The sequence below is a fragment of the Pristiophorus japonicus genome, chromosome 5, assembly GCF_044704955.1.
Source record: "Pristiophorus japonicus isolate sPriJap1 chromosome 5, sPriJap1.hap1, whole genome shotgun sequence".
Classification (NCBI taxonomy): domain Eukaryota; kingdom Metazoa; phylum Chordata; class Chondrichthyes; family Pristiophoridae; genus Pristiophorus; species Pristiophorus japonicus.
This window is the reverse complement of record NC_091981.1, coordinates 301,603,765-301,675,853: the sequence shown is the minus strand read 5'-3', so window position 1 is coordinate 301,675,853 and position 72,089 is coordinate 301,603,765. Positions and strand designations below refer to the sequence as shown.

General features: G+C 47.0%; 1 protein-coding gene across 1 annotated transcript; it reads right to left on the bottom strand.

Annotated features, from left to right (window-relative positions):
• Nucleotides 1–35,113: 35,113 nt before the first annotated feature.
• On the bottom strand, nt 35,114–43,134 carry LOC139264186 (zona pellucida sperm-binding protein 4-like; the record flags this gene model as incomplete). The annotated part of the gene is made up of 8 exons (XM_070880272.1): nt 35,114–35,255; nt 38,634–38,694; nt 41,355–41,462; nt 42,044–42,116; nt 42,262–42,409; nt 42,622–42,811; nt 42,894–43,027; nt 43,103–43,134. Coding segments are annotated over 8 exons (888 nt in total), but the record flags the coding sequence as incomplete, so codon positions are not given.
• Nucleotides 43,135–72,089: the final 28,955 nt, after the last annotated feature.

Below are 72,089 nucleotides of genomic sequence, written 5' to 3'. Positions count from 1 at the left end.
AGGTCGGAGGAGATGTCAGAGTTGGCGATCAGCCTCTGTAAAGTAGATGTCAGTTCGCCAAACAACAGCGCCACTCTTGTCAACAGGTTTGATGACAATGTTGGGGTTAGATCCGAGCGAGCGGAATACTGCAAGTTCAGAGGGAGGTAGTTTCGAGTGAGTGAGGGGAGCAGAGAAATTGAGATGGCCCGTCCGCAGTTTGCAATGAAGAGGTCTACAGAGGGTAAGAGGCCAGATAGACATAATTCTGAACACGGGAGAAAGGATCAGCTGTGTGGGTGAAGACTCCTGGTCGAAGAAATGGGCATGGAGGCAAAGTTGGCGGAAAAAGAGCTCCGCATCGTGCCGAGCTCATAATTCATTGATGTTGGGGCGTAAGGGCATGAAGCTCAAGCCTTTGCTGAGGACTTATCGTTCGGGGTCAGAGAGGGGAAGGACAGAGGGGATAATGAAAGTACAGCAGAAGGGAAAGGATCAGAGGGAAGTGTGGAGGTGGGGGGCGGGGAGAGAGAGAGAAAGACGTTTTCGGGGGTGGGGGTGGCGTTGGTGTTCATGAGTTGTTGAAGTTTACAATCCTTGACACCTGAAAGGAAGGAAACATGTTATTTAGTTAAAGCGTTGGACGAGGCAAAGGATGAAATGGAACTGTGGACCAGGATAGCTTACACAGATAGTGAGTCAGTGCTGCTGAAGAGAGGGAGAGTGTGCATGTGGCGTGGATCCTAGGATCCGGCAAGAACAGTGGTTGGAGAAATGTTGAATATCAGATGTCTGTAATCCTGGGTGGATCCAAAACATGAAGGGTGGAATGCACATGGACAGGAACAGTATAGGACATACAGCTCCTGGAGCCTTTTCCAGCATTCAATGAGAACATGGCTGATCAGTTTATGGACTCAGCTCTACTTTCCCACCCACTCCCTGTAACCTCTTATTCCCTTATCATTTAAGAAACTGAATATATTTAAGACAGAAATAGACAATGTCCTAGCTTTCAGCTCCGAGGCAGCGAATTCTACAGATTTACAACCCTCAGAAGAAATTTTTCCTCATCTGTTTTAAATGGGCAGTCCCTGATTTTATCATGCCCTCCAGTTCTAGTCTTTCCCATCAGTGGAAGCATCCTCGTTGCATCCACCTTGCCAAGCCAGCGCAATCTGAAACGTTTCGATAAGATCACCTCATTCTTCTGAATCCCAATCAGTAGAAGCCCAACCTATTCAACCTTTCCTCATAATCCACCCACGCAATCAACCTAGTGAACCTTCTCTGAACTGCTGCCAAAAGCAAGTATATAACTTCGTAAATATGGAAACTAAAACTGCATGCAGTATTCCAGGTGTGGTCTCACCAATACCCTATATAACTATAGCAAGACTTCCCTGCTTTTATACTCTATCCCCTTTGGAATAAAGATCAAGTAACCATTGGTCTTCCTGATCACTTGCTGTACCTGCATACTATCCTTGTGTTTCATGCACAATGAACCCACAGGTCCTGCTGTACTGTGGCACTTTGCAATCTTTATTTAATTAACTTGATCTTTGATTTTTTTTCTGCCCAAGTGCATGACCTCAATTATTCACCACCTGCCCACTTTCTTCGCCTGTCTCGGTCCTTTTGCAGATGTGTCCTCCTCATTTGCTTTTCCTCCCATCTTTGTATCGTCAGCACACTTGGCTTCATTACACTCAGTCCATTCTTTAGTCATTAATAGATTGTAAATATTTGGGCTCCCAGCACTGATCCTGCAGCACCCCACTAGTTAATGGTTGCCAAACAGAAAATGAACCATTTATCCCAAATCAATTAGCCAATCCTCTATCCATGCGAATATATTACACGCAACCCCGTGAACTTTTATCTTGTGCAGTAACCTTTTGTGGCACCTTGACAAATGCCTTCTAGAAGTCCAAATACACCACATCCACTGGTTGCCCTTTATCCACCCTGTTCGTTACATCCTCAAAAAGAACTCAAGCAATTTTTTTCCAAACATGACTTCCCCTTCATAAATTCATGCTGACTGCCCGAATTTTGCTTTTCCAAATGTCCTGCTACTTTAATAAATGGACTCGACCATTTTCCCAACCAAGAGGAGGATAACTGGTTTATCATGTCCTGCTTTTTGTCTGCCTCCCTTATAAAAAAAAAAGTTTTACATTTGCAGATTTCTAATCTGCTGCAACCTCCCCAGAATCCAGGGAATTTTGGTAAATTACAACCAACGCAGCCACAATCCCTGCCGCTACTTCTCTTAAGACACTAGGATGCAAGCCATCAGATTGAAGGGATTTATCTGCCTTTAGTTCCATTATCTTGCTGAGTACCACTTACTAAGTGATTATGTTAAGTCTATCCCCCCCCCCTTGAATATCCACTGTCGAAATATTGTTAGTGTCCTCTACTGTAAAAACGGATACAAAATTCCTGTATAGAGGTTCTGCCATCCCCATGTTACCCCTTACTAATGCCCCAGTCTCGTCCTCAAGGGACGAACATTTACTTTAACCACGCTTCTTTTTATATACCTATAGAAACACTTGCTCTTTTTGCATATTGTGCTACTTTACATTCATAGACTCTTTTCCCTTAATCATTCTCTGCTGGCTTTTAAAAACCTCCAGGTCTAATTTTGGCCAAATTGTATATCCTTGTTTTTCAGTCTGAGACAGACAGTTAATGAGAAGAGATGTAGCTGTGAAAGAAAGTCTTGGCAGATACTTGATCAAACATAAGGAAAACAGATTGTAAAGATGAAACAGAAATCCTGTCGAAGAGCAGAACTTCAAGGTGGGCATACCTGGAAGAGAAGTGGCAGTGAATGAAACACTAATACAAAAGCAAAATACTGCAGGTGCTGGCAGTTACAGGACAGTTTAATCTCAGTGGTGGCCAAATGACTGGAATCAATTCTGCGGGACTTTATAAACCTTCAGTTTGAAATACTAATCAAGCAATGTCAGCATGGATTTGAGAAGGGAAGGTCATGTTTGACTACGTTGGAGTTCTTTGAGGTAACAGGGATGGTTAATGTGTACGTTTGATGCATGGATTTTAAGCAAGGTGTGCGGAAATGTCCCAAATGGACAAAGTAAAATCCCATGGGATCCATTGGAGTGTGGCAAATTGGATCTAAAATTGTCTAAGTGGAAGGAAGCAAAGGGTAATGGAGGAGAGTTGGAGACTGGATGGCTGCTTCCAGTGGGGTTCTACAGGGCCCAGTTCTCACTCCTTTGCTTTGTGGAATACATGAATGATTTCAGAAACACTCATCACATTTAAAACGTACTTGGATGTGCACTCAGCCGAAACCTAGTGCTACGGACCGAGAGCTGGAATTAGACCAGATAACAACCGGTACATACGGACAGAATGGCCTCGTGTCTTATTCTACGATTCAAAGATTCTGCATTACGTCACCATTCCCACGCTGACCCATTTTACCCATTATCCAGCACACTCCATCTGGATAATTTTGCCCAGTACAGGGATCTTGGATTGAAATCCTCAATGCGCATCATTCCTGTGGGTCCCAGTCACATTTAACCAATCGGCGAGACACGGGGACCCTGGAGAACTGCAGCTCTGCCCCGCTCCTATTACAGATCATGCAATCTCTGAACATCTGACATGCCTCCACCAAGGAGAGCACAGCCCAGTGCGTGTTGGAGCTGATGCTCCTCGTGGAAGATACCTCCCGCTCCCTGCAGACCAGCTCACAGATTCGGTCCCAGACAGGGCAGGGATCTCCAACCATTTATCTTCAACAACCCAGTCACAGCGGGAACAAGCTCTGGACAGGCGTTACTCCGGCAGCACGCAGCAGCCGGCAGCTCAGTGATAACTGAAGGTTCAATAGCCGGAGACAGACAGTAATGTTCAGGGTGTGCGGGAGGCGACAGCCCAACACCACTCGCCAGGCTTGTCAAACCGTGTCTCTATGGCACCATTGAAGCGGCAATGGCAGAGACACGGGCCCGGGCCCCTTCGCAAGGAACAGAGTTCACCGCAACCGTGCCGGTCCCTCCCGCCCGCTACATTTATTACAAACCCACACCAGCCTGGCCCTGAACTTGGCTGGTGGGGACCCAACAGCAGCAGCACAAACAAAACAAATTAACTCACCGAGAACAGTAAAATCCAGCCAGGATTTGAAAGATAACACGACACCAGGGCTCATCTATAACAGGAGTTTATTATCCAGACACATCTACAGTTCCATAGAGCTGCACTCGGAGCCCACCCTGCGGCGGTGGTCCATTTTCCACATGGCGACAGTCCCGACCAACAGGGCCATGGAGAGCAGCGCTACCCCAACCGTTACTCCAGGAAGGATACGGGAGGGGGAATCAGCAGCAGTATCTGTGGGGAGAAGCCAGGGTTAGATGGGCACCAGTTACTGCATCACTGCACACATTTGGAGGGTCCTCCTTTACCTTTCTCTTCCTGGGAGATCCCCGCAGCCAGTCTCTGCTCATCTTCCAGGAAAATGATGGGTCCTTCAGCGGTCACCAAGTCCCCAGGCCGGGAATCAGCACTTCTTCGCCTCTCTGGGTAACAAGGGAAAGAGACAAGGTCTCAAGGTGGATAGTTCAATGTTCAGCTGCCTGAAGCCCCCAATCAAATATTCGAACCAATGGCCAAATGCGAAAAAACCTCGAGATTAGACTTTAATTAAATACAGTTCACTCTGACTAAGATTCAGTCCCTATTCCAAGAAAGACCATTTTCAACCGAGCAAAGTTTGCAGTCACTGACCGTGTAATGGCCAGATATCCTGGGGAAGGATTAGATTTAAGCACTAATTTGACCAGCTGTTACAGGTATCCACACATGGGGCGGGTCTCCCCCACCCCCAGATATCGGTTCAGTCCCACCCTGGAACTCCTGGTTGCAGCAGGATGCTGGTCAGGACCTCAACATCCAGGAAGGATAGACAAAGGAAAAGGAGGTGGGGTGGCATTGCTGGTTAAAGAGGAAATTAATGCAATAGTATGGAAGAACATTAGCTTGGATGATGTGGAATCAGTATGGGTGGAGCTACAGAATATGGCAGAAAATGAGTGGGGTTGTGTACAGACCATCAAACAGTCGTAGAGGGGTTGGGAGCAACAAAGAAATTAGGGATGTGCAATAAAAATCTACATATAGATTGGGATAACCAAACTGGTAGCAAGGCGGTGGTGGAAGATTTCTGGAGTGTATTAGGGATGGTTTTCTCGACCAATATGTTGAGAAACCAACTAGAGGGCTGCCCATCCAAGACTGGGTGATGTGTAATGAGAAAGGACTAATTAGCAATCTTGGTGAGGTCCCTTGGAAAAGAGTGAGCATATGGTAGATTTCATTAAGATGGAGTGACAGTTAATACAGAGACGAGGGTCTTGAACTTAAGGAACGGTAACTTCGATGGTATGAGATGTGAATTGGCTAGAATAGACTGGCGAGCGATACTTAAAGGGTTGATGGCGGATAGGCAATGGCAAACAAAGATCACATGGATGAACTTCAATTGTACATCCCTGTTGAGTAAAGATAAAATAGGGAAGGTGGCTCAACCATCACTAACAAGGGCAATTGAAGATAGTGTTAAATCCAAATTAAAGGCATACATTGGCGAGAAAAGCAGCAAACCCGAGGACTGGAGAATTTTGTAATGCAGCAGAGGGTTTAATTAGAAGGGGGAAAGAGTGTATGAGCAGAAGCTTGCTGGGAACATAATTGACTGCAAAAGCTTCTATAGATGTGAAGAGAAAGAGAATAGTGACATAGGTCCCTTGCAGTCAGATTCAGGAATTTATAATGTGGAACAAAGAAATAGCAGACCAGTTAAACAAATCCTTTGTGAAAACAGAACCAAAGAAAATAATCTTCTGGAAATACTAGGGGACTGAGGGTGTAGTGAGGAGGAACAGAAGGAAATACTTATTTGGCAAAAAATTGATGGGATTGAAGCAGATAAACCCCCAGGGCCTGAGTCTGCATCTCAGTATTTATTGAAGTAGCCCTAGAAATAGTGGATGCACCGGTGATCATTTTCCAACAGTCTATCGACTCTGGATCAGTTCCTACGGACTGTAAGGTAGCTAATGTAACATCACTTTGAGGGATAGAAAACAGAATTATAGACAGTTAACCTGACATTAGTGGGGAAAATGTTGGAATCAATTATTAAAAATGAAACAGCACACTTGGAAAGCAGTGATGGATTGGTCCAAGTCAGCATAGATTTATGAAAGAAATCATGCTTCACAAATCTTCTGGAATATTGAGGATGTAACTAGTAGAGTGGACAAGGGAGAACCAGTGGATGTGTTGTACTTGGACTTTCAAAAGGCTTTTGACAAGGTCCCACACGAGAATGGTGCAAAATTAAAGCACATGGTATTGGGGGTAATGTAATGAGGTGGATAGAGGACTGGTTGGCAGACAGGAAGCAGAGAGTCGGGATAAACAGGTCCTTTTCAGAATGGCAGGCAGTGATTGGTTGGGTGCCACAGGGCTCAGTGCTGGGACCCGAGCTCTTTCCAATATACATTAATGATTTGGATGAGGGAATTGAGTAATATCTCCAAGTTTGCAGATGACACTAAGCTGGGTGGCGGTGTGAGCTGGGAGAAGGACGCTAAAATGTTGCAGGTGACTTGGACAGGTTGAGTGGGCAAATGCAGGATAATGATAAATGTGAGTTTATCCACTTTGGGGGCAAAAACATGAAAACAAATTATCTGAATGGCAGCAGATTAGGGAAAGGGGAGGTGCAAGACCTGGGTGTCATGGTACATCAGTCATTGAAAGTTGGCATGCATGTACAGCAGGCAGTCAAGGCAGCAAATGCTATGTTGGCCTTCATAGCTAGGGGGTTGAGTATAGCAGCAGGGAGGTCTTACTGCAGTTGTACAGGGCCTTGGTGAGGCCTCACCTGGAATATTGTGTTCAGTTTTGGTCTCCTAGTCTGCTATTGAGAGAGTGCAGCAAAGGTTCACCAGACTGATTCCCAGGATGGCAGCACTGAAGAGATTGGATCGACTGGGCCTGTATTCACTGGAGTTTACAAGGATTAAGGGATCTCAAACAAAATTCTTATGGGACTGGACAGATTAGATGCAGGAATAATGTTGCCGATGTTGGGGAAGTCCAGAACCAGGGGACAGTCGAAGGATAAGCGGCAAGCCATTTTAGGATTGAGATGAAGCAAAACATCACTCAGTTGTTAACCTGTGGAATTCCCTACCACAGAGAGTTGATGCCAGTTCATTGCTTATATTCAAGAGGGAGTTAGATGTAGCCCTTACAGCTAAAGGGATCAAGGGGTATGGAGAGAAAGCAGGAAAGTGGTAGAGGTGAATGATCAGCCATGATCTTATTGAATCGAGGTGCAGGCTCGAAGGGCCGAATGGCCTGCACCTGCACCTATTTTTCTTTTGTTTCTGTTCCCAACCCCAGTGGTGGATTCCACTCAGACCCAGGGCACGATGTGATCAGACCCACTGAGCCAGATTGCTATTCTGCAGTAAACTAACTGGTGAACAGTTCAGAGGCGGCAGATTGACGACACTCCTTCTGTGCCCACTGTCGGGCCCTTGCTGAAGGACTGTGTCCAAATGACCCTCGCCCAGCACTCCCCATCAGGGTTCAGTTTCCAGTCAGATCCCAGGTACTTACTGGGGCTGCAGGGAGCCGTGCAGTTCTCTCTGGTGGATGGGTAGCAAACCTCAGCACTGCAGTGGAAGTAAACCTGGAAAGAGACAGTGCGGTTTGGTCAGTCCCACAGCTCCCAGTCAGGAGATTAATGCTTCTACATTCAAAGGGTCAACAGGGGTTGCCTCACTGTTGCGAGACCCCAGGAACAAGTTCAACTAAGTGACAGAGAGAGACACTGAAGAACACTCACCTCCCCGGTCAGAGCCCGGCCCGAAACTCGGTCCCAGAAAGCGAAAGTGCTGACGACAAACCGGCTATGGTGAGTTGGGAACCGCAAATTGGAAGCGGCATCTACCGGGAGGAGGCGGGTTTTGTAATTGTCGCCCACAAATGGGCACCTGGAACAGAGAAAGAGGGAGTTATATGGGGAGGGGGGCACCTGGGAGAGAGCGAGGCTTATAGCGGTACATCAATCGATAGTCCCGAGATTAGACTAGATAAAGAAACTAAAGAACATTTAAACCAATTAACCCCGACTTCAGATTTGTAATATTGCCCCGTTCGATCCTACACAGTCCATGTCGCCCTCTCCCCAATCCCCAGCCTGCCCCAAGCTCCCTCACTCACTGCCTTACCTGCCCACCAAGAGTTCCCATCGGAGCCCGGAATACGGCTCGGGGGTGGGGGTTGCCCAGCAAGAATTGAGCACCAGCACAAGGGACGGATCGTTCCGGTTCAGGACACGAACCTCCACAAACACGGGGTCCCGGAGCACACAGGATCGGGTAGTCACTGGCCACGTACCAGCTCCGGTAGCCACCATCTGAAAAGAGAAAAATTAAGACCGGCACTATTTGCAGAGAGCCTGAAGTTGGACACTAGCCATCAGCAGCACTCGCTACCTCGTGCTATTCTCAGCTCCAGAACCAGGATCCCAGCCTCAGTGGCAGGCAGTGGTGGAGAAAGGGTGTAAACTCGGGGCTTCACCTGCAGTTCCGACTCCTGGCTTCCCTTGTAACTGCACTGGACATGGAGCCTGTAAGAGAACGGACATGGCTGGAGAATTCAGCTCCTCACCTTCTCTCCCCGCTCAATGTGCTCCCATTCTCACCTGAAGGGGCTGTCCCGGGTCACCGATCCCAAAGCTCCATCCAAGATCTCAAACTGACCCAACACATCCGTTTCATACATGGCGTTCACCCCGTCTAGCTCCAAGAGACAGAAGACCATCAGTACAGAGGGCCAGTAGTAGGCCATTCAACCCCTTGACAGTGTTCCACCTCCCAGTTCCATCATGGCTGACTAACTATCCAATAAGCTTGGTTCTGTAGCCCTTAATACCCAAGCCCAAGAAATTCTCAAATCACAGTTAGGAAATTTAATGGACCAAGCCTCAGCGATTTCGGAGCCGAGTTCCAGATTCCCACCAAGCTTGTGACGTGCTTCCTGACATCACTGACCGACCGAGCTCTATTTTTGTTATGCTCCCTGGATCAGGACTCCACCGGAGAGAAACTTTCCTCACCCTAACCCATCAATGCAACTACATCAGGGTAGCCTTAAGGAAAGTTCATAGAATGCATAAGGGACAGGTTCCTTGAGCAGTATGTAACAAAACCAACCAGGGGGCAGGCTATCTTAGATCTGGTCCTTTTGTAATTAGACAGAATTAACGAAATCTCCTAGTAAAGGATCTCCTTGAAATGAGTGATCATAGCATGATGTGAATTTATAATTCAGATGGAGGGAGAGAAAGTGGGATCGGTATCCAGCATACCAAGCTTAAATAAAAAAGGAGACTATGAAGGTACAAGGGCAGAGTTGGCTAAAGTGGACTGGGAAAATAGATTAATGTGTAGGATGGTTGATGAACAGTGGCATACATTTAAGCAGATTCCTTGACAGAATATATTCCAGTGAGATGGAAAGGTATGAGAAAAGATCGCCATCCGTGGCTAACTAAAGGATGGTATTCAATTAAAATAAAAAAGGTACACTGGCCAAAACTAGTGGGTGAGAAGACTGGGAAGCTTTTAAAAAGCCAGCAAAAAAACAAAGAAAGGGAAGATAGACTATGAAAGTTAACTAGCATGAAGTATACAAAGAGAGCAAGAGTTTCTTCAGGTATATAAAAATGAAAAGGGTGGCTAAAGTAAATGTTAGTCCCTTAGGAGGAAGAGACCAGGGAATTAATGGTGATGGGGGAACATGGAGATAGCAGAAACTGAATATTCTGTATCAGTCTTTACAGTCGAGGACACTAAAAATATCCCAAGAGTGAATAGTCAAGGCGCTATGTGGTAGAGGGTGGGGAAACAGATCACAAAAGGTGGTACTCTGATAAATAATGGGACTAAAGGCAGATAAATCACCTGGACCTGACGGCTTGCATCATACCATCTTGAGAATTAGTGGCTGAGATAGTGAATGCATTGTTCGTAATTTACCAAAATTCCCTGGATTCTGGGGCAGTCCCAGTAGTTTGGAAAGCTGCAAATGTAACACTCTTATTTTAGAGGAGGCAGACAAAAAGTAGGAAAATAGAGCAGTTAGCCTAACATGTGATTGGACTCCAACATTTTCCCCATTATTAAAGAAGCAGCAGGACATTGGGAAAAACATAATTCTGTCAGGCAGAGTCAGCATGGATTTATGAAGGGACAGTCATGTTTGACAAATTTTCTCGAATTCTTTGATGTAACGAACAGGGTGGATAAAGGGGAGCCAGTGGATGTGGTGTATTTGGACTTGCAGAAGGTATTTGACAAGGTGCCACATAAATAGTTAGTGCACAAGATAAAAGTTCACAGGGTTGGCAATGCCATTAGCATGGATAGAGGATTGGCAAACGAGCAGAAAACAGATTCGGGATAAATGGATCATCATCAAGTTGGCAATCATTAACTAGTGAGGTGCCACAGGAATCAGTGCCAGGACCCTAACTATTTACAATCTATATTAACTTGAAAGGGACCAAATGTAACAGCCAAGTTTGCTGACAATACAAAGATGGCAGGAACACATGTGCAGGACAAAAATCTGCAAAAAGAAATGCAGGCTTAGAGTAGGCAAACATTTGGCAGATGGAGTATAATGTTGGAAAGTGAGGTCATGCACTTAATCAGAAACAAATCCAATATCGTTATTTAAAAATGAAAAAGTGCAAAGTGTTGCAGTACAGCAGGACCTGGATGTACTGGTGCATGAAACACAGAATAGTATGCAGGTACAGCAAATGATCAGGAAGGCCAATGGAATATTGGCCTTTATTGCAAAGGGAATAGAGTATAAAAGCATGGAATTCTTTCTAGTGAGACAGGGTATTAGTGAGGTCAAACCTGGAATACTGCATATAGTTTTATTTTTCCATATACAGAAAAGGACATGCTTTGGAGGCATTTCAGAGAAGGTTCACTCGGTTGATTTCAGAGTTGAGGGAGTTGAATTATGACAGGTGGAGTAGGTTGGGCCTCTACTCATGAGAATGCAGATGAATGAGGTAATCTTGTCAAACCGTGTAAGATTATGAGGGAGCTTGAAAAGGTGGATGCTTCCACTGAGGGGACATGAGAACGTGGGGCATACTCTTAGAAGACACCAATTTAAAACTGAGATGAGGGGGAATTTCTTCTGAGGGTTGTGAATCGATGGCATTCGCTGCCTCAGATCTGTGGAAGCTGGAACATTGAATTCATTCACAGGCAGAAGTACAGTTTCTTCACCGATAAGGCAAGAAGGGGTTTATGGGGAACAGGCAGGGAAGTGCACCAGAGACCATTATCAGATTAGCCATGACCATATTAAATGACAGAGCAGGCTCGAGGGGCGGTAGGGCCTACTCCTGTTCCTTAAGTTATAGAACTTTAGTTCCCCTTAGTTCCATTTACAGATTGTAAAGATATTGAGCAAGTCTGCCATTCCCTTATTGTCTATCACATGTATTGCCTTTAAGGCCCACATTACCCTTTAGATACCCTCTCACCCGACTGACAGCCATTGGTGGGGCTCCCAGCCCACAATACCTACCCGTTGAGTAGTTCCACACTCAGTGACTGCGAACTGAAAGAGCACAGTGTCTGCAGAGGCCACGGTCGGACTGCACTCAGCTCCGTGTCCATCCTTCAGATGAATGGTGGTCAGGTTTACAGGAGGCAGCGTCAAATCCTTGGAGATGGCGATCAGGACCCGCCCATCCTTGGTGCACACTGCAAGATGGTCAATGACAGGCGGTTAGTGGCTGCACGGGGAGTGGCAAGGGAACCGTTACCGGGAGGGTGAGAAACTCCACCCAGGTCAGGACCACCGTCTTGTTTCCATCCCCTCCCATTCTCCGTCTAATGGAAACCCGTTGACCAGCTCATCACTGGTCTGGTTGTGTTTAAGGGCCCGGATCTCATCGATAGAAATCAAAGAAAATGATTAGAAGCAGCAGGAAGCTGGGCTCCGTCACACTACTCTCCTATCCTGGACAACGACATAGGGTGGAATTCAACCATCGACTTCCAAGTCACACCCGGCAACAGAATGGTGAGAAGTTGAGATACTGGGTCAAATTCAAACTGCTGCCCTCAGTATCTGATGTACCAGCTCCCAAACCCACCATCCCCAGAGGAGACGGTCCCAGACCCACCCTCAGTTCTACTCGCAGAGTGGAGAGGTTTGAAACGCCACGTGATATTTCAGGACAGGGAGAGAGGATACTATCCAGGGAATCCCCGAGTGCAGCTGGATTGCGGGTGGTCCTGGAAACCGCTGGCCCACAATATAGACGGCCCGAGAATACACCCACCTGGCAGATTGTCCAGTGAATAGAAACACGGCGGCACATCCCGGCTCCCGGCATCAAAGCAGCAGCCTCTCCCCACACACTCACTGCCTTCAATTCCCGGAAAACCGCAGTCTAGGCGAAATTTGGGAGACAGCCAACATTTATCGGCAGGGAGAAGGAGAGAGGGCGGTTGAGATGAACAGATTGCCACAAATAACAAGCCCAGAACCCACAGCCCCTCCATTATAACAAGCGAACCCTCCCAGGTAAGTGAGGCTATAAAGCCGACTCCCCCTTTTTATCGCAGCGCTGTTTAACCCGCAGTAAATGAATGTCCCAATCAGCCTGAGGCTCAGTCCGCGGCCCACGGGCTCCCGAACATCAACCCGCATTCCCACGGCTCACACGGAGATGGGGCCTGTTTCTAATAAACCAGTAAAGGTCACACTGGGTCAAGAGACAGTTCCCCCACCGCCCAATGGAGTGCTCTCTATGCGAGACCTTCCATGATGGGTGCGTTTAGAATTTTAATTTAATTTGTTCAGTTTCCTTTTAATTTGTGTTTGTTAAGTTACGGTTTTGATTGCTAGTGCCCCTTTAAAAACGGTGCAGTTGTTTGAATTTAAATCGGCAATTACCGGCATTTAACGGCACAGATCCTCAAGTTCCCCTCTTATGGAGGCAGCACTAATATAATTCAGACATCATGTCTTATTAACTAAAGAAACCTATAACTGTAAATGATAATAGTGTTGTTTGTGTCAATGAGACACTCGGTAACTTGCTTGCAGAGAGAGGCTGCTTCCATCCCATGCACATTGGGGAACATTGATTCAGCACCACTCCTAACCCCTCTCAGTGACCCCATCTCCTGGGATCATCGAATGATACAGCACAGAAGGCCATTCGGACCATTGTGTCTGTGCCCTCTCTCTGAAAGAGATCAAATTAATCCCAATCCCGTGATATTTCCCCATAGCCTGCAAGTTTTTCCTTTTCAAGTGCATATGCAACTGTGATTTATAAATGTTTACCATAACTGCCTTGATTTTGTTCTCTATTCCATTAGTTATAAAGTGAAGGATGCAGTTTGAATGTTTAACGGCCGGATTAACATCAAAGGTTTTGGTCCGTAAACCCACAGCTCTCTCTCTTTCTGCAGTCCCTTTAAATTTGTCCCATTCCTTCAGTGTTGCTCATTTTCCTTCTACAATGCAGCACTTCAAACCATTCTGCATTAAATTTGATCTGTCATGTGTCTGCCCATTTCAACAGTCTGCTTATGTACTGCTGAATTCTATTACTATCCTCCTCATTGTTTACTACATTTCTGAGTTTGCTGCCATCTGCATACTTTGAAATGATGCCCTGTCTGCCCAAGGCCAGATCATTGATATATATCAAAAGAGCAGTGGTTCCAATAGCGAACCCTGAGGGACACCACTCTATACCTCCCTCCAGTCTGATAAATAACCGTTCACCATTACTCTCTGCTGTTTGTCTGAGAGACAATTTTTGAAGATGTAACGAGTAGATTGGACAAGGGAGAACCAGTGGATGTGATGTATTTGGACTTTCAAAAGATTTTTGATAAGGTCACAAACAAGAGGTTAGTGTGCAAAATTAAAGCACATGGTATTGGGCGTAATGTATTGATGTGGATGGAGAACTGGTTGGCAGACAGGAAGCAAAGAGGTGGAATAACCGGATCGTTTTCAGAATGGCAGGCAGTGACCAGTGGAGTACGGCAGGGCTCAGTGCTGGGACCCCAGCTATTTACAATGTGCATTAATCGTTTAGACAAAGGAATGGAATGTAATATCTCCAAGTTTGCAGATGACACTAAGGTGGGTGACAGTGTGAGCTATGAGGAGGATGCTAAGAGGCTGCAGGATGACTTGGATAGGTTAAGTGATTGAGCAAATGCATGGCAGATGCAGTATAATGTAGATACATGTGAGGTTATCCACTTTCGTGGCAAAAACAGGAAGGCAGAATATTATCTGAATGGTGACAGATTCGGAAAAGAGTGGGGACAACGAGACCTGGCTGTCATGGTACATCAGTCATTGAAAGTTGGCATGCAGGTACAGCAGGCTTTGAAGAAGGCAAATGGCATGTTGTCCTTCATAGGGAGAGGATTTGACAATAGGAACAGGGTGTTCTTATTGCAGTTGTACAAGGCTTTGGTGCGGTCACACCTTGAATATTGTGTATAGTTTTGATCTCCTAATGTGAGGAAGGACATTCTTTCTATTGAGGGTGTGCAGCGAAGGTTCACCAGACTGATTCCTGAGATGGCAGGACTGACATATTAAGAACCACTCGATCGACTGGGCTTATATTCACTGGAATTTAGAAGAATGAAAGGGGATCTCATAGAAACGTATAAAATTCTGACGAGATTGGACAGGTTAGATGCAGGAAGAATGTTCCCAATGTTGGGAAAGTCGAGAACCAGAAGTCACAGTCTAAGGATAAGAGGTAAGCCATTTAGGACCGAGATGAGGAGAAACGTCTTCACTCATGGAATTGTGAACCTGTGGAATTCTCTACCACAGAAAGTTGTTGAGGCCAGGTCATTAGATATATTCAAAACTGAGTTAGATATGGCCCTTATGGCTAAAGGGATCAAGGGGTATGGAGAGAAAGCAGGAATGTGGTCCTGAAGTTGCAGGATCAGCCATGATCCTATTGAATAGTGGTGCAGGCTCGAAGGGCCGAATGGCCCACTCCTGCACCGATTTTCTATGTTCCTATGTTTCTATGTCTCCACACTGTCCCTTTAATCCTGCGGTCGCCTTATAACCTGAATGTGGTGAATAGTTATTTTATCTAACTCCCTCCCTCCCCCCAAGAGACTCCATCTCCTGCAATCGTCTCCATGTGATCCCGATGGTGGACAGATCCCTGTTCAAACTCCTCCTGTTAAAGGCTCTGAGAATCAGAGGAGTTCATCCTCAGTCCAATAGTAAATGACAATGTCTTTAATACGAGCCAGGTTATAAGCCCTGGCCCCTGAAATTCCAGCAGTGGCTAGAATGTGTTTAATGCTCTGTCCGTTCTGAAATGTAAGACTGTAACCCTGTCCACGCAGTCACTGTAACAAAGAGAGCAAGGCTGGGCCCCTGGGCCTAGTGCCAATAATATTTTGTGTGGTTTACAGTCATTTGGTGTCCCGGAGATTCGCAATTATTTCCCCTGAGCAGCAAAGACAGGTCTGCAGAAATGTATAAACACAACATCCACTTTACAACATCAACTTGCATTTATATAGCGCCTTATGTTCCAAAATATCGCAAGGTGCTTCACAAAGGTATCAAACAGCTGACCTCTGACAGTGTCGGGCGAGAAGGGATATGGAATATCTTGACAATGTTCGGTATTCCTGGGAAACCTGTCAGACTGATGGAAAGCATCTTGCAGAAGTCCCTGTGCGCGCTGGAGTGGAAGGAAACTAAGGGAATGGTTTAGACCAACAGTTGGGGTGAGATAAGGATGCACATTGTCACCTGATATATGTAATCCAGTATTGGAAGCTGTAATGATACTTGCACTGAAAGGTGATATTGGAGGATCTCCTCAGGTGACCAGGTTTGAAACAATCTCAGGTTTGTTGACCATTGACTGTCTCACAAGCTGTTCTTGGACAGCAGAAAACTTCGATAAGCTATTAACATAATAAAGATGAACTTCATTCCATTGGGAATGCCCAGTAAAATGTTGGGATTACAGGTATAGGGAATGCAGTTGAACAGGTGGAACAGTTTGTAAACCTCGGTGGGTTAGTGTCAGTGACTGGGAGTTTGAAGATGACAACAAAGAAGGATTGGACTTGAGTCAACGGCTGTTGGAATGTTTAAAGGGATATGGAAGGCTAACTATATTTAAATAAGGCGAGAGCTTATGAAGCAAGGTTATCCGCACATTATTATCGGGAGCAGAGTGCTGGGTCATGAGAAGTATCCCGGATACAAAGAATGAAGAATGCTGCACAGAGCGACATGGAACAAGAAACTGAGGAAGATCAAGGAAGGGCTGGATAGACAACGTCAGAAGTGACGTGTCACAGAAAGGGACACAGATGACTGAAGCGGACAGGCACGTTCAGAACCCATAACAGTGAATTCACTCGGCCTCGTCCTCACTGTTGAGCTGATGGACGGGGATTTATTAATTATAGTAAACTTGTAGAGTCCGGGCAATGATAAACACAACAAGGCTGAGCTTCTGTGTTTTAGTGGCATCTCCCAGTGAACTCTCATCAGCCTTAGAGCCATTTAATGGCCCCTAGTTTCTCAATGATGGCCGCTGTGTGAGGAATGGGATAGATGTCAGCTTCTGTTACAGAACCTGAGATCTTGAAAGTTGATTTCGAGCAATATGTTTTTCTTGGCAATCGGTATCTGTGGAGAGAGTGAGTGTGGGAAAGCCCGGATAGATCCTGTTCCAGAATACCTTGCGTTTCTCTATAGATTGTTGTGGTGTCAGCATTGAGTGATAATACAGTTGTATTTATTGTCCATCCCCAGTTACCCTGAGACGGTGGGGGTGATGGACCTTCTCCTTGAACCACTGCAGTCCTTGTGGTGATGGTGCTGCCGTATTGCAGGTCAGCAGGACATTGACCCAGGGACAATGAGGGAACAGTTATATGTGTTTTATTCAGGGCTGTGTGTGACATGGAGTGGGACATGAAGGGAATGGTGTTCCAGAAACATTGCTGCTCTTGTCCTTGAACTGATGGGAGTAGCAGAGGAGGGAGGTGCTAATGAAGTTACCTTGGGGAGTTGCTGCAGTGCCTTGTATAGACCATGGATGCTGCAGCCACGGTGTTTCTGTAACGGAGAGGTGAATAGGTAACCCAGGGGGTGTCAAGCAAACCCACCTGTGCTGGACAGTTTTGAATAATTGTTTTTGAAGCCGCAGCTTTATCAATCCAGGCGGGTGTTCCATCACACTCCTGCTGTGAACGTTGTACCTGGAGAGAGTTTGATCGGTCAGTCGATGAGCGACTCATCAGAGTATCCAGCGTCGGCCCTGCCAGCCAGAGTTAGTGCGGCTGGTCCAGTAACAATACTGGTCAATTACTGAGGGTGGGGGTCTCACTGTTAGTGGTACATATTGAAGGGCAGAGATAGTTCGTTGTGCTTTCTCAGTCAAGGTGACCATCAGTTGCATTGAAGGGGCAAACATATTACAGCATAGCACCTCTGCAATATGTCCAGGCACCTGAAATGGAAATATGTAGGGGGCAGCAGACCCAATGGAGAACAGTGGCATTGGTAATTTGACCTGAATATTGATCAAGAACAGACAGTTCCTTAATCGCAGCAACTTTCTGGCCTGCTCCTCCGTGCAAGCGGTGCCTGGGAGATATCCATTCTTATTTGGTTTTGCAATGTGTCCGACGTGAACAAGGTCTGATTAGTCGAGTATTTCCACTAGCAAGGAATCCTTAGGTTAGCCACGCTGTCCAATTACAGCACCGTAATTTATCATAATCCAGGTTGATTCTAAATTTACGGTTGAGGTTATTAATTTTATCTTAATATACTGGGAAATTAGTTTGCTATTGGGCTCCTCAGGGAGCTGACAAGTTAACATCCTTTAATACTGGAGAGATGGTCTACTGGATAGAAGCTAGACTATAAGCTCGCACTTGGGCTGAGGAAATTAGACTGAGGAAGGTGCACTCTCGACAGGTCAGTGACAGACATTCAAATGAAGACTCTGGTTATTATGGGATGCTCTGCTCCTGGGAAACCTCACTATTTCTCCAGCAAGGACGTTCTTTTCCAGAGGAAACTCTTCAACCTTACGTCGCTCGCTCTTCAGGAAATTCATCGACTCACTAACTGGTGTCGCTGTAAACATTTAACCAATGGAAGCTCTCACAGCACAATGGGCGAATTGTCTGGAAATGCCCAGCCCACTCTACATACTCGAAGGACGACGAACACATTTTTCAGTATAAACCCCCCGAGCCCCTGCTGTACAATTACTGGAGAACCGAAACAGCAGCATACATAAGAATTAGGAACAGGAGTAGGCCATCTAGCCCCTCAAGCCTGCTCCGCCACTCAACAAGATCATTGCTAATCTGGCCGTGGACTCAGCTCTACTTACCCGCCCACTCCCCAGAACCCTTAATTCCCTTATTGGTTAAAAATCTATGTACCTGTTATTTGAATACATTCAATGAGCTAGCCTCAACTGCTTGCCTGGGCAGAGAATTCCACAGATTCACACCCATATGGAAGAAGAAATTCCTTCTCAACTCGGTTTTAAATTGGGTTCCCCGTATTTAGAAACATAGAAACATAGAAACATAGAAAATAGGTGCAGGAGTAGGCCATTCGGCCCTTCTAGCCTGCACCGCCATTCAATGAGTTCATGGCTGAACATTCAACTTCAGTACCCCATTCCTGCTTTCTCGCCATACCCCTTGATCCCCCTAGCAGTAAGGACCTCATCTAACTCCTTTTTGAATATATTTAGTGAATTGGCCTCAACAACTTTCTGTGGTAGAGAATTCCACAGGTTCACCACTCTCTGGGTGAAGAAGTTCCTCCGCATCTCGGTCCTAAATGGCTTACCCCTTATCCTTAGACTGTGACCCCTGGTTCTGGACTTCCCCAACATTGGGAACATTCTTCCTGCATCTAACCTGTCTAACCCCGTCAGAATTTTATATGTTTCTATGAGGTCCCCTCTCATTCTTCTGAACTCCAGTGAATACAAGCCCAGTTGATCCAGTCTTTCTTGATAGGTCAGTCCCGCCATCCCGGGAATCAGTCTGGTGAACCTTCGCTGCACTCCCTCAATAGCAAGAATGTCCTTCCTCAGGTTAGGAGACCAAAACTGTACACAATACTCCAGGTGTGGCCTCACCAATGCCCTGTACAACTGTAGCAACACCTCCCTGCCCCTGTACTCAAATCCCCTTGCTATGAAGGCCAACATGCCATTTGCTTTCTTAACCGCCTGCTGCACCTGCATGCCAACCTTCAATGACTGATGTACCATGACACCCAGGTCTCTTTGCACCTCCCCTTTTCCTAATCTGTCACCATTCAGATAATAGTCTGTCTCTCTGTTTTTACCACCAAAGTGGATAACCTCACATTTATCCACATTATACTTCATCTGCCATGCATTTGCCCACTCACCTATCCAAGTCGCTCTGCAGCCTCACAGCATCCTCCTCGCAGCTCACACTGCCACCCAACTTAGTGTCATCCGCAAATTTGGAGATACTACATTTAATCCCCTCATCTAAATCATTAATGTACAGTGTAAACAGCTGGGGCCCCAGCACAGAACCTTGCGGTACCCCACTAGTCACTGCCTGCCATTCTGAAAAGTACCCATTTACTCCTACTCTTTGCTTCCTGTCTGACAACCAGTTCTCAATCCATGTCAGTACACTACCTCCAATCCCATGTGCTCTAACCTTGCACATCAATCTCTTGTGTGGGACCTTGTCGAACGCCTTCTGAAAGTCCAAATATACCACATCAACTGGTTCTCCCTTATCCACTCTACTGGAAACATCCTCAAAAAATTCCAGAAGATTTGTCAAGCATGATTTCCCTTTCACAAATCCATGCTGACTTGGACCTATCATGTCACCTCTTTCCAAATGCACTGCTATGACATCCTTAATAATTGATTCCATCATTTTACCCACTACCGATGTCAGGCTGACCGGTCTATAATTCCCTGTTTTCTCTCTCCCTCCTTTTTTAAAAAGTGGGGTTACATTGGCTACCCTCCACTCCATAGGAACTGATCCAGAGTCAATGGAATGTTGGAAAATGACTGTCAACGCATCCACTATTTCCAAGGCCACCTCCTTAAGTACTCTGGGATGCAGTCCATCAGGCCCTGGGGATTTATCGGCCTTCAATCCCATCAATTTCCCCAACACAATTTCCCGGCTAATAAGGATTTCCCTCAGTTCCTCCTCCTTACTAGACCCCCCGACCCCTTTTATAACCGGAAGGTTGTTCGTGTCCTCCTTCGTGAATACCGAACCAAAGTATTTGTTCAATTGGTCCGCCATTTCTTTGTTCCCCGTTATGACTTCCCCTGATTCTGACTGCAGGGGACCTACATTTGTCTTTACTAACCTTTTTCTCTTTACATATCTATAGAAACTTTTGCAATCCGTCTTAATGTTCCCTGCAAGCTTCTTCTCATACTCCATTTTCCCTGCCCTAATCAAACCCTTTGTCCTCCTCTGCTGAGTTTGAGGCTGTGCCCCCCTAGTTCTAGTCTCCCCGACCAGTGGAAACAACCTATCTGCCTTTATCTCTTTCATTATTTTAAATGTTTCTATAAGATCACCCCTCATGCTGCTGAACTCCAACGAGTAAAGTGCATGTTGTGAAGTGAATATCCTGCTCCATTCCATCAACAATCAGTGATCTGCAAAAGATCAGCCTTCAGGTGTCCATCACTGAAACAGCACGGGGGGTGGGGGGTGGGAGGAAGATACTGCAGATGACCTCAAGCGAATGAAGCCTGTAAATCCCGATTGATCAGCTTCTGGCTCTGGCCTTGGTGTCTTGTACCTGCCACAGTGGGAAGGAATCCTTCATTTACACAGGCTCGCTGTTTAATTAGCCTTTACGCTAGTTTTCCATTGGGAGGGCATGTCAGGCCATTCTTGGGCCATTGTGTTTACAGAAACCACGAAGGGAGATTGGGAGTTAGTTTGTCAATAAAAGGCGAGTTTGAACTACGGAGATACCAGGAGAGCGGGGGAGGGGGGGGGGGGCGGGGCGGTCAGTGATTTAGGGTCACATTTCGACTGAGGAAGAAGTCTAAGCAGCTGATGTATAATGTTGCTGTAAAATAAAAAGATTGTACTTGTTCTGCCACATTCCGTGACCCATAGAGCTGCTCGCCACTCCTTTAGGATGCAATACATAATTTCCCACACGACACCACCTGGGCCCCTAACCCATCAGCCGAGACACTCCATGGATCGGACCAGTTTGCTAAATATCCCAGCTTCAGCAGCTTGGATTGAAATTCTCAATCCACATCATTCCTGTGGGTCCCAGTCACATTTACCGAGACGCGAGACACTGGGACCCTGCAGCTCTGCCCGGCTCCCGTCAAAGGGCAACAGCATCTGGGCTTTAACACACCCGAGGCGAGAGCACACACCGTGTCTCCAGGGTCTCATGGTAGCAGCAATGGCAGAGACACGGATCAGGGACCCACCCAAGGAACACAGTTCAATGCAAGCGCACCAGTTCCTCCTGCCTGACACCATTTTATTACAAACCCACACGAGCCTTGCCCTGAAATTGGCTGGTGAGGATCAACAGAAGCGGCACAAACAATTGCCAAACCGGATAACAAATTAACTCACCGACGAGGACAGTAAAAGCCAGCCAGTATTTGAAAGATAACACTCCACCAGTGCTCATCAATAACAGGAGTTTATTATCCAACAGACACATCTACAATTCCATAGAGCTGCACTCGGAGCCCACCCTGCAGCGATGGTCCATTTTCCACATTGCGACAGTCCCGACCAACAGGGCCACAGAGAGCAGCGCTACCCCAACGCTACTCCAGGAAGGACACGGGAGGGGGAATCAGCAGCAGTATCTGTGGGGAGAAGCCAAGGTTAGATGGGCACCAGTTACTGCATCACTGCACACAGTTAGAGGGTCCTCCTTTACCTTTCTCTTCCTGGGGGATCCCCGCAGACAGTCTCTGCTCATCTTCCAGCAAAATGATGGGTCCTTCAGCGGTCACCAAGGCCCCAGGCCGGGAATTGGCGCTTCGCCTCCCTGGGGGTGGGGGGGGGGGGGGAAAGAAGGGAAAGACACGAGTTCAAGGTGGATCATTCAATGTTCAGTTGCCTGAAGTCCCCAATCAGATGTTCAATGTGATGGCCCAATGAACAAAACCTCGGGCACCAGAGATTAGCTTGTAGTTAAATATAGTTCCCTATCCATCAGGCCAAGATACCCGCCTCAATCCCAGGAGGAACCTTTTTAACCGAGTAAAATTTGCAGTTGTTGTAGATACAATGGCCAGACTGGTCTCCTGGTGAAGGAGAGTAGAATTAAGCACCAGTTTGATCAGCGGTTTCACTGGACATCCACACATTGCCCAGGTCTCCCCCCCACCCCCAGATATCGGTTCTGTCCCACCCTGGAACTCCCGGTTAAAGCAGGATGCTGGATAAATGTTCCTGAACCCCAGGGTTGGATTCCATTCAGACCCAGGACACGATGTGATCAGACCGGCTGAGGCAGATTGCTATTCTGCTGTAAACTGTAACTGGCGAACAGTTCAGAGCCGGCAGTTTGGCGACACTCCTCCTGTGCCTAGTGTTGGGACCTTGCTGAATGACCCAATGTCCAAATGTCCCTCACCTACCCCTCCCCATCAGGGTTCAGTTCCAAGTCAGATCCCATGTACTTATTGGGGCTGCAGGGAGCCGTGCAGTTCTCTCGGGTGGATGGGTAGCAAACCTCAGCACTGCAGTGGAAGTAAACCTGGAAAGAGAGAGTGCGGTATAGTCAGTCCCACAGCTTCCAGTCAGGAGATTAATGCTTCTACTTTCAAAGGGTCAACAGGGATCTCCTCACTGTTAGCGAGACCCCGGGAACAAGTTCAACCAAGTGACCGAGAGAAACACTGAAGGAAACTCACCTCCCCGGTCAGAGCCCGGCCCGAAACTCGGTCCCAGAAGGCGAAAGTGCTGACTACAAACCGGTTATGGTGAGTTGGGAACCGCAAATGGGAAGCACCGTCTACCAGGAGGAGGAGGGTTTTGTAATTGTCGCCCACAAATGGGCACCTGGAACGGAGAAAGAGGGGGTTATATTGGGAGGGGGCACCGGGAATAGAACGACAGGGTTATAGCGCTACATCAAACCAAAGTCCCGAGATTAGACTAGATAAAGAAACTAGAGTACATTTAAACCCATCATTGACCCAGACCTCAGATTTGTAATATTGCACCGTTCGATCCTGCCCAGTCCATGTTGCCCCCTCCACAATCCCCAGCCTGCCCCAAGCTCCTCACTCGCTGCCTTACCTGCCCACCAGCAGGTCCCATCGGAGCCCAGAATACGGCTCGGGGATGGGGGTCGCCCAGCAGGCATTGAGCACCAGCACAAGAGACGGATCGTTCTGGTTCAGGACACGAACCTCCACAAACACGGGGTCCCGGAGCACACTCAGGATCGGGTAGTCACTGGCCACGTACCAGCTCCGGTAGCAACCATCTAAAAAGAGAATAATGAAGGACGGGCACTATTTGGAGAGAGCCTGAAGTTGGACACGAGCCATCGGCAGCACTCCCTACCTCTCGCTATTCTCAGCTCCAGAACCAGGATCCCGGCCTCAGTGGCAGGCAGTGGTGGAGAAAGGGTGTAAACTCGGGGCTTCACCTGCAGTTCCGACTCCTGGCTTCCCTTGTAACTGCACTGGACATGGAGCCTGCAAGAGAACGGACACGGCTGGAGAATTCAGCTCCTCACCTTCTCTCCCCACTCAATGTGCTCCCATTCTCACCTGAAGGGTCTGATCCCGGGTCACCAATCGCAAAGCTCCATCCAAGATCTCAAACTGACCCAACACATCCGTTTCATACACAGCGATCACCCCATCCAGCTACAAGAGACAGAAGAACATCAGTACAGAGGGACAAGAGTAGGCCATGCAGCCCCTCAACACTGTTCCGCCATCCAATTAGATCATGGCTGACTTGAATCGTTAATACCCTTGCCTACGAAAATCTCAATCACAGTTCGGAAATTTAATGGATCTAGCCTCAGCTATTTCGGAGAAGAGTTCCAGATTCCCACCAAGCATGTGACGTGCTTCCTGACATCACCCTGACCGGCCGAGCTCCATTTATTGATATGTCCCTTGTTCTGGACTCTGCACTGGAAACAGAAGCTTACATAGCAAAAGGAGGCCATTCCGGCCCATCATGTCCATGTCGGCCAACAAAGCCACACGGTTGTTTGTCAGCAGCCCTGACGGTTACATATAAACGTATGAACAATTGCAGAAAGGCATAAAGCACCCAGCGCGCCTCAACTGTGACAACCCTTATACTGAAACATTGTACACTCCACCCGAACCAGAGCCATGTGATCGCCTGGGAGAGGCAAAAACCACATAAAAACCCAGGCGAATTGAAGAATATATCTGGGAAAATTCTAGGCATTCGAAACTAGTCCAGGAAATCACTCTGTCCGTATTCTATTCCCTGCAATAATTATATCTACACCGTCCAACAAAAGGTCATCCAGTCTAATCCCAATTACCAGCTCTAGGTCCATAACCCTGCAGGTTACTGCACTTCAAGTGCCCAGCCAACTATCTCTTCAGGTGGAGAGGGTTTCTGCATCCACCACTCTTCCAGGCAGCAAGTTCCAGATCCCTGCGTAAAGAAGCCCCCCCACCACCCACCCCCGCAACCAACCTTCCACCAACCACGTTAAACCTATGTCCACTCGTAACAGACACCTCCACCAATGGAAATAGGCCCTTACTATCCACTGTCCAGGCCCCTTAATATTTTGTACATCCCAATAAGGTCTTCTCTCAACCTCCTCTGTTCCAATGAGAACAAACCCAGCCTATCCAATCTGTCATAATTAAGATTCCCCATTCCAGGCAGCAGCCGAGTAAATCTGCTCTGTACCCAAAAGTGCAATCACATCCTACCTATAATACAGTGAGAAACACATTCCTCGGCCTACCCAATAAAAGCATCTAGATGACCCCTTAATTTCTATCCTGGAGAGTACACAAGCAGAGTCTATGCAACGTGCCCTCAATTGAACCCTTTTAGCTCCGCGATCATTCTGGTCAATCTGCACTGCATCGCCTCCAAGGTTGATATCGCCTTCGAGGTGTGGTGCCCTGAACTGATGCAGTCTAACTGGAACTGTATAGCTCCTATTATCCAACCCCTTTGTATTCCAGATACTGAGATATGCTGACCATTCCGTTAGCCTTTTCAATCATGGTTTGCAGTTGCCACCCTGAACAAAAACAACAAAAGAAAAGGGGCTGCGGAAATATTTGGAGTGTCCCCCAGATCGGGGGGCACGTGATTTAATGTATTTTGTTTACTCTAAAAAAGAGTTGCCACCCTGAACTCCCCCACAATTCCATACTGACCATTTATAAATTACTCTGAACGAACTTTAGCTCCAAAATGGACGATCTCAATGCCCCACATTGTTTAAATCTGCGGCCAAAGGAGTTCACTCACTTAATCTATGGCAGTCCCTTTGCAACTTCAGCCCCCCATCTACACAACACACTGTGCACCGTACTTAGTGCTGACAGCAAACATGGATTATACAGCTCACTATTCCTGTATCCAAGGCAGTAAGAAATAGTGTAAAGCCGGCTCCCAACTCCCAGTATAGATCCTTGTGGAAAACAAGTAGTCACATGCTATCAATTGGCCTACATCTCCAATATCGGAAATGTGTCTCTTTCCCCTAATGAATTCCATAACGGTCAATATGTCGCCTTCAAGGCAATTGGTCCATTCTCTGGAATCCAAACACCTTCTGCAGATATAGATTCATAAACGTTTCCTTATCATCCAGTGACTTCCTGAAACCAATGTAACTCGGTTAGACAGACGTGACTGGCCCTTCACTAACCAATGCGGACACCATTTGTTCATATCCGCCCAGGTGCTCAGTCACTGCCCGGATATACTCCAGCAGCTTCCCCACGGCAGGCATTAGGCCACGGATTATGGTTTCCTGATCTCGCTTTCTTACCCTGAAGGTGATATTTTCAATGTGTCACACCAAGGATATAAGTCCTCAATCAAGAGTTTTGCAAGATCATGACTAAAGTTCCTGCAATATCCTCACCTACATATTTTAATACCTGGGGATCGAGACCATCATGTCCTGGAGACCCGCCATTGTTCAGTCTCATTATCTTACTGGTATTAAATCAAGCAAGTTTCTCGGATTTATTATTTCGAGTAGCTCTGGTACTGTATCATCTTCCTATACTGTAAAGACCGATTGCAAAGACATTGAGCAAATCTGCCATTCCCGTATTGTCTATCACATGTATTTACTTTAAGGCCCACATTACCCTTTAGATACCATCACCCGACTGAGCCATTGGTGGGGCTCCCAGCCCACAATACCTACCCGCTGAGTAGTTCCACACTCAGTGACTGCGAACTGAAAGAGCACAGTGTCTGCAGAGGCCACGGTCGGACTGCACTCAGCTCCGTGTCCATCCTTCAGATGGACCGTGGTCAGGTTTACAGGAGGCAGCGTCAAATCCTTGGAGATGGCGATCAGGACCCGCCCATCCTTGGTGCACACTGCAAGATGATCAACGACAGGCGGTTAGTTGCTGCATGGGGAGTGGCAAGGGAACCGTTACCGGGAGGGTGAGAAACTCCACCCAGGTCAGGACCACCGTCTTGTTTCCATCCCCTCCCATTCTCCGTCTAATGGAAACCCGTTGACCAGCTCCAGCTCATCACTGGTCTGGTTGTGATTAAGGGGCTGGGGTCTCATCGATAGAAATCAAAGCAAATGGTCAGAGGCAGCAGGAAGCTGGGCTCCTTCACACTGCCCTCCTATCATGTGCAGCTAAATAGGACGGGATTCAACCATTGACTTCCAAGTGACATTCGGCAATAGAATGGTTAGAAGTTCAGATACTTGGTCAAGGTCAAACTGCTGTCCTCAGTATCTGATGTACCAGCTCCCAATCCCACCATCCCCCGAGTGGAGAGGGTCCCAGACCCACCCTCAGTTCTACTCCCGGAGTGGAGAGGTTTGAACCTCCACCGGATGTTTCCAGACAGGGGGAAAGAGAGGATACTGACCAGGGAATCCCCGAGTACAGCTGGATTGTGGGTGTTCCTGGAAAGCGCTGGCCCACAATACAGACGGCTCGAGAATACACCCACCTGGCAGATTGCCCAGTGAATAGAAACACGGCGGCACATCCCGGCTCCCGGCATCAAAGCAGCAGCCTCTCCCCACACACTCACTGCCTTCAATTCGCGGAAAGCTGCAATCTTGGCGGAATTTGGGAGACAGCCAACAACTATCGGCTGGGAGATGGAGAGAGGGCGGTTGAAATGAACAGATTGCCACAAATAACAAGCCCAGAACCAGAACCCGCAACCCCCTCCATAATAACAAGCGAAGCCTCCTAAGTAAGTGCGGCTGGAGAGCCGACTCCCCCTTTTTATCCCAGCGCTGTTTAACCCGCAGTAAATGAATGTCCCAATCAGCCTGAGGCTCAGTCCGCGGCCCACGGGCTCCCGAACATCAACCCGCATTCCCACGGCTCACACGGAGATGGGGCCTGTTTCTAATAAACCAATAAAAGTGACACTGGGTCTAGAGACAGTTCGCCCAGCGCCCAATGGAGGGCTCTCTACGCGGTAGTCCTCGCTTTATTTATTTTATTTGTTCAATCACAAATATGTGGGCGTCACTGGCCAGGCCAGCATTTATTGCCCGTCGCTGATTACCCGAGAAGGTGGTGGGAGCTGCCTTCATGAACCGCGGCAGTCCATGTGGTGAAGGTGCTCCCACAGTGCTGACTATGTCATAGTGGTTTGGTACATCTGAGTAGTTGGCTCGGCCATTTCAGAGGGCAGGTAAGATTCCACCATATTGCTGTGGGTCTGGAGTCAAATATAGGCCCAGACCCGGTAAGGACGACAGGTTTCCTTCTCTCAAGGATATTAGTGAACCATTTGGGCTTTTCCCGACAATATGGTAGTTCCATGCTCACCATTACTGATCATCATCATCGGCAGTCCCGTGAAATCGAGGAAGACTTGCCTCCACTATAAAAGTGAATTCTCAGGTGACTGTACAGTCCAATACGGAATTACAGTCTCTGTCACAGGTGGGACAGACAGTCGTTGAAGGACAGGGTGGGTGGCACATCTGGTTTGCCGCATGCTCCTTCCACTGCCTGCGCTTGGTTTCTGCATGCTCTCGGCGATGACACTCGAGGTGCTCTGCGCCCTCCCGGATGCTCTTATTTCACTTTGGGTGGTCTTTCCCCGATGTTGATGGCGATGTTGCACTTTATCAAGGAGACTTTGAGCATGTGCTTGAAACGATTTCTCTTCCCACCTGGGGTTCACTTGCCGTGAAGGAGTTCCGAGTAGAGTGCTTGCTTTGGGTGTCTTGTGCTGGGCATGTGAACAATGCACCCCACCCAACGGAGCTGGTCGAGTGTGGTCAGTGGGTCGATGCTGGGGATGTTGGACTGATCGAGAACACTGACGTTGGTGCGTCTGTCCTCCCAGGGGATTTGCAGGGTCTTGCAGATACATCTTTGGTGGTATTTCTCCAGCACTCTGTGTCTACTGTACATGGTCCACGTCGCTGAGACATAGAGCAGAGCGGGTATCACCACTGCCCTGTAGACCATAAGCTTGGTGCCAGATTTGTGGCCCTGATCTTCGAACATTCTTATCCGCAGATGGCCAAAATCTCGGCTGGCGCACTGGAGGCGGTGTTGAACCTCGTCATCAATGTGTGCCTTGCTGATAGTAGATTCCCGAGGTATGGAAATTGGTACTGATATCGCTTTTTAATTCCATATTTATTTAATTAACTGAATTCAAATTCCTGATGGGATTTGTACTCACGTCTCTATTATTAGTCCAGATCTCTGAAACATAGAAACATGGAAAATATGTGCAGGAGTAGGTCATTTGACCCTTAGAGCCTGCAACACCATTCAATATGATCATGGCTGATCATGCACATTCAGTACCCCATTTCTGCTTTCTCTCCCTACCCCTTGATCCCTTTAGCCGCATGGGCCACATCTGACTCCCGTTTGAGTATATCGAACGAACTGGCCTCAACAACTTTCTATGGATTACTAGTCTAGTAAAATAACCACTATGCTACCGTACCCCATCGATTGTGGACTTGGCCTGGAGGGTGTTGCATGGTGCAGTCCCGTGCAATATGGTTTATGTAGGCTCACGGACTACCAGGCCACCTGCATTTTCTGTGGCCAGGATTGCGTGTTTCACGTTTATGTCTCGTATGAGATTTTGCAGCCCCTCTTCCACTATTTGAAGGTGCTGCCCCTTGAACTTTGGCTGAACTTCAGTCCCACACTCCTGTACATTGAACAGCCTGTATGGGAGCAAGTGAGCAGGTCAGAGTACCTCCTCGTAGGGCTGCTACTGGGCCTGGCCAAGGAGGCCATCAAAAGGTCCAGGCATTCAGCCCGACTGCCTGCCTCTCTTCCGCAGCTACGGTCGCTCCTGGGTATTGTTGGAGATGGAGCAAGTGGTATCCACCGGTACACTCTCAGCCTTCCATGATCGGTCGGTATAGAATTTTAATTTAACTTGTAATGTTTCCTTTTAATTTGTATTTGTTAATTTACAGTGTTTATTGCTTGTGCCCCTTTAAAAACGGTGCAGATGTTTGATTTAAATCGGAAATTACCGGCATTTAACGGCACAGCTCCTCAAGTTCCCCTCTTATGGAGGCAGCACTAATATAATTCAGACATCATGTCTCATTAACTAAAGAAACCTATAACTGTAAATGATAATAGTGTTGTTTGTGTCAATGAGACACTCGGTAACTTGCGGTGCAGAGAGAGGCTGCTTCCATCCCATGCACATTGGGGAACATTGATTCAGCACCACTCCTAACCCCTCTCAGTGACCCCATCTCCTGGGATCATCGAATGATACAGCACAGAAGGCCATTCGGCCCATTGTGTCTGTGCCCTCTCTATGAACGAGCGATTAAATTAATCCCAATCCCGTGATATTTCCCCATTCCCCTGCAAGTTACTCCTTTTCAAGTACATATGCAATTGCCTTTTGAAAGTCATTATTGGAACTTAATCCACCAGCCTTTCATGCAGTGCATTCCAGACCACAACTCACAGAAAAATACATTCAGCTCTTCTCCCCGCTGGTTCTTTTTCCAATTATCTGAAATCTGTGTCCTCTGGTTACCCACCCTCCTTGCATCCTTGCAATGGGAACAGTTTTTAATGATCTGCTCTATCAAAACCCCACATGGTTTTGAACATCACTATTAAATCTCCCCATAAACTTCTCTTCTCCAAGTAGCACAACCCCAGTTTCTCTAGTCTCGCAACATAAATGAATCTTTCATCCCTGGTCCCATTCTGGTAAATCTTGTCTGCACCCTCTCTCAGGCCTTGACATCCTTACTAAAGTGTGGTGCCCAGAATTGGTCACAGTACTTTAGCTAATGCCCAACCAATGATTTATAAAGGTTTAACATAACTTCCTTGCTTTTGTTCTCTATTCCATTAGTTATAAAGCGAAGGCTGCATTTTAATGTTTAACAGCCATATTAACATGAACGATTTGAGGGCCTGGTCTTCAAACACTCTTTTCCTCAGACGGCCGAAAGCTGCCCTGGTGCACTGGAGGCGATGTTGAATCTCCGCATCAGTGTCTGCCTTTGTTGATAAGAGGCTCCCGAAATATGGGAAATGGTCCATATTGTCGAGGGATGCGCTGTGAATCTTGATGATTGGAGGGCAGTGCTGTGCGGTGGGAACAGGCTGGTGGAGGAGCGCATTGCAAACCAGCCCCACCCACACTTCCCTCAACGAATGTCTGTCCCAGCTGGAACAGGGTATGTGGTTCTCGTATTGGACTGTTCAGCCACCAAAAAACTCACTTTGGGAGTGGAAGCATGACGTCCTCGATTCCGAGGAACTGGCTATGATGATGATATGAAAGTTTGTGTCCGTAAACCCACAGCGCTCTCCCTTACTGCAGACCCTTTAAAATTGTTCTATTACATTCACTTCTGCTCATTTTTCCTTCTAAAACGTCAAACCATTCTGCATTAAATTTGATCTGCCATGTGTCTGCCCATTTCACCAATCTGTTTATGTACTCCTGATTTCTATGACTATCCTTCTCACTGTTTACTTCATTTCTGAGATTGCTGCCATCTGCATACTTTGAAATTATGCCGTGTCTCCCCAAGGCCAGACCATTGATAAATATCAGAAGAGCAGTGGTTCCAATAGCGTGCCCTGGAGACAGTACTCTGTACCTCCCTCCAGTCCAATAAATAACCGCACACCACAACTCTCTGCTGTTTGTCTGAGAGCCAATTCAGTTTCCACACTGTCCCTTCAATCCCTGTGGTCACCTTCTAACCTGAATGTGATGTAGAGTTATATTATAACTCCCCGCAGAGACCACATCTCCTGGAATGGTCTCCATGTGCTCCCTGTGGTGGACAGATCCCTGTTCAAACTCCTCCTTTTAAAGGCTCTGAGAATCAGTGGGATTCATCCTTAGTCGAACTGGAAATTGTTATGTATGCAACCCCAGGCAACCTGTATAATACCGCCACCAGAGGGCCTACCGGTTGGAGTCCCAAGGAATTCCAGCATCCCTTGGGAGCACTGTATATAAGCAGGCCTCCCACGCTGTACCAGCACTCTGGACTCTGAAAAAAGGAGCTAAGGTCACATTTAATCATTGCATACAGTACTCAGTTGCATTACTTTATTATGAACATCACAACTGGCGACGAGATAATGAACAACCATGTGAAAATGTAGAGAACTCTTGGTATCCTGGAGAAATTCTCAGTTGGGGACGATTGGGAAGCCTTTGTGGAATGACTCAACCAATACTTCGTGGCCAATGAGCTGGAAGGGGATGAGAACGCTGCCAAATGAAGGGCGATCGTCCTCAACGTCTCTGGCGCAACAACCAATGGCCTCATGAAGAATCTTCGAGCTCTGGTGAAACCAACAACCAAATCGTATGAGGAATTGTGAACGCTGGTCCGGGAGCACCTAAATACGAAGGAAAGTATTCTGATGGCAAGGTATCGATGCTATACGTGTCAGCGGTCTGAAAGCCAGGAAGTGGCGAGCTACGTCGCCCAACTAAGGCGTCTTGCAGGACATTGCGAAGTCGATGGAGTCCTTGAGCAAATGCTAAGAGACTTTTTTGTGTTTGGCATTGGCCACGAGGTTATCCTTCGCAAACTATTAATTGTTGAAACACCAGATCTCAGCAATGCCATAACAATAGCCCAGGCACTTATGTCCACCAGCGATAACAGCAAACACATTTCACAGCATAAAGTGGTTTTGGCAAGTACTGTACACAAAATAACGTCGTTTTCAGGCAGGAATGCACATGGCAGAACGAACACGCTGGCAACTGCACGACCTCAGATGACCCAGAGTCCGCCATCGATTGTTAATGCCAGGCAGTTAACACCTTGTTTACGCTGTCGAGCCCATCAATGCCGCTTTAAACTGTGTGTAAAGGCTGTGGAACAATGTGACACCTCCAGTGAATGTGCAGACAAGCTGCAAACCCTGAAAAGCACCAGTTGCAGAGGAGGGCAGATCCATGGTGAATCAGGCTGAACTGGAGACTCGAACAAAGGAGACAGAAGTGTACGGGGTGCATACCTTCACCACAAAATGTCCACCGATCATGCTAAAAGTCGAATTGGAAGGATTTCCAGTATCCATGGAACTGGACACGGATGCAAGTCAGTCAAACATGAGCATAAAGGCCTGCGACAGGCTGTGGTGACACAAGGCACACAGGCACAAGCTGAGCCGTGTTCAAACCAAGCTGAGAACTTACACTAAAGAGCTAATCCCTGTAATTGGCAGCACAGCAGTAAAAATCTCGGATGAGGGAGCAGTGCACGAACTCTCACTATGGATTGTACTAGGAGATGGTCACACACTGCTCGGCTGAACCTGGCTCAGAGAAATCGTCTGGAACTGGGACGACATCCGAGCACTCTCATCCATTGACGATGCCTCATGTGCCCAGGTTCTGAGCAAGTTCCCATCGTTGTTTGAGCCATGCATCGGAAGTTTCTCAGGGGCAAAGCCGCAGATCGACTTAGTTCCCAGTACATGACACATCCACCACAAGGCACGGGCAGTGCCATATATGATGCAAGAGAAAGTGGAAATTGAGCTGCAGCAAGAAGGCATCATCGCGCCGGTGCAGTTCAACAAGTGGGCCAGTCCTATTTTTCCAGTTCTCAAAGGCAACGGCACGGTCAGAATTTGTGGAGACTATAAGGTAACATAGAAAGATAGAAAAAAGGTGCAGGAGTCGGCCATTCGGCCCTTCGAGCCTGCACCACCATTCAATAAGATCATGGCTGATCATTCACCTCAGTGCCTCTTTCCTGCTTTCTCTCCATACCCCTTGATCCCTTTAGCCAATCAGGGCCATATCTAACTCCCTCTTGAATATACCCCATGAGCTGGCATCTCGCTGTGGTAGAGAAATTTACAGGTTCATAACTCTCTGCGTGAAGAAGTTTCTCATATCAATCCTAAGTGGCTTTCCCCTTATCCTTTGGCTCTGTCCCCTGGTTCTGGATTTCCCCAACATCGGGAACATTCTTCCTGCATCCAACCTGTCCAGTCCCGTCAGAATTTTATATGTTTCTAACGATTAACCATTTTCCCCTATAGGACCAGTACCCGCTACCCAAGGCAGACAACCTATTTGCGAGCCAGGCTGGAGGAAAGATGTTCACCAATTTGGACCTGACCTCGGCCTCCATGATGCAGGAGCTGGCAGAATCTTCGAAAGGCCTCACCTGCATCAACACGCACAAAGGTCTGTTCATCTACAATAGATGCCCATTTGGGATTTGATCGGTCGCGGCAATTTTCCAAAGGGACATGGAGAGGCTGCTAAAATCGGTTCCAGGCACTGTGGTTTTCCAAGACGACTTACTGGTCACAGGTCAGGACAGCATCGAACACTTGAAGTACCTGGAAGAGGTTCTAAGTCGGCTAGATCACGTGATACTCAGCTTGAAATACTCGAAGTTTGTTTTCCTGGCGCCAGAGGTCGAGTTCTTAGGAAGAACAATCACAGCAGATGGCATCAGACCCACTGACGCCAAGGCGGAGGCCATCAAGAACACGCCAAGGCCACAGAATGTTATGGAGCTGCGGCAGTTTCTGGGACTCAACTGTTTTGGTAATTTCCTACCCGGGTGAAACACCTTGGTGGAACCCCTACATGCGCTGCTACGCAAGGGAGACAACTGGGTATGGGGAAATCAAAAGAGGCTGCTTTTGTGAAAGCCAGAAATCTGTTATGTTCCAACAAACTGCTTCTCTTGTATAACCCATGTCAACATTTAATGGTAGCTTGTGATGCGTCTTCATATGGGGTCAGGTGCGTGTTACAACAAGCTAACTAATCGGGAACATTGCAACCGGTCGCCTATGCATCCAGGAGTTTGTCTAAGGCCGAAATAGCCTATTGCATGTTTGAAAAAGAAACTCTGGCGTGTGTTTATGGGGTAAAAAAATTCACCAGTATCTGTTTGGTCTCAAGTTTGAGCTAGAAACTGGCCATAAGCCCCTACTATCGCTATTCTCAGAGAGCCAAGGGATGAAAACCAATGCCTCTGCCCGCATCCAAAGATGGGCGCTTACGCTGGCTGCATACAACTATGTAATCCACCACATTCCGGGACAGAGAACTGTGCTGATACTCTCAGTCGGCGACCATTGCCCACCACCAGGGTGGAAATGGCACAGCCTGCAGACTTGCTCTTGGTGATGGATGCATTCGAAAACGAAAAGTCACCCGTTACAGCGTGCCAGATCAGGACCTGGACCAGCCAGGATCCTTTACTGTCCCTTGTAATAAAAACTGTGTCCTGCATGGGAGCCGGTCCAGCATCGATGCATGAAGAGATCCAGCTGTTCCAGCGCCGCAAAGATGAAATGTCCATACAGGCGGACTGTCTTTGAGGTAATTGCATAGTTTGGCCTAAGAAAGACAAGGAAACTTTCATATGCGAGCTACACAGTACCCACCCAGGTATAGTAATGATAAACTATAGCCAGATCCCATGTGTGGTGGCCCGGCATCGACTCAAACTTAGAGTCGTGCATGCGCCAATGCAACAGTTGCTCGCAACTGAACAATGCACCCAGAGAGGCACTGCTAAGTTTGTGCTCATGGCCCTCCAAACCATGGTCGAGAATCCACATTGAGGTTGTGGGCCCGTTTCTAGGCAAGATGTTTTAGATAGTTGTAATTGCTTATTCAAAATGGATTGATCGTGTAATAATGCCTGTAAGCACGCACACTGCCACCATCAAAAGCCTAAGAGTCATGTTTGCCACACGTGGCCTGCCCGATGTCCTTGTCAGCAACAATGGGCCGTCCTTCACCAGTGCTGAATTGAAAGAATTCATGACCCGCAATGGCATCAAACACATCAAAACGTCCCATTCAAGCCCACATCCAATGGTTAGGCAGAACGGGCAGTTCAAACCATCAAGCAAAGGTTGAAATATGTGTCGGAAGGCTCCCGGCACACCTGACTGACCCGAGTCCTGCTCAGTTACCACACCAGACCACACTCGCTGACGTAGGTTCCCCTAGCCGAGCTACTCATGAAAGGGGTGCTCAAAACAAGGCTCTCTCTTGTCCACCCTGATCAAGTCGAGGGAAGCCGGCATCAACAAAGCATGTAGCATGATTGCCCAACTTGTCACGCGACATTGAAGTCAATGACCCTGTATTTGTACTCAAATTATGGACATGGTCCCAAATGGCTTGCTGGCACACTCATAGCCAAAGAAGGGAGGAGGGTGTTTCAGGTCAAATTGCCAATGGACTAACTTGCAGAAAGCATTTGGACCAAACCAAATTGCCACGAGAATCCCGATGATACCACCAACATCGACCCTCCAAGATACACAGAAGTGGCAACCGACATCACAGTTGATCAAGAAACTGAACTCACCATCCCTAGCAGCCCAGCAAAGCCAGTTACCCAGCGAAGAACAAACGAACTCACCCACACCCGCATTTGTATCGAGATGATTGACAAGGGACCGAAAAGACCCAGAAAGTCTCACCATGTAAATAAGTGTACTATTGACTTTGGGAGGGAGTGATATGTATGCAACCTGTATAAAACCACCACCAGAGGGCGTATCTGTTGGAGTCCAAAGGGATACCATCATCCCTTGGGAGCACTGTATATAAGCAGGCCTCCTAAGCGATGCCAGCAATCTGGAGCCTGAATAAAAGGAACTACGGTCACACTTACTCATTGTCTACAGTACTCAGTTGCATTACTTTATTATGAACATAACAGAAATGACAATGTCTCGCATACGAGTCAGGTTGTAAGCCCGAGGTCCTGTAATTCCAGCAGTGGCCAGAATGTGTATGGTGCTCTGACTATTGTGAAATGTCAGACTGTAACCCTGTCCAGCGCAGTCAATGTAACAAAGACAGAGCACAGCTGGGCACGTGGGCCTAGTCCCAAAAACCTTTTATCTGGTTTACAGTCATTTGTTAGCTCGGAGTTATAAAATGATTTCCCCTGCGCAGCAAGACAGGATCCGGAGAAATGTGTATAACACAACATCCATTTTACAACAATGCAAATGGAGGCTTGTAAAACATAACATACCCCTTCTTGCCCGACACTGTCAGAGGCCAGCTGGCATTTATATAGCGGCTTAACTTAACTACATGTCCCAACGCGCTTTACAAAGTGATCAACCAGCTGGCCTTTGACAGTGTTGGGCGAGAAGGGGTATGACCGATCTTACATTATTTGTTGATTTATTCTCTGTCCAACAGTGTAGCTACCGTTAGGGGCCTATAGACAACACCCACGAATTAATTATTCCCCTTTTTATTTCTTATCTCCACCCCATCCTTATCTTCTAATCGATTATCATTTATCACTACTGCACTGATCTCATCCGTTATTAACGGGACTACCCCACCTCCTTTTCCTTTTTGTTGATCCGACCCAATTGTCAAATACTTCCGAATATTCAGTTCCCAGCCTTGGTCACCTTGCAAACCACGACTCTAACGGCTATCAGATCATAACCCATTTATATCTATTTGTGCTGTCAGCTCATGTCATTTTAAGAATGCTGCGTGCATTCAGATAAAAAGCGTTTAATTTTCACTATTTTCCCCGGCTTTGACCCCACTCTCTGATGCACTCTCAATTTTATACATTCTGCCCCTTCCTGTTGTACTCCAGTTATCATTACCCCCATCGTTACCCTGCTTTATTGCCTTCTCCTGCCTCTGACTTTTGAACATGTTCCCATCACCTGAAACCTCCTACACCTATTTAATTCGAAGCTTTTTCTACAGCCCTAGTTAATCAATTCACCACTGGTCCCAGCCTGATTCAAGTGAAGCCCGTCCCAACAGAACAGCTCGTTCTCACCCCATGAATCAGTGCCCCATAAATACAAAACCAATTCCTCCAACACTAATCTTTGAGCTACGCGTTCATCTCTCTGATCTCATTTGCCCTATGCACATTTGCTGATAGCTCAGGTAGTAACCCAGAGATTATTAGGTTTGTGGTTCTGTGTATTAAGATAGCGCCTAACAGCTCATACTCTCAGCAGAACCTCCTTTTTGCTTCAGCTATATCATTGCTACCTGCGTGGATCACGACAACGGGATCTTCCCCTCCACTCCAATTCCTCTTTAGCCCAGAGGAGATGTCCTTAAGCCTGGCACCAGACAGGCAACAGAACCTTCGCGACTCTCGCTTGCAGAGAACAGTATCTATCCCCCTAAATTTACTTCCCTCCACCACTAATATTCCTTTTTACTTCCACCACTTGAATGGCCCCCTGTAGCACGGTGCTATGGTCAATTTGCCCATTCGCCCTGCAGTCCCTGCCCTGGTCCACACAGAGCAAGAAAATTGAACGTGTCGGACAAGAGCAAGCGTGGAGGCTCCTCCATCACCCAACCCTCACTGACCACGGGCCAATTTTGAGTTATTTCACCGAAGGGGCGTGACTGCCTCCTGGAACACAGTGGCCAGGTAACTCTCCCACTCCCTGCTGTATCAGGGTCTGAAGCTCGGACTCCAGTTCTTCAACTCTGAACCTAACTGATGTCACTATAAACATTTAACCAATGGAAGCTCTTGCAGTACAAGGGGCGAATTGTCTCCCAATACCCAGCGCCCTCTCCATACTCTAACACATTTCCTCGTACAACTCTTCCTCCCCTCTGGGGCTTGAAATAAATACCATCCTCCAATCCATCAACAACCAGAATGATCTGTCAAAGACCAGCCTTCATGTGTCCATCACAATCATCCCGGGGGGAGGGGGGGGATACTTAACATGACCTCACGCAAATGAAGCCTGTAAATCCCGATCGATCAGCTTCGGTCTGTGGCCTTGGTATATTGTACCTGCCACAGTGGCAAGGAATACTTCATTTACACAGGCCCTCATTGTTTAATTAGTGTTTGTGCTGGATTACCATTGGAAGGGCAGGTCAAACCATTCTCAGGGTTTTTTGTTTACTGAAACCATGAAGGGAGATTAAGTATAAAAATGTCAATAGGACGAGTTTGAAATACAGAGACACCAGGGGAAGGGCTCAGGGTTAGAAACTCAGAAAATAGATGCAGGAGTAGGCCCTGCAGCCCTTTGCACCATTCAATATCATGGCTGATCATTCCCTCACTACCCATTTCCTGCTTTCTCTCCATACCGCTTGGTCCACTTAGCCATAAGAGCCATATCTAACCCCTTGAATACATCCAATGAACTGGCAACAACTCGCTGCGGCTGGGAATTCCGTAGATTAACTCTGAGTGAAGAGGTTTCTCCTTATCTCAGTCCCAAGTGGCCTAACCCTTATCCTCAGACTATGTCCCCTGGGTCTCGACTTCCACAAATCTGGAACATTCTTCCCACATCTAACATGTGCTGTCCTAATCTTATACATTGCTGCGAGATCCCCTCTCATCCTCCAGTGAATAAATGTCCAGCTGGTCCAGTCTCATGACAGTCCAGCCATCTCTGGACTCAGTCCAGAGAAAGAATGTCCTTCCTCAGATTAGAAGACCAAAACTGAACACAATATTCCAAGTGAAGCCTCACCAAGGCCCTGTACAGCTGCAGTAAGGCCTCTGTGCTCCTCTATTCAAATCCCCTAGCTCTGAAGGCCAACATACCATTTGCCTTCTTCACTTCCTGCTGTACCTGCCTGCCCACTTTCAGTGATTGATGAACCATGACACCCAGCTCTCGTTGCCCCTCCCTTTTTCCTAATCTGCCACCATTCAGATAATATTCTGCCTTCGTGTTTCTGCCCCAAAAAGTGGATAACCTCACATGTATCCACATTATACTCAGCTGCCATGTATTTGCCCACTCACCTAACTGGTCCAAGTCACCGTGCAGCCTCTTACCGTTCTCCTCACAGCTCACACTGCCACACTGTTTAGTGTCATCTATAAACTTGGTGATATTAGTCAATTCCTTCATGTAAATCGTTAATGTATATTGTAAAGAGCTGGGGTCCCTGCACTGAGGGCCTCCACTAGTCACTGCGTGCCATTTGAAAAGGACCCATTTATCCAGACTTCCTGTCTGCTGACCAGTTCTCGATCCATGTCACTACATTATCCCAATACCATGCGCTTTGATTTTGCATACCAATCTCATGGGACCGTCAAAAGCCTTTTGAAAGTCCAAATACACATCCACTGGTTCTCCCTTGTCCACTCTACTAGTTACACCCTCAATATTCCAGAAGATTTGCCGAGTATGATTTCCTTAACAAAAATCCATGCCAACTTGGTCGGAGCTGGGCACGGCTTTCCAAATGTGCTGCTATATCATCTTCGCCCACTACTGATGTCAGGCTAACCGGTCTATAATTACCCATTTTTTCTCCCTCCTTTTTTAAAAAAGTGGTTTTCAAGAAACTGATCCAGAGTCGATAGACTGTTGGAAAATCATCAATGCATGCACTATTTCCAGGGTCACATCCTTGGGTACTCTGGGATGCAGACAATCAGGTCCCAGGGATTTATAGGCCTTCAATTTCCCCCAACACAAATTCCCACCCAATAAGGATATCCTTCAGTTCCTCCTCAGTGGACCCACTGTAGGTTTTGGTTCAGAGTTCAAGTGAGTAAGCCCTGCCAGCTGATTTACAACCTTTTGTATTTTACAACATTATACTTGTCCCCCACATTCAGTGACCAATGGAGCTGCTCACCACTCGCTGAAGATGCAATACGTCACCATATCCCACCCGACACTGCCTGGGCCGGTGACCCATCATCCGAGACAATCTGTGGTCCAGAAGAGTTTGCCAACTGTCCCAGTTTGAGGAACTTGGATTGTTATTCTCAATCCACATCATTCCTGTAGGTGCCAGTTACATTTACGCAGACATGAGAGAGACTGGGAATCTGGAGAGCTGCAGCTCTGCCCGGCTCCAGTCAAAGGGCAACAGCATCTGGGCTTCAATACACCCGACGTCCTGCCTCTTGCCTCCACCCCAAGGAGAGAGCCCACATCGTGCCTCCATGGTCTCATGGAAGCAGCAATGGCAGAGAGACGGACCCGGGACCCATCCCAAGGGACGGAGTTCAATGCAAGCACGCCAGTCCTTCCCACTCGACATGACAAACCCACACTAGGCTTGCCCTGAACATGGCTGGTGGCGTGGTGGGGGGGGGGAATCAACAAATGCAGCACCAGCAATTGTCAAAGCAGGTAACAAATTAACTCACTGGAAGGGAGTGTAAAATCCAGCCAGTATTTGAAAGATAACACGACACCAGTGCTCACCTATAACAGGAGTTTATTATCGAACAGACACATCTACAGTTCCATAGAGCTGCACTCTGAGCCCACCCTGCGGCGATGGTCTATTTTCCACATGGCGACAGTCCCGACCAACAGGACCATGGAGAGCAGTGCTACCCCAACCGCTACTCCAGGAAGGACACGGGAGGGGGTATCAGCAGCAGTATCTGTGGGGAGAGTCCAGGGTTAGATGGGCACCAGTTACTGCATCACTGCACACAGTTGGAGGGTGCTCCTTTACCTTCCTGAGGGATCGCCACAGACAGTCTCTGCTCATCTTCCAGGAAAATGATGGGTCCTTCAGCGGTCACCAAGGCCCCAGGCCGGGCATCGGCGCTTCTTCGCCTCTCTGGGGGATAAGGGAAAGAGACAAGAGTTCAAGGTGGATGATTTAGTGCTGAGCTGCCTGAAGCCCCAAATCAGGTGTTCAAACCGATGGCCGAATGCAAAAATCGTCAGGCACCAAAGAGAGATGAGATTAGACTGCAGTTAAATACAGTTCTCTGTCAGACCAAGATTTACTCCCTATTCACATAAAGACCCTTTTCAACTGAGCAACATTTGCAGTCGCTGACAGTATAATGGCCAGACTGGTCTCCTGGGGAAGGGGGATTAGATTTAAACACTATTTTGACCAGCGATTACACTGGACATCCACACATTGCCCAGGTCTCTCCCGCCACCAGATATCGGTTCGGTTCCCACCCTGGAAGCAGAATAAATGTTGCCGAACCCCAGGGGTGGATTCCATTCAGATCCAAGGCACGATGTGATCAGACCCGCTGAGCCAAATTAGTATTTTGCTGTAAACTAACTGGCGAACAGTTCAGAGCCAGCAGATTGGTGACACTCCTCCTGTACCCAGTGTCCAAAGGTCCCTCACCCACCCTCCATCAGGGTTCAGTTTCTAGTCAGATCCCAGGTACTTACTGGGGCTGCAGGGAGCCGTGCAGTTCTCTCGGGTGGATGGGTAGCAAATCTCAGCACTGCAGTGGAAGTAAACCTGGAAAGAGAGTGTGGTCTGGTCAGTCCCACAGCTCCCAGTCAGGAGATTAATGCTTCTACATTCAAAGGGTCAACAGGGGTTGCCTCACTGTTAGCGACACCCCAAGACCTAGTGACCGAGAGAAACACGGAAGGAAGCTCACCTCCCCGGTCAGAGCCCGGCCCGAAACTTGGTCCCAGAAAGCGAAAGTGCTGACTACAAACCGGTTATGGTGAGTTGGGAACCGCAAATGGGAAGCACCGTCTACCGGGAGGAGGAGGGTTTTGTAATTGTCGCCCACAAATGGGCACCTGGAACAGAGAAAGAGGGCGTTTTAAGAGTACATCAAACTAACGTCCTGAGATTAGACTAGATAAAGAAACTCGAGTACATTCCAAAGAACATTTAAACCAATTAACCCTGACCTCAGATTTGTAATATTGCCCCGTTCGATCCTACCCAGTCCATGTCGCCCCCTCCCCAATCCCCAGCCGGCCCCAAGCTCCCTCATTCACTGCCTTACCTGCCCACCAGGAGGTCCCATCGGAGCCCCGAATATGGCTCGGGGGTGGGGGTCGCCCAGCAGGCATTGAGCACCAGCACAAGGGACGGATCGTTCCGGTTCAGGACACGAACCTCCACAAACACGGGGTCCCGGAGCACACTCAGGATCGGGTAGTCACTGGCCACGTACCAGCTCCGGTAGCCACCATCTGAAAAGAGAAAGATGAAGGACGGGCACTATTTGCAGAGAGAGCCTGAAGTTGGACAGGAGCCATCGGCAGCACTCGCTACCTCTCGCTATTCTCAGCTCCAGAACCAGGATCCCGGCCTCCGTGGCAGGCAGCGGCGGAGGAAGGGTGTAAACTCGGGGCTTCACCTGCAGTTCCGACTCCTGGCTTCCCTTGTAACTGCACTGGACATGGAGCCTGCAAGAGAACGGACACGGCTGGAGAATTCAGCTCCTCACCTTCGCTCCCCGCTCAATGTGCTCCCATTCTCACCTGAAGGGGCTGTCCCGGGTCACCGATCCCAAAGCTCCATCCAAGATCTCAAACTCACCCAACACATCCGTTTCATACACGGCGTTCACCCCGTCCAGCTACAAGAGACAGAAGACCATCAGTACAGAGGGACAGGAGTAGGCCATGCAGCCCCTCCATAATGTTCCACCTTGCAATTAGACCATGGCTGACTAACTCCATCCTATTGCCTTGGTTCTGTAACCCTTAATACCCTTGCCAGAGAAAATCTCAATCACAGTTCAGAAATTTAATGGATCCAACCTCAGCTATTTCTGAGACAGTTGCAGATTCCCACCAGCTTGTGACTTGCTTCCTGACATCACCCTGACTCGCCGAGCTCTATTTATTGATATGCCCCTTGTTGTGGCCTGTCCACTGGAGATAAACTTTTCCAGGCCTACCCCATCAAAGCATCTAGATCACCCCTTAATCTATCCTGGAGAAAACACAATCGAAGTCTATGGAACTTGACCTCAATTTAACACTTAGATCCACGATCATTCTGGTCAATCTGCACTGCATCCCCTCCAATGCAAATATCTCCTTCCCGAGGCGTGGTGCCCCGAACTGATGCAGTCTAACTAGAACTTCATAGCTCCCATTATCCAACCCCTTTGTATTCCAGACCCCGAGATATTGTGAACATTCCATTAGTCTTTTCAATCATGGTTTGCAGCTGCCCAACAGCTTGTGGTGATTGCTATCCCCAAATCCCCACACAATTCCAAGCTGACCATTTATAAATTACTGGTCGATCTATAGTCCCAAAATGGATGACCTCACTGCCCCACATTGTTTAAATCTCTGCCAGATGAGAGATCACTCACTTAATCTAGGCCCATCCCTTAGCAACCTCAGCCCCCATCTACACAATTCACTGCCACCTCACTTCAAACATGGATTATACAGCCCACTATTCTTTTATCCAAGTCAGTGACAGTGTAAAGCCGAGCCCCACCTCCCAGTATAGATCCCAAGCAAAAACCACGAGTCATATCTTAACACTTGAAGTACATTTCCAATATCATTTGTGCTGTTTACTCACTATCCAATTCCATAACTTTTTCAATAAGTTGCCTTCAAGTCATTTGGTCCATTCTTTGGAACCTCAAGCAACTTCTGCAGATATATAGATTCATAAACACGCCCTTATCACCCAGTGACGTCCTGAAACCAATGCAAGTCAGTTAGATTGACGTGATTGGCCTTTCACTGACCGATCCGGAAACCATCAGTTCATATCCACCCAGATGCTCAGTCACTGCCCCGATATATTCCAGCAATTTCCCCACGACAGGCATTAGACCACGGATTATGGTTTCCAGATTCCACTTTCTCCAACCTGAAGTTGATATTTTCAATGAGCTACTCCAAGGAGACAATTGTAGAATTAAGAGTTTTGCAAGTTCATAACACAACTTGCAGCAATATCGTCACCTACATCTTTTAATACCAAGGGATGGAGACCATCAGGTCCCAGAGACCTACACTTGTTCCGTCTCAGTATTCTACTGGTATTAAATCCAGCAAGCTCCTCATTGATTTATTATTTCTAGTATCTCTGGTACTACATCCTCGTCTCAAGACCGATTGCAAAGACATTGAGAAAGTCTGCCATTCCCTTATTGTCTATCACATTACCCTTCAGATATCCTCACCGGACTGACAGCCATTGGTGGGGCTCCCAGCCCACAATACCTACCCGCTGAGTAGTTCCACACTCAGTGACTGCGAACTGAAAGAGCACAGTGTCTGCAGAGGCCACGGTCGGACTGCACTCTGCTCCGTGTCCATCCTTCAGATGGATGGTGGTCAGGTTTACAGGAGGCAGCGTCAAATCCTTGGAGATGGCGATCAGGACCCGCCCATCCTTGGTGCACACTGCAAGATGGTCAATGACAGGCGGTTAGTTGCTGCACGGGGAGTGGCAAGGGAACCGTTACCGGGAGGGTGAGAAACTCCACCCAAGACCAACGTCTTGTTTCCATCCCCTCCCATTCTCCGTCTAATGGAAACCCGTTGACCAGCTCCAGCTCATCACTGGTCTGGTTGTGTTTAAGGGGCCCGGATCTTATCGATAGAAATCAAAGCAAATGGTCAGAGGCAGCAGGAAGCTGGGCTCCTTCACACTGCCCTCCCATCCTGGGCAATCATCGAATTCCAAGTCACATCCGGCAATAGAAGGGTTAGAGGTTCAGATACTGGGCCAGGTTCAAACTGCTGTCCTCAGTATCGAATGTACCAACTCCCAAACCCACCATCCCCCGAGTGGTGCGGGTCCCAGACCCACCCTCAGTTCTACTCCCGGAGTGGAGAGGTTTGAAACACCACGTGATATTTCAGGACAGGGAGAGAGGATACTGTCCAGGGAATCCCCGAGTGCAGCTGGATTGCGGGTGGGGCTGGAAAAAACTGGCCCGAGAACACACCCACCTGGCAGATTGTCCAGTGAATAGAAACACGGCGGCACATCCCGGCTCCCGGCATCAAAGCAGCAGTCTCTCCCCAAACACTCACTGCCTTCAATTCCCGGAAAGCCGCAATCGTGACGGAATTTGGGAGACAGCCAACATTTATCGGCGGGGAGAAGGAGAGAGGGCGGCTGAGATGAACAGATTGCCACAAATAACAAGCCCAGAACACACAACCCCTCCATTATAACAAGCGAACCCTCCCAGGTAAGTGAGGCTGTAAAGCCGACTTCCCCTTTTTATCCCAGCGCTGTTTAACCCGCAGTAAATGAATGTCCCAATCAGCCTGAGGCTCAGTCCGCGGCCCACGGGCTCCCGAACATCAACCCGCATTCCCACGGCTCACACGGAGATGGGACCTGTTTCTAATAAACCAATAAAGGTGACCCTGGGTCGAGAGACAGTTCCCCAAGCGCCGAATGGAGGGCTCTCTGCGCGACGCCTTCCATGAAGGGTGCGTTTAGAGTTTTAATTTAATTTGTTAAGTACCTAATAATTTATTTTTGTTAAGTTACGATGGCTTGTGCCCCTTTAAAAACGGTGCAGATGTTTGAATTTAAATCGGCAATTGCCGGCATTTAACGGCACAGCTCCTCAAGTTTCCCTCTTATGGAGGCAGCACTAATATAATTCAGACATCATGTCTCATTAACTAAAGAAACCTAGAACTGTAAATGATAATAGTGTTGTTTGTGTCAATGAGACACTCGGTAACTTGCGGTGCAGAGAGAGGCTGCTTCCATCCCATGCACATTGGGGAACATTGATTCAGCACCACTCCTAACCCCTCTCAGTGACCCCATCTCCTGGGATCATCGAATGATACAGCACAGAAGGCCATTCGGCCCATTGTGTCTGTGCCCTCTCTATGAAGGAGCGATTAAATTAATCCCAATCCTGTGATATTTCCCCATAGCCTGCAAGGTGCTCCTTTTCAAGTACAAATGCAACTGTGATTTATAAATGTTTACCATAACTTCCTTGATTTCGTTCTCTATTCCATTAGTTATAAAGCGAAGGGTGCAGTTTGAATGTTTAACTTCAAAGATTTGTGTCCGTGAACCCACAGCTCTTTCTCGATTAATGCAGTCCCTTTATATTTCTCCCATTTCCTTCACTTTTGCACATTTACTTTCTAAAATGCATCACTGCAAACTATTCTGCATTGAAAGTGATCTGCCATGTTGCTGCCCATTTCACCAGTCTGATTATCTACTCCTGATTTCTATTACTATCCTCCTCACTGTTTACTGCATTTCTGAGATTGCTACCATCTGCACACTTTGAAATAATGCCCATTCTCCCCAAGGCCAGATCATTGATATATATCAAAAGAGCAGTGGTTCCAATAATGATCCCTGGGGGACAGCACTGTATACCACCCTCCAGTCCGATAAATAACCGTTCACCGCTACTCTCTGCTGTTTGTCTGAGAGCCAAATCAATTTCCACACTGTCCCTTTAATCCCGCAGTCAACTTATAACCAGAATGTGGTGAATTGTTATATTATCTAACTACCCCCAGAGACCCATCTCCTGGGATGATTCCCATGTGATCCCTGTGGTGGACAGATCCCTGTACAAACTCCTCCTGTTAAAGGCTCTGAGAATCAGAGAGGTTCATCCTCAGTCAACAGTAAATGACAATGTCTTTAATACGAGCCAGGTAATAAGCCCTGGGCCCTGTAATTCCAGCAGTGGCCAGAATGTGTTTGGTGCTCTGTCCGTTCTGAAATGTAAGACTGTAACCCTGTCCATCACGCTCACTGTAACACACACACAGCACGGATGGGCCCCTGGGCCTAGTGCCAATAATCTTTCATATGGTTTACAGTCATTTGGTGCCCTGGAGATTCTCAATGATTTCCCTTGAGACGCAAGACAGGGTCCGGAGAAATGTATGTAACACAACATCCACTTTACAACAACAACTTGTAGTTATATAGCGCTTTTGTCCGAAAATGTCGCAAGGCGCTTCACAAAGCTATCAAGTAGCTGGCCTTTGACAGTGTCAGGCGAGAAGGCATTTGGAATATCTTGACGATGTTCGGTATTCCTGGGAAACTTGTGAAACTGATAGAAAGCGTCCAGCAGATGTCGCTGTTTGCGCTGGAGTGGAAGGACACAAATAGAATGGTTTAGACCAACAGTTGGGCTGAGATAAGGATGCACATTGTCACCTGATATATGTAATCCAGTACTGGAAGCTGTAATGATCCTTGCACTGAAAGGTAATATTGGAGGATCACCTCAGGTGGCCAGGTTTGAAACAATCTCAAATTCGCTGACCATTGACTGGCTCATAGAAACATCGAAAATAGTTGCAAGAGCAGGCCATTCAGCCCTTCGATCCTGCACCACTATTGAATATGATCATGGCTGATCATTCAACCTCAGTACCCCACCCCAGCCCTCTCTCCATACCCGCTGATCTGTTTAGCCGTAACGGCCACATCTAACTCCCTTTTGAATAAATCTAACGAACTGGACTCAACAACTTTCTGTGGCAGAGAATTCCACAGTTTCACAATCCACTGGGTGAAATAGTTTCTGCTCATCTCGGTCGTATATGGCTTACCCCTTATCCTTAGAATGTGTCCCCGGTTCTGAACTTCCCCAACATTGGGATCATTCTTACTGCATCTTACGTGTCCAGGCCCGTCAGAATTTTACACGTTTCTCTGAGATTCCCCTCTCATTCTACTAAATTCCAGTGAGTATAAGCCGAGTCGAGCCAGTCTTTCCTCATATGTCAGTCCTGCCATCCAGGGAATCAGTCTGGTGAACCTTCGCTGCACTCCCTCAATAGAAGGCATGTCCTTCCTCAGATTAGGAGACCAAAACTGCACACAATACTCAGGGTGTGGTCTCACCAAGGCCCTGTACAACTGCAGCAAGTCCTCTCTGCTCCTATACTAAAACCCGCTCGCTATGAAGGCCAGCATGCCATTTGCTTTCTTTACTGCTTGCTGTACCTACATGCCTAACTTCAATGACTGATGTACCATGACACCCAGGTCTCGTTGCACGTCCCCATTTACTAATCTGTCACCATCAGATAATCAGCTGCCTTCCTGTTTTTGCCACCGAAGTGGATAACCTCACATTTATCCACATTATATTGCATCTGCCATGCAGTTGCCCATTCACCTAACCTGTCCAAGTCCCCTTGCAGCCTCTTAGCATCTTCCTTGCAGCACGCACTGCCTCCCAGCTTAGTGTCATCTGCAAACTTGGAGATATTACTTTAAATTCCTTCATCTAAATCATTAATGAATATTGTAAATAGCTGCGGTCCCAGCACTGAACCCTGTGACACCCCACTAGTCACTGCCTGCCATTCTGAAAATGACCCGTTTTTCCCACTCACTCTTGCTGTCTGCCAACCATTTCTCTATGCACGTCAATACATTACCCCTAATACCATGTGCCTTAATTTTGCACACTAATCTCTTGCGGGACCTTCGCAAAAGCCTTTTGAAAGTCCAAATGCACCACATCTACTGGTTCTCCCTTATGTACTCTACCAGTGCATAAGGCTCACAAGCTTTGCTTGGACAGCAGAAAACTTCGATAAACAATTAACATAATAAAGATGAAAGTCATTTAATTTGGGAATTCTCAGGAAGATGTTGTGATTACAAGTATAGGGGATGCAGTTGAACAGGTGGAACAGTTTGTACACCTCGGTGGGTTACTGTCAGTGATTGGGAATTGTGAAGATGACAACAAAGAAGGATTGGACTTGAGTCAGCTGCTGTTGGAATGCTTAAAGGGATATGGAAGGATAGCTATATTTAAATAAGTCGAGAGCTTATGAAGCAAGGTTATCTGCACATTATTATCGGGAGAAGAGTGCTGGGTCACGAGAAGTTTCCGGGATACAAAGAATGAAGAATGCTGCACACAGAGCGACATGGAGCAAGAAGCTGAGGAAGACCAAGGAAGGGCTGGATAGACAATGTCAGGAGTGAGGTGTCATAGAAAGAGATACAGATGACTGATACGCCAGGTGCGTGCAGAACCCTCAACAGTGAATTCACTCGACCTCGTCCTCACTGCTGAGCAGGTGGACGGCGATTTTTTAATTATAGTAAACTTGTAGAGTCCAGGCAAAGACAAACACAACAAGTTTGAGGTTCTGTGCTTTAGTGACAGCTCCGAGTGAACTTTGATAAGCGTTAGAGCTATGTGATGTCTGCTAGTTTCTCAAATCAGCCATGATCTTGTTGAATGGCGGAGCAGGCTCGAGGGGCTAGATGGCCTACTCCTGTTCCTAATTCTTATGTTCTTGTGTTCTTATGTTCAATCATGGCCGCTGTGTGAGGAATGGGACAGATGTCAGCTTCTGTTACAGGACCTGAGATCTTGAAAAGTGATTTAGAGCACTATGTCTTTCTTGGCGATCGGTATCTGTGGAGAGGCTGCGTGTAGGAAGGCCCAGATAGAGCCTGTTCCAGAATACCTTGCGTTTCTCTATAGATTGTTGTGGTGTCAGCATTGAGTGATGATACAGTTGTATTTATTGTCTATCCCTAGTTACCCTGAGACGGTGGGGGTGATGGACCTTCTCCTTGAACCACTGCCGTCCTTGTGGTGATGGTGTTGCAGTATTGTAGGGCAGCAGGAAATTCCAAGACATTGATCCAGGGACAATGAGGGAACAGTTATATGTGTTTTATTCAGGGCTGTGTGTGACATGGAGGGAATGGTGTCCCAGGAACATTGCTGCTCTTGTCCTTTCACTGATGGAGGTCACAGAGGAAGGAGGTGCTGATGAAGTTACCTTGGGGAGTTGCTGCAGTGCCCTGTATAGACCATGGACACTGCAGCCACGGAGGGGTGAATAGGTAACCAGGGCGTGACAAGCAAACCCACCTGTGCTGGACAGTTTTGAACAATTGTTTTTGAAGCCGCAGCTTATTCTACCCAGGCGGGTGTTCCATCACAGTCCTGGTGTGAGCGTTGTACCTGGAGAGACTTTGATCGGTCAGTAGGTGAGCCACTCGTCAGAGTACCCAGCGTCGGCCCTGCTAGCCAGAGTTAGTGTGGCTGGTCCAGTAACAATACTGGTCAATTACTGAGGGTGGGGGCCCCACTACTAGTGGTACTATTGAAGGGCAGAGATAGTTCGTTGTGCTTTCTCAGTCAAGGAAACCATCAGTTGCATTGAAGGGCAAACATGTTACAACATAGCACCTGTGCAATATATCCAGGCACCTGAAATGACAATATATAGGGGCAACAGACACCAAACAACAACAGTGGGATTGGTAACTTGAGTTGAATATTGATCAAGGACAGACGGATCCTTAACCTCATCCACGTTCAACCCCGTTCCCCACTACAGGCAGTGTCTGGGAGGGATCGATCGTTATTTGGTTTGCCAAAGTGTCCTACATGGATTGGGTCAGATTGGTTGAGTATTTCCAGTACCAACGAATCCGTAAGTTCACTAGGCCGTCCAATTATAGCATAGTGATTCACCATAATCCAGTTCGATTATAAATTTGCAGTTGAGATTAGTAATTTTGACTTAATATATGAGGACAAAAATTTACTACCAGCCTCCTCAGGCAACTGGTAAGTTAACACCATTTGATATTGGAGAGCTAGTCTACTGGATAGAACCTAGACGATAAGCTCGCAATTAGGATCACAGATATATTCAAGGGTGCAGCCTCGACAGAGCATTGAAGAACATTCAGATGAAGATTCTGATTATTATTATTGGATGCTCTGCTCCTGGGAAAACTCACGATTTCCAGCCAGGCCTTTCGTTTCCAGAAGAAACGGTCTTCAATCTCATCTCCCTCGCTCTTCAGGAAACTCACTGACTCCGTGGTTTCACGATAAACATTTAAACAACAGAAGCTCTCTCAGCACACGGGGTGAATTGTCTGGTAATGCCCAGCGCCCTCTCCATACTCGAAGGACGTATAACTGGTTTCTCAGTACAACCACCCCGAGCTCCTGCTATACAATTGCTGGAGAGCCAAAACAGCAGCATGTTGTGAAGTGAATGTCCTCCTGCATTCCATCAACATCCAGAGTGATCTGCAGAAGATCAGCCTTCAGGTGTCCATCACTGAAACAGCCGTGGGGGTACTGCAGACGACCTCAAGCGAATGAAGCCTGTAACTCCCGATCGGTCAGCTTCTGTCTGCGGCCTTGGTGTCTTGTACGTGCCACAGTGGCAGGGAATCCTTCATTTTCACAGGCGCTCACTGTTTAATTAGCGTTGACGCTGGTTTTCCATTGGGAGGGTAGGTCAGGCCATTCTTGGGGCCTTCTGTTAACAGAAACCATGAAGGGAGACTAAGTAGATTAACGTTGTCAATAATAGGATGCGTTTGAAATACGGAGACAAGAGGGGAGGGGCTCAGTGTTTTAGGACCAGAGTTCAAATCAGGAGCCCCGGGCAGCTGATTTACAACCTTTTGTATTTTACACCAACATAATACTTGTCCCGTCACATTCAGTGACCCATGGAGCTGCTCGCCACGAAGGAAATTGCAGAGGCTCTGAGCATCATTTTCCAATCATCCCTGACTAAAGCAGTTGTGCCGGAGGGTAGGCGAATTGCTGAGGTTGGACCATTGTTTAAAAAGGGAGGACTTGATAACCGGACAATTACAGGCCGCACACCACAAGAAAAATAATGCGGATGCTGCAATGTTGAACAAAAACAGAAAATACTGGAAATCTCAGCGGGTCAGGCAGCATCTGTGTAGAGAACGCAGATTTAACGTTTCGGGTCGATGATCCTTCGTCAGACGATGATGCTTCATCAGAACAGGAGTGTGTTCGCAAAGAACAGATTCGTAACAAGCACTGAAAGGGGATGATGGGTCAAATTGAAATGATAAGGGGAGAAGTTAGAAAATCATTCGTTAAGTTAGAGTGTGAATGGCGGGATAATGACCAGATAATGAAGGAGAAAAAAGAAACAGATTCTGGGGGGAAGAAAGTGAACCAAAGATTGACAGTGGCTATGCTCTGAAATTGTTGAATTCGATGTTGAATCCAGAACATTGTAAAGTGCCTAAAGTAAAGATGAGGTGCTGTTCCTCGAGCTTGCATTCAACTTCGTTGGAACAGTTTAGGAGACCGAGGATGGAGAGGTCAGAGTGGGAGTGGAGCGGAGAATTAAAGTAATAAGAACCTCCGTCACAAATTATGGACTGAATGGAGGTGTTCAGCAAAGTGGTCACCCAATCTACACGATCTCCCCAAAATAGAGACCACCACATCGTGAGCAGCCTACTCAGTTTACTAAATCGCTGTTTCACCTTCCAGGAGTATTTGGGGCCCTGGATAGTGGGAATGGAGAAGGTAAAGGGCAGGTGTTGCATCTCCTGCGCTGGCACAGAAAGTTGCCGTGGGACGAGGGGGTTTTGCTAGGGGTGACTGCAGAATGGACCAAGGTGCCATGGATGGAGTGGTCCCTTCCAATTGCTGAGGTGAGGGGAGGAGAAGATAGGATTTGCGGTGGGATCATGCTGGAGGATGATCCATTGAATGTGCTGGCTGGTAGGTTGAGAGGTGAGGACATAGAAACATCGAAAATAGGTGCAGGAGGCGGCCATTCGGCCCTTCTAGCCTGCACCGCCATTCAATGAGTTGATGGCTGAACATACAACTTCAGTACCCCATTCCCGCTTTCTCCCCATACCCCTTGATCGCCCTAGCAGTAAGGACGACATCAAACTCATTTTTGAATATATTTAATGAATTGGCCTCAACAACTTTCTGTGGTAGAGAATTCCATAGGTTCACCACTCTCTGGGTGAAGCAATTTCTCCTCATCTCGGTCGTATATGGCTTACCCCTTATCCTTAGACTGCGTCCCCGGTTCTGAACTTCCCCAACATTGGGAACATTCTTCCTGTATCTTACGTGTCCAGGCCCATTAGAATTTTGCACGTGAATATGAGATTCCCCTCTCATTCTACTAAATTCCAGTGAGTATAAGCCGAGTCGAGCCAGTCTTTCCTCATATGTCAGTCCTGCTATCCAGGGAATCAGTCTGGTGAACCTTCGCTGCACTCCCTCAATGGAAGGCATGTCCTTCCTCAGATTAGGAGACCAAAACTGCACACAATACTCAGGGTGTGGTCTCACCAAGGCCCTGTATAACGGCAGCAAGTCCTCCCTGCTCCTATACTCAAACCCGCTCGCTATGAATGCCAGCATGCCATTTGCTTTCTTTACTGCTTGCTGTACCTGCATACCTAACTTCAATGACTGATGTACCATGACACCCAGGTCTCGTTGCACCTCCCCATTTACTAATCTGTCACCACTCAGATAATCAGCTGCCTTCCTGTTTTTGCCACCGAAGTGGATAACCTCACATTTATCCACATTATATTGCATCTGCCATGCAGTTGCCCATTCACCTAACCTGTCCAAGTCCCCCTGCAGCCCCTTAGCATCTTCCTTACAGCTCGCAATGCCTCCCAGCTTAGTGTCATCTGCAAACTTGGAGATATTACATTAAATTCCTTCGTCTAAATCATTAATGAATATTGTAAATAGCTGCGGTCCCAGCACTGAACCCTGTGACACCCCACTAGTCACTGCCTGCCATTCTGAAAATGACCCATTTTTCCCACTCACTCTTGCTGTCTGCCAACCTTTTCTCTATGCACGTCAATACATTACCCCCAATACCATGTGCCTTAATTTTGCACACTAATCTCTTGCGCGACCTTGGCAAAAGCCTTTTGAAATTCCAAATGCACCACATCTACTGGTTCTCCCTCATGCACTCTACCAGTGCATAAGGCTCACAAGCTTTGCTTGGACAGCAGAAAACTTCGATAAACAATTAACATAATAAAGATGAAAGTCATTTAATTTGGGGATTCTCAGGAAGATGTTGCGATTACAAGTATAGGGGATGCAGTTGAACAGGTGGAACAGTTTGTACACCTCGGTGGGTTAGTGTCAGTGACTGTGAGTTGTGAAGATGACAACAAAGAAGGATCAGCTGCTGTTGGAATGTTTAAAGGGATATGGAAGGATAGCCATATTTAAATAAGTCGAGAGCTTATGAAGCAAAGTTATCTGCTCATTATTATCGGGAGAAGAGTGCTGGGTCACGAGAAGTTTCCGGAATATAAAGAATGAAGAATGCTGCACACAGAGCGACATGGAACAAGAAGCTGAGGAAGACCAAGGAAGGGCTGGATAGACAATGTCAGGAGTGAGGTGTCACAGAAAGTGACACAGATGACTGATGCGCCAGGCGCGTGCAGAACCCTCAACAGTGAATTAACTCGGCCTCGTCCTCACTGCTGAGCTGGTGGACGGCGATTTATTAGTTATAGTAAACTTGTAGAGTCCGGGCAAAGACAAAGACAACAAAGTTGAGGTTCTGTGCTTTAGTGACAGCTCCTAGTGAACTCTCATAAGCGTTAGAGCCATATGATGTCCCCTAGTTTCTCAATCATGGCCGCTGTGTGAGGAATGGGACAGATGTCAGCTTCTGTTATAGGACCGGAGATCTTGGAAACTGATTTAGAGCACTATGTCTTTCTTGACAACTGGTATCGGTGGAGAGGCTGCGTGTAGGAAGGCCCAGATAAAGCCTGTTACAGAATACCTTGCGTTTCTCTATAGATTGTTGTGGTGTCAGCATTGAGTGATGATACAGTTGTATTTATTGTCTATCCCTAGTTGCCCTGAGACGGTGGGGGTGATGTGCCTTCTCCTTGAACCACTTCAGTCCTTGTGGTGATGGTGTTGCAGTATTGTAGGTCAGCAGGAAATTCAAAGACATTGACTCAGGGACAAAGAGGGAACAGCTATATGTGTTTTATTCAGGGCTGTGTTTGACATGGAGGGAATGGTGTCCCAGGAACATTGCTGCACTTGTCCTTTCACTGATGGAGGTAGCAGAGGAGGGAAGTGCTGAAGAAGTTACCTTGGGGAGTTGCTGCAGTGCCCTGTATAGACCATGGATACTGCAGCCACGGTGTTTCTGTAATGGAGGAGTGAATAGGTAACCCAGGGGGTGTCAAGCAAACCCACCTGTGCTGGATAGTTTTGAACAATTGTTTTTGAAGCCACAGCTTATTCTACCCAGGCGGGTGTTCCATCACACTCCTGGTGTGAGCGTTGTACCTGGAGAGACTTTGATCGGTCAGTGGGTGAAAGACTCGTCAGATTATCCAGCGTCGGCCCTGCTAGCCAGAGTTAGTGTGGCTGGTCGAGTAACAATACTGGTCAATTACTGAGGGTGGGGGTCCCACTACTAGTGGCACTAATGAAGGGCAGAGATAGTTAGTTGTTCTTTCTCAGTCAAGGCCACCATCAGTTTCATTGAAGGGGAAAACATGTTAGAACATAGCACCTCTGCAATATATCCAGGCACCTGAAATGGCAATATATAGGGACAGCAGACACCAAACGACAACAGTGGGATTGGTAACTTGAGCTGAATATTGATCAAGGACAGACAGATCCTTAACCTCATCCACGTTCAACCCCGTTCCCCACTACAGGCAGTGTCTGGGAGGGATCGATCGTTATTTGGTTTGCCAAAGTGTCCTACATGGATTGCGTCAGATTAGTTGAGTATTTCTAGTACCAACGAATCTCCAAGTTCGCTAGGCCGTCCAATTATAGCACAGTGATTCACCATAATCCAATTCGATTATAAATTTGCAGTTGAGATTAGTAACTTTGACTTAATATATTAGGACAAAAATTTACTATCAGCCTCCTCAGGAAACTGATAAGTTAACACCCTTTGATATTGGAGAGCCAGTCTGCTGGATAGAACCTAGACTATAAGCTCGCAATTAGGATCACAGATATATTCAAGGGTGCAGCCTCGACAGAGCATTGATGAACATTCAGATGAAGATTGAGTATTATTATTGGATGCTCTGCTCCTGGGAAAACTCACGATTTCCAGCCAGACCTTTCTTTTCCAGAGGAAACGGTCTTCAACCTCATCTCCCTCGCTCTTCAGGAAACTCACTGACTCCCTGGTGTCACTATAAACATTTAAACAACAGAAGCTCTCTCAGCACACGGGGTGAATTGTCTGGAAATGCCAAGCGCCCTCTACATACTCGAAGGACGTATAACAGGTTTCTCAGTACAACCCCACCGGGCTCCTGCTGTACAATTGCTGGAGAGCCAAAACAGCAGCATGTTGTGAAATGAAAGTCCTCCTCCATTCCATCAACATCCAGAGTGATCTGCAGAAACTGAAACAGCCCCGAGGGTACTACAGATGACCTCAAGCGAATGGAGCCTGTAAATCCCGATCGGTCAGCTTCTGTCTGCGGCCTTGGTGTCTTGTACCCTCCACAATGACAGGGACTCCTTCATTTACACAGGCGCTCACTGTTTAATTAGCGTTGACGCAGGTTTTCCATTGGGAGGGTAGGTCAGGCCACTCTTGGGGCATTTTGTTTATAGAAACCACGAAAGGAGATTAAGTAGAGTAACGTTTTGTCAATAATAAGATGAGTTTGAAATACGGAGACAACAGGGGAGGGGCTCAGTGTTTTAGGACCAGAGTTCAAGTCAGGAGCCCCGGGCAGCTGATTTACAACCTTTTGTATTTTCCACCAACATAATACTTGTCCCACTACATTCTGTGACCCATGGAGCTGCTCGCCACGAAGGAAATTGCAGAGGCTGTGAGCATCATTTTCCAATCATCCCTGACTAAAGGAGTTGTGCCGGAGGGTAGGCGAATTGCTAAGGTTGGACCATTGTTTATAAAGGGAGGACTTGATAAATCGGACAATTAGAGACCACACACCACAAGAAAAATAATGCGGATGCTGCAATGTTGAATAAAAACAGAAAATACTGGAAATCTCAGCGGGTCAAGCAGCGTCTGTGGAGAGAACGCAGATTTAACGTGTCGGGTCGATGATTCTTCATCAGACAATGATCTTTCGTCAGAACTGGAGTGTGTTCGCAAAGAACAGATTCTTAAGCACTGAAAGGTGGAGGGGAAGAAAGGACAAAAGGGAAGGTCTGTTATAGGGTGAAAGACAGGAGAGATGAGAAAGGGGATGATGGGTCAAATTGAAATGGTAATGGGAGAAGTTAGAAAATCATTAGTTAAGTTACGGTGTGAATGGCGGGATAACGACCAACGGCCATTAGAGACAAGGAGAAAAAAAATATTTCGGGGGGTGGGGGGATGGGGGAAGAAAGTGAGCCAACGATTGACAGTGGCTATGCTCTGAAATTGATCTTGTGTCCAGAACATTGTAAAGTGCCTAAACTAAAGATGAGGTGCTGTTCCTCGAGCTTGCATTCAACTTTGTTGGAACAGTTTAGGAGACCGAGGCCGGAGAGGTCAGAGTGGGAGTGGAGCAGACAATTAAAGTAATAAGAACCTCCATCACAAATTATGGACTGAATGGAGGTGTTCAGCAAAGTGGTCACCCAATCTACGCTTGATCTCCCCAAAATAGAGACCACCACATCGTGAGCAGCCTACTCAGTTTACTAAATTGATGGTACTAAGTAAATCGCTGTTTCATCTTCCAGGAGTATTTGGGGCCCTGGATAGTGGGAATGGAGAAGGTAAAAGGGCAGGTGGCACAGAAAGTTGCCGTGGGACGAGGGGGTGTTGCTGGGGGTGACTGCAGAATGGACCAGGCTGTCACGGAGGGAGTGGTCCCTTCCAAATGCTGTGGTGAGGGGAGGAGAAGATAGGATTTGCGGTGGGATCATGCTGGAGGATGGCCGAAGGGCCTACTCCTGCACCTATTTTCTATGTTTCTATGTTTCTATAACAAGGGAAATTAAGGATAGTGTTAAAGCCAAGGAAGAGGCATATAAATTGTCTAGAAAAAACAAACCTGAGGACTGGGAGAAACTTAGAATTCAACAGAGGAGGATTAAGGGTTTAATTAAGAGGGGGAAAATAGAGTACGAGAGGAAGCTTGCAGGGAACATACTGACTGCAAAAGCTTCTATAAATATGTGAAGAGAAAAAGATTAGTGAAGACAAACGTATGTTCCTTGCTGTCAGATTCTGGTGAATTTATAATGGGGAACAAAGAAATGGCAGACCAATTGAACCAATACTTCAGTTCTGTCTTCACGAAGGAATGTACTAAGGGACAGTAGGTCTCGTGAGGAGGAACTGAAGGATATCCTTATTAGGCAGGAAATTGTGTTCGGGAAATTGATGGGATTGAAGGCTGATAAATCCCTGGGACCTGATAATTACTCTGTGATGCAGACTAAGTGGCCCTAGAAATTGTGTATGCATTGGTGATCATTTTCCAAAAGTCCATCGACTCGATCAGTTCCAATGGACTGGAGGGCAGCTAATGTAACACCATTTTTAAGAGGGAGAGCGAAAACAGGTAATTATAGACTGGTGAGCCTGATATCAGTAATGGGGAAAATGTTGGAATCAATTATGATGAAATAGCAGCGCATTTGGAAAGCAGTGACAGGATCGGACCAAGTCAGCATGGATTTATGAAAGGGAAATCATGCTTGACAAATCTTCTGGAATTTTGTGAGGATGTAACTAGCAGAGTGGACAAGGGAGAACCAGTGGATGTGGTGTACTTGGACATTCAAAAGGCTTTTGACAAGGTCCCGCACAAGGATTGGTGTGCAAAATTAAAGCACATGGTATTGGGGGTAATGTACCGACATGGATAGAGAACTGGTTGGCAGACAGGAAGCAGAGAATCGGGATAAACAGGTCCTTTTCAGAACGGCAGGCAGTGATGAGTGGGGTGCCACAGGTCTCAGTGCTGGGACTCCAGCTCTTTCAATATACATTAACGATTTAGATGAAGAAATTGAGTGTAATATCTCCCAGTTGGTGGACACTAAAGTGGGTGCCGGTGTGAGCTGTGAGGAGAATGCTAAAGGCTGCAGGGTGAATTGGACAGGTTATCTGAGTGGGCAAATGCATGGCAGATGCAGCATAATGTGGATACTTGAGGTTAGCAATTTTGGGGGGAAAAACATGAAGGCAGATTATCTGAATTGCCAGCAGATTAGAAAAAAGGGGAGGTGCAACGAGACCTGGGTGTCATGGTTCATCAGTCACTGAAATTGTGCATTCAGGTACAGCATGTGGTAAAGCAGTCAAATGGTATGTTAGCCTTCATAGCTAGGGGATGAGTATAGGAGCAGGGAGGTCTTACTGCAGTTGTACAGGGCCATAGTGCGGCCTCACCTGGAATATTGTGTTCAGTTTGGGTCTCCTAATCTGAGGAAGGACGTTCTTGCTATTGAGGGAGTGCAGTGAAGGTTCACCAGACTGATTCCAGGGATGGCTGTACTGTCATGAGGAGAGACTGGATCCTCTGGGCCTTTATTCACTGAAGTTTAGAAGACAGAGGGGATCTCAGAAACGTATAAGATTCTGATGGGACGGTACAGGTTCGATGTGGGTAGAATGTTCCCAATGTTGAGGAAGTCCAGAGCCAGGGGACAAAATTTTAAGATAACGGGTAGGCCATTTAGCACTGAGAAACTTCTTCAGAGCTGTTAACATGTGGAATTCCCTGCCGCAGAGAGTTGTTGATGCCAGTTAATTAGATATATTTAAGAGGGGGTTCGATATGGCCCTTACGGCTAAAGGGATCAAGGGGTATGGAGAGAAAGCAGGAGTGGTACTGAAGGACTAATCAGCATGATCTTATTGAATTGCAGTGCAGGCCCGGGGGCCGAATGGCCACTCCTGCACCTATTTTCTATATTGGGCCTCTGCTCGAAGAAGCGGAGTGCCCTCAGGCCATCCTGGTGAGGGATGGAAATGTAGAGGGATTGGATGTCCATGGTGAAAAGGAGACGGTTGGGACCAGGAAACTGGAAACTTGGTGATGGAGGGTTTCGGAGGAGTCACCCATGTAGGTGGAAAAAGCGTGGACAAGGAGAATAAAAACAGTCGATAAGATATAATTCTGTGGGGCAAGAACAGGCTGAAACAATGGGTCGACCAAGGCAGCCCTTGTGGATGTTGGGAAGGTGGAAGAAGCACAGGGTTGGGGAATTATGAGGGGAGATCTCTAGGAGATAAGGTCAGTGACAGTCAAGGAAATGGCAGCTTGAGGTTCAGTGGTGGGGTCATGGTCCAGGGAGAGGTCGGAGGAGATGTCAGAGTTGGCGATCAGCCTCTGTAAAGTAGATGTCAGTTCGCCAAACAACAGCGCCACTCTTGTCAACAGGTTTGATGACAATGTTGGGGTTAGATCCGAGCGAGCGGAATACTGCAAGTTCAGAGGGAGGTAGTTTCGAGTGAGTGAGGGGAGCAGAGAAATTGAGATGGCCCGTCCGCAGTTTGCAATGAAGAGGTCTACAGAGGGTAAGAGGCCAGATAGACATAATTCTGAACACTGGAGAAAGGATCAGCTGTGTGGGGGGGGGGGGGGGGAAGACTCCTGGTCGAAGAAGTGGGCATGGAGGCAAAGTTGGCGGAAAAAGAGCTCAGCATCGTGCCGAGCTCATAATTCATTGATGTTGGGGCGTAAGGGCATGAAGCTCAAGCCTTTGCTGAGGACTTATCGTTCGGGGTCAGAGAGGGGAAGGACAGAGGGGATAATGAAAGTACAGCAGAAGGGAAAGGATCACAGGGAAGTGTGGGGAGAGAGAGAAAGACGTTTTCGGGGGTGGGGGTGTCGTTGGTGTTCATGAGTTGTTGAAGTTTACAATCCTTGACACCTGAAAGGAAGGAAACATGTTATTTAGTTAAAGCGTTGGACGAGGCAAAGGATGAAATGGAACTGTGGACCAGGATAGCTTACACAGATAGTGAGTCAGTGCTGCTGAAGAGAGGGAGAGTGTGCATGTGGCGTGGATCCTAGGATCCGGCAAGAACAGTGGTTGGAGAAATGTTGAATATCAGATGTCTGTAATCCTGGGTGGATCCAAAACATGAAGGGTGGAATGCACATGGATAGGAACAGTATAGGACATACAGCTCCTGGAGCCTTTTCCAGCATTCAATGAGAACATGGCTGATCAGTTTATGGACTCAGCTCTACTTTCCCACCCACTCCCTGTAACCTCTTATTCCCTTATCATTTAAGAAACTGAATATATTTAAGACAGAAATAGACAATGTCCTAGCTTTCAGCTCCGAGGCAGCGAATTCTACAGATTTACAACCCTCAGAAGAAATTTTTCCTCATCTGTTTTAAATGGGCAGTCCCTGATTTTAAGATCATGCCCTCCAGTTCTAGTCTTTCCCATCAGTGGAAGCATCCTCGTTGCATCCACCTTGCCAAGCCAGCTCAATCTGAAACGTTTCGATAAGATCACCTCATTCTTCTGAATCCCAATCAGTAGAAGCCCAACCTATTCAACCTTTCCTCATAATCCACCCACGCAAATCAACCTAGTGAACCTTCTCTGAACTGCTGCCAAAAGCAAGTATATAACTTCGTAAATATGGAAACTAAAACTGCATGCAGTATTCCAGGTGTGGTCTCACCAATACCCTATATAACTATAGCAAGACTTCCCTGCTTTTATATTCCATCCCCTTTGGAATAAAGATCAAGTAACCATTGGTCTTCCTGATCACTTGCTGTACCTGCATACTATCCTTGTGTTTCATGCACAATGAACCCACAGGTCCTGCTGTACTGTGGCACTTTGCAATCTTCATTTAATTAACTTGCTCTTTGATTTTTTTTCTGCCCAAGTGCATGACCTCACAATTATTCACCACCTGCCCACTTTCTTTGCCTGTCTCGATCCTTTTGCAGATGTGTCCTCCTCATTTGCTTTTCCTCCCATCTTTGTATCGTCAGCACACTTGGCTTCATTACACTCAGTCCATTCTTTAGTCATTAATAGATTGTAAATATTTGGGCTCCCAGCACTGATCCTGCAGCACCCCACTAGTTAATGGTTGCCAACCAGAGAATGAACCATTTATCCCAAATCAATTAGCCAATCCTCTATCCATGCTAATATATTACACGCAACCCCGTGAACTTTTATCTTGTGCAGTAACCTCTTGTGGCACCTTGACAAATGCCTTCTGGAAGTCCAAATACACCACATCCACTGGTTGCCCTTTATCCACCCTGTTCGTTACATCCTCAAAGAGAACTCAAGCAATTTTTTTCCAAACATGACTTCCCCTTCATAAATTCATGCTGACTGCCCGAATTTTGCTTTTCCAAATGTCCTGCTACTTTAATAAATGGACTCGACCATTTTCCCAACCAAGAGGAGGATAACTGGTTTATCGTGTCCTGCTTTTTGTCTGCCTCCCTTTTAAAAAAAAAAAGTTTTACATTTGCAGATTTCTAATCTGCTGCAACCTCCCCAGAATCCAGGGAATTTTGGTAAATTACAACCAACGCAGCCACAATCCCTGCCGCTACTTCTCTTACGACACTAGGATGCAAGCCATCAGATTGAAGGGATTTATCTGCCTTTAGTCCCATTATCTTGCTGAGTACCACTTACTTAGTGATTATGTTAGTCTACCCCCCCCCCCCTTGAATATCCACTGTCGAAATATTGTTAGTGTCCTCTACTGTAAAAACGGATACAAAATACCTGTATAGAGGTTCTGCCATCTCCATGTTACCCCTTACTAATGCCCCAGTCTCGTCCTCAAGGGACAAACATTTACTTTAACCACGCTTCTTTTTATATACCTATAGAAACACTTGCTGTTTTTGCATATTGTGCTAGTTTACATTCATAGACTGTTTTCCCTTAATCATTCTCTGCTGCCTTTTAAAAACTCCAGGTCTAATTTTGGCCAAATTGTATATCCTTGTTTTTCAGTCTGAGACAGACAGTTAATGAGAAGAGATGTAGCTGTGAAAGAAAGTCTTGGCAGATACTTGATCAAACATAAGGAAAACAGATTGTAAAGATGAAACAGAAATCCTGTCGAAGAGCAGAACTTCAAGGTGGGCATACCTGGAAGAGAAGTGGCAGTGAATGAAACACTAATACAAAAGCAAAATACTGCAGGTGCTGGCAGTTACAGGCCAGTTTAATCTCGGTTGTGGCCAAATGACTGGAATCAATTCTGCGGGACTTTATAAACCTTCAGTTTGAAATACTAATCAAGCAATGTCAGCATGGATTTGAGAAGGGAAGGTAATGTTTGACTACTTTGGAGTTCTTTGAGGTAACAGGGATGGTTAATGTGTACGTTTGATGCATGGATTTTAAGCAAGGTGTGCGGAAATGTCCCAAATGGACAAAGTAAAATCCGATGGGATCCATTGGAGTGCGGCAAATTGGATCTAAAATTGTCTAAGTGGAAGGAAGCAAAGGGTAATGGAGGAGAGTTGGAGACTGGATGGCTGCTTCCAGTGGGGTTCTGCAGGGCCCAGTTCTCGCTCCTTTGCTTTGTGGAATACATGAATGATTTCAGAAACACTCATCACATTTAAAAAGTACTTGGATATGCACTCATCCGAAACCTAGTGCTACGGACCGAGAGCTGGAATTAGACCAGATAACAATCAGCACATACGGACAGAATGGCCTCGTGTCTTATTCTACGATTCAAAGATTCTGCATTACGTCACCATTCCCACCCTGACCCATTTTACCCATTATCCAGCACACTCCGTCTGGATAATTTTGCCCAGTACAGGGATCTTGGATTGAAATCCTCAATGCGCATCATTCCTGTGGGTCCCAGTCACATTTAACCAATCGGCGAGACACGGGGACCCTGGAGAACTGCAGCTCTGCCCGGCTCCTATTACAGATCACGCAATCTCTGAACATCTGACATGCCTCCACCAAGGAGAGCACAGCCCAGTGCGTGTTGGAGCTGATGCTCCTCGTGGAAGATACCTCCCGCTCCCTGCAGACCAGCTCACAGATTCGGTCCTAGACAGGGCAGGGATCTCCAACCATTTATCTTCAGCAACCCAGTCACAGCGGGAACAAGCTCTGGACAGGCGTTACTCCGGCAGCACGCAGCAGCCGGCAGCTCAGTGATAACTGAAGGTTAAATAGCCGGAGACAGACAGTAATGTTCAGGGAGTGCGGGAGGCGACAGCCCAACACCACTCGCCAGGCTTGTCAAACCGTGTCTCCATGGCCCCATTGAAGTGGCAATGGCAGAGACACGGGCCCGGGCCCCTTCGCAAGGAACAGAGTTCACCGCAACCGTGCCGGTCCCTCCTGCCCGCTACATTTATTACAAACCCACACCAGCCTGGCCCTGAACTTGGCTGGTGGGGACCCAACAGAAGCAGCACAAACAAAACAAATTAACTCACCGAGGACAGTAAAATACAGCCAGCATTCGAAAGAACACGACACCAGGGCTCATCTATAACAGGAGTTTATTATCCAACAGACACATCTACAGTTCCATAGAGCTGCACTCGGAGCCCACACTGCGGCGGTGGTCCATTTTCCACATGGCGACAGTCCCGACCAACAGGGCCACGGAGAGCAGCGCTACCCCAACCGCTACTCCAGGAAGGATACGGGAGGGGGAATCAGCAGCAGTATCTGTGGGGAGAAGCCAGGGTTAGATGGGCACCAGTTACTGCATCACTGCACACAGTTAGAGGGTCCTCCTTTACCTTTCTCTTCCTGGGAGATCCCCGCAGCCAGTCTCTGCTCATCTTCCAGGAAAATGATGGGTCCTTCAGCGGTCACCAAGTCCCCAGGCCGGGAATCAGCACTTCTTCGCCTCTCTGGGGGACAAGGGAAAGAGACAAGGTCTCAAGGTGGATAGTTCAATGTTCAGCTGCCTGAAGCCCCCAATCAAATATTCAAACCGATGGCCAAATGCGAAAAAACCGCGAGATTAGACTTTAATTAAATACAGTTCACTGACTAAGATTCAGTCCCTATTCCAAGAAAGACCATTTTCAACCGAGCAAAGTTTGCAGTCACTGACCGTGTAATGGCCAGATATCCTGGGGAAGGATTAGATTTAAGCACTAATTTGACCAGCTGTTACAGGATATCCACACATGGGGCGGGTCTCCCCCACCCCCAGATATCGGTTCAGTCCCACCCTGGAACTCCTGGTTGCAGCAGGATGCTGGTCAGGACCCCAACATCCAGGAAGGATAGACAAAGGAAAAGGAGGTGGGGTGGCATTGCTGGTTAAAGGAGGAAATTAATGCAATAGTATGGAAGAACATTAGCTTGGATGATGTGGAATCAGTATGGGTGGATCTACAGAATATGGCAGAAAATGAGTGGGATTGTGTACAGACCACCAAACAGTCGTAGTGAGGTTGGGAGCAACAAAGAAATTAGGGATGTGCAATAAAAATCTACATATAGATTGGGATAACCAAACTGGTAGCAAGGCGGTGGTGCAAGATTTCTGGAGTGTATTAGGGATGGTTTTCTCAACCAATATGTTGGGAAACCAACTAGAGGGCTGCCCATCCAAGACTGGGTGATGTGTAATGAGAAAGGACTAATTAGCAATCTTGGTGAGGTCCCTTGGAAAAGAGTGAGCATATGGTAGATTTCATTAAGATGGAGTGACAGTTAATACAGAGACAAGGGTCTTGAACTTAAGGAACGGTAACTTCGATGGTATGAGATGTGAATTGGCTAGAATAGACTGGCGAGCGATACTTAAATGGTTGATGGCGGATAGGCAATGGCAAACAAAGATCACATGGATGAACTTCAATTGTACATCCCTGTTGAGTAAAGATAAAATAGGGAAGGTGGCTCAACCATCACTAACAAGGGCAATTAAGGATAGTGTTAAATCCAAATTAAAGGCATACATTGGCGAGAAAAGCAGCAAACCCGAGGACTGGAGAATTTTGTAATGCAGCAGAGGACAACAGAGGGTTTAATTAGAAGGGGGAAATAGAGTATGAGCAGAAGCTTGCTGGGAACATAATTGACTGCAAAAGCTTCTATAGATGTGAAGAGAAAGAGAATAGTGACATAGGTCCCTTGCAGTCAGATTCAGGAATTTATAATGTGGAACAAAGAAATAGCAGACCAGTTAAACAAATCCTTTGTGAAAACAGAACCAAAGAAAATAATCTTCTGGAAATACTAGGGGACTGAGGGTGTAGTGAGGAGGAACAGAAGGAAATACTTATTTGGCAAAAAATTGATGGGATTGAAGCAGATAAACCCCCAGGGCCTGAGTCCGCATCTCAGTATTTATTGAAGTAGCCCTAGAAATAGTGGATGCACCGGCGATCATTTTCCAACAGTCTATCGACTCTGGATCAGTTCCTATGGACTGTAAGGTAGCTAATGTAACATCACTTTGAGGGATAGAAAACGGAATTATAGACAGTTAACCTGACATTAGTGGGGAAAATGTTGGAATCAATTATTAAAAATGAAACAGCACACTTGGAAAGCAGTGATGGATTGGTCCAAGTCAGCATAGATTTATGAAAGAAATCATGCTTCACAAATCTTCTGGAATATTGAGGATGTAACTAGTAGAGTGGACAAGGGAGAACCAGTGGATGTGTTGTACTTGGACTTTCAAAAGGCTTTTGACAAGGTCCCACACGAGATTGGTGCAAAATTAAAGCACATGGTATTGGGGGTAATGTAATGAGGTGGATAGAGGACTGGTTGGCAGACAGGAAGCAGAGAGTCGGGATAAACAGGTCCTTTTCAGAATGGCAGGCAGTGATTGGTTGGGTGCCACAGGGCTCAGTGCTGGGACCCGAGCTCTTTCCAATATACATTAATGATTTGGATGAGGGAATTGAGTAATATCTCCAAGTTTGCAGATGACACTAAGCTGGGTGGCGGTGTGAGCTGGGAGAAGGACGCTAAAATGTTGCAGGTGACTTGGACAGGTTGAGTGGGCAAATGCAGGATAATGATAAATGTGAGTTTATCCACTTTGGGGGCAAAAACATGAAAACAGATTATCTGAATGGCAGCAGATTAGGGAAAGGGGAGGTGCAAGACCTGGGTGTCATGGTACATCAGTCATTGAAAGTTGGCATCCATGTACAGCAGGCAGTCAAGGCAGCAAATGCTATGTTGGCCTTCATAGCTAGGGGGTTGAGTATAGGAGCAGGGAGGTATTACTGAAGTTGTACAGGGCCTTGGTGAGGCCTCACCTGGAATATTGTGTTCAGTTTTGGTCTCCTATTGAGAGAGTGCAGCAAAGGTTCCCCAGACTGATTCCCAGGATGGCAGCACTGAAGAGATTGGATCGACTGGGCCTGTATTCACTGGAGTTTACAAGGATTAAGGGATCTCAAACAAAATTCTTATGGGACTGGACAGATTAGATGCAGGAATAATGTTGCCGATGTTGGGGAAGTCCAGAACCAGGGGAGAGTCGAAGGATAAGCGGCAAGCCATTTTAGGATTGAGATGAAGCAAAACTTCACTCAGTTGTTAACCTGTGGAATTCCCTACCACAGAGAGTTGATGCCAGTTCATTGCTTATATTCAAGAGGGAGTTAGATGTAGCCCTTACAGCTAAAGGGATCAAGGGGTATGGAGAGAAAGCAGGAAAGTGGTAGAGGTGAATGATCAGCCATGATCTTATTGAATCGAGGTGCAGGCTCGAAGGGCCGAATGGCCTACACCTGCACCTATTTTTCTTTTGTTTCTCTGTTCCCAACCCCAGTGGTGGATTCCACTCAGACCCAGGGCACGATGTGATCAGACCCACTGAGCCAGATTGCTATTCTGCAGTAAACTAACTGGTGAACAGTTCAGAGGCGGCAGATTGACGACACTCCTCCTGTGCCCACTGTCGGGCACTTGCTGAAGGACTGTGTCCAAATGACCCTCGCCCAGCACTCCCCATCAGGGTTCAGTTTCCAGTCAGATCCCAGGTACTTACTGGGGCTGCAGGGAGCCGTGCAGTTCTCTCGGGTGGATGGGTAGCAAACCTCAGCACTGCAGTGGAAGTAAACCTGGAAAGAGACAGTGCGGTTTGGTCAGTCCCACAGCTCCCAGTCAGGAGATTAATGCTTCTACATTCAAAGGGTCAACAGGGGTTGTCTGACTGTTAGCGAGACCCCAGGAACAAGTTCAACTAAGTGACAGAGAGAGACACTGAAGGAAACTCACCTCCCCGGTCAGAGCCCGGGCCGAAACTCGGTCCCAGAAAGCGAAAGTGCTGACGACAAACCGGTTATGGTGAGTTGGGAACCGCAAATGGGAAGCAGCGTCTACCGGGAGGTGGAGGGTTTTGTAATTGTCGCCCACAAATGGGCACCTGGAACAGAGAAAGAGGGAGATATATGGGGAGAGGGGCACCTGGGAGAGAGCGAGGCTTATAGTGGTACATCAATCGATAGTCCCGAGATTAGACTAGAGAAAGAAACTAAAGAACATTTAAACCAATTAACCCCGACTTCAGATTTGTAATATTGCCCCGTTCGATCCTACACAGTCCATGTCGCCCCCTCCCCAATCCCCAGCCTGCCCCAAGCTCCCTCACTCACTGCCTTACCTGCCCACCAAGAGTTCCCATCGGAGCCCGGAATACGGCTCGAGGGTGGGGGTTGCCCAGCAAGAATTGAGCACCAGCACAAGGGACGGATCGTTCCGGTTCAGGACACGAACCTCCACAAACACGGGGTCCCGGAGCACACTCAGGATCGGGTAGTCACTGGCCACGTACCAGCTCCGGTAGCCACCATCTGAAAAGAGAAAAATTAAGACCGGCACTATTTGCAGAGAGCCTGAAGTTGGACACTAGCCATCAGCAGCACTCGCTACCTCGTGCTATTCTCAGCTCCAGAACCAGGATCCCGACCTCAGTGGCAGGCAGTGGTGGAGAAAGGGTGTAAACTCGGGGCTTCACCTGCAGTTCCGACTCCTGGCTTCCCTTGTAACTGCACTGGACATGGAGCCTGCAAGAGAACGGACACGGCTGGATAATTCAGCTCCTCACCTTCTCTCCCCACTCAATGTGCTCCCATTCTCACCTGAAGGGGCTGTCCCGGGTCACCGATCCCAAAGCTCCATCCAAGATCTCAAACTGACCCAACACATCCGTTTCATACATGGCGTTCACCCCGTCTAGCTACAAGAGACAGAAGACCATCAGTACAGAGGGCCAGTGGTAGGCCATTCAACCACTTGACAGTGTTCCACCTCCCAGTTACATCATGGCTGACTAACTATCCAATTAGCTTGGTTCTGTAGCCCTTAATACCCAAGCCCAAGAAATTCTCAAATCAGTTAGGAAATTTAATGGACCAAGCCTCAGCGATTTCGGAGCCGAGTTCCAGATTCCCACCAAGCTTGTGACGTGCTTCCTGACATCACTGACCGACCGAGCTCTATTTTTGTTATGCCCCCTGGATCAGGACTCCACCGGAGAGAAACTTTCCTCATCCTAACCCATCAATGCAACTACATCAGGGTAGCCTTAAGGAAAGTTCATAGAATGCATAAGGGACAGGTTCCTTGAGCAGTATGTAACAAAACCAACCAGGGGGCAGGCTATCTTAGATCTGGTCCTTTTGTAATTACAGAATTAACAAAATCTCCTAGTAAAGGAACTCCTTGAAATGAGTGATCATAGCATGATCTGAATTTGTAATTCAGATGGAGGGAGAGAAAGTGGGATCTGTATCCAGCATACCAAGCTTAAATAAAAAAGGAGACTATGAAGGTACAAGGGCAGAGTTGGCTAAAGTGGACTGGGAAAATAGATTAATGTGTAGGATGGTTGATGAACAGTGGCATACATTTAAGCAGATTTCTTAACAGAATATATTCCAGTGAGACGGAAATGTATGAGAAAAGATAGCCATCCGTGGCCAACTAAAAGGATGGTATTCAATTAAAATAAAAGGTACACTGGCCAAAACTAGTGGGTGAGAAGACTGGGAAGCTTTTAAAAAGCCAGCAAAAAAACAACAGAGAAAGGGAAGATAGACTATGAAAGTTAACTAGCATGAAGTATACAAAGAGAGCAAGAGTTTCTTTAGGTATATAAAAAGGAAAAGGGTGGCTAAAGTAAATGTTGGTCCCTTAGGGAGGAAGAGACCAGGGAATTAATGGTGATGGGGGAACATGGAGATAGCAGAAACTGAATATTCTGTATCAGTCTTTACAGTCGAGGACACTAAAAATATCCCAAGAGTGAATAGTCAAGGCGCTATGTGGTAGAGGGTGGGGAAACAGATCACAAAAGGTGGTACTCTGATAAATAATGGGACTAAAGGCAGATAAATTACCTGAACCTGACGGCTTGCATCATACCATCTTGAGAATTAGTGGCTGAGATAGTGAATGCATTGTTTGTAATTTACCAAAATTCCCTGGATTCTGGGGCAGTCCCAGTAGTTTGGAAAGCTGCAAATGTAACTCTTATTTTAGAGGAGGCAGACAAAAAGTGGGAAAATAGAGCAGTTAGCCTAACATGTGATTGGGCTCCAACATTTTCCCCATTATTAAAGAAGCAGCAGGACATTGGGAAAAAAATAATTCTGTCAGGCAGAGTCAGCATAGATTTATGAAGGGACAGTCATGTTTGACAAATGTTCGTTACATCAAAGAATTCGAGAACAGGGTGGATAAAGGGGAGCCAGTGGATGTGGTGTATTTGGACTTGCAGAAGGTATTTGACAAGGTGCCACATAAATAGTTAGTGCACAAGATAAAAGTTCACAGGGTTGGCAATACCATATTAGCATGGATAGAGGATTGGCAAACGAACAGAAGACAGAGTCGGGATAAATGGATCATCATCAAGTTGGCAATCATTAACTAGTGAGGTGCCACAGGAATCAGTGCCAGGACCCCAACTATTTACAATCTATATTAACTTAAAAGGGACCAAATGGAACAGCCAAGATTGCTGACGATACAAAGATGGCAGGAACACATGTGCAGGACAAAAATCTGCAAAAAGAAACACAGGCTTAGAATGGGCAAACATTGGGCAGATGGAGTATAATGTTGGAAAGTGTGAGGTCATGCACTTGATCAGAAACAAATCCAATATCAAGTTGTTTAAAATGAAAAATTGCAAAGTGTTGCAGTACAGCAGGACCTGGGTGTACTGGTGCATGAAACACAGAATAGTATGCAGGTACAGCAAATGATCAGAAGGCCAATGGAATATTGGCCTTTATTGCAAAGGGAATAGAGTATAAAAGCATGGAATTCTTTCTAGTTATACAGGGTATTAGTGAGGTCAAACCTGGAATACTGCATACAGTTTTGTTTTTCCATATTCAGAAAAGGACATGCTTTGGAGGCATTTCAGAGAAGGTTCACTCGGTTGATTTCAGAGTTGAGGGAGTTGAATTATGACAGGTGGAGTAGGTTGGGCCTCTACTCATGAGAATGCAGATGAATGAGGTAATCTTGTCAAACCGTGTAAGATTATGAGGGAGCTTGAAAAGGTGGATGCTTCCACTGAGGGGATATGAAAATCTGGGGCATACTCTTAGAAGACACCAATTTAAAACTGAGATGAGGAGGAATTTCTTCTGAGGGTTGTGAATCTATGGCATTCGCTGCCTCAGATCTGTGGAAGCTGGAACATTGAATTAATTCACAGGCAGAAGTACAGTTTCTTCACCAATAAGGCAAGAAGG